This window comes from Eubalaena glacialis, chromosome 3 (assembly GCF_028564815.1).
Source record: "Eubalaena glacialis isolate mEubGla1 chromosome 3, mEubGla1.1.hap2.+ XY, whole genome shotgun sequence".
Lineage (NCBI taxonomy): Eukaryota > Metazoa > Chordata > Mammalia > Artiodactyla > Balaenidae > Eubalaena > Eubalaena glacialis.
The window spans coordinates 105,734,833-105,795,780 of record NC_083718.1 but is presented as its reverse complement, the minus strand read 5'-3'; the positions used below and the strand labels follow the sequence as shown (position 1 = coordinate 105,795,780).

The window sequence follows — 60,948 nt, the reverse complement described above, 5'->3', positions numbered from 1 at the left end:
ATTTAGTGAAAAAAAAAATCTGCGTATATGCAGACCTACACAGTTCAAACCTGTGTTGTTCAAGGGTCAACTGTACTCAGAGTTAGACCAACTAAACTAACATGTAGCAAAGTTATTTCTGTTATAAACTGACAAAAGTATGAGACTTCATAGTCACGAAACATAATAAATGGAGTGTGATTTACAACTAGGAAGAAGAATGTGGCTACTTGCATACATACAGAGGCATATTAACTGTTAAGTGATATGGTAAATCTTGACCAATCCACTGTTGTTTTCAAACTTAAATTTTAAAAAATTTTATTTTGCAGTCAGCAAGTTTTCCATTTGTCAGCTTGGATGTGAAAGATGCTATTTAAAACCAAACAGCAACTGTACATGGCTGGCTGAACATTTATAATTCAACAGTTATATAACCTCCAAAATACAGCAGAATATGAGGCACATAATTAGGATGTCAGCTAAACAAGACAAGGCAATTCAAAAGGATGTCATTTTGTGGCATGTGCTCAGCTGAGCTTTAAGTAAGTAGGACTGTTGGGTGGGGACTTATTCTTCCCACCTCTGTTTATATGCATTAATACCAAATGCTGTCAGGACAACTTATCTTGCAGTCAGGACATCTGACTTTTTAAGAAAGAAGAAAGTTCCACCTTGTATAAACTGATTTCATAAACAAAAATTGCTTTTAAATGATTCTGTCGATGGATGTCTATCTGTAAGTTTTCCAGCTTGGTCTGCTCCACGTATGTACATCCTGAAAAACTGCCAAAATAGCAGCAAAAACTGATGATATCATAGGGAAAAAACTCACTGACAAAGGAGACCAAGCATTGTTGAGTCAGCATCTTTCTTCTTGGTCACTCGTTTTATACTTATTAGGTAAACCAAAAGACCTGTTTGATTTGTTACACAAATATGTGTATGTGCATATATAACTGAAATTAACATCTAACAATAGAAATGCCTATGTTCAGAGTCCATCAATGCTTTGGGATTCTGAGCTATTTTCTGGTATGGAAAACAGACTTAGCATCTCCATCTCCAGTGGATGCAAGCTGCCTCCTGTGATAATCAAGGAATGTAATGGTCCTCCCAAGTCCACAGTACACATTTGCTGCAAAGTGCCTGCTGCAATTTTCTGGTCTTCAGCTCCAACCCTGGCTAAGCCAACACAGAGTGTCTCCTCGGTGACTGCTATTAAAACAAAAAAAAGATACCACCATTCAATTCAGCCAATGCATTATCCTGAATCCATTCAAACTAACACTAGTACCAAAAATACATTTAAAGAAGACCCAAATATATTAAATCTCCTTAGTCACTCATTATGGACACACTATCTATTGATTTATCTAAGGCTTTTCTAAATTATTTGTACTACCTGACATATAAAGTAAAGTAGTACTTCCTAACTTTACCCTTTCAAAATTCCAAAGACTTACCTTAGTTTAAATTTTTAGGACTTGAATAATTCCTGTATCCATACTCTATTGCATAGCGTTTGTCTTTAAGTAGATTCTGAGTGAACAATGTTTATTACATGCTTATATTTTAAATAAAATGTTTGAGATATATTCACATTGGCCAAGATATACTGGAAAAACCAGAGGATTATGAGCTAAATACACAGATTTGAGTCTGTGCTTGGCCACCTAGCTATGTGACAAACTTCGGTTTTTTCATTTTTTTTTTTTTTTAGTGGAATACTATCTGTCATAAATGGTGGTTTAAGGGCTAAGATAATAGATATGAAAGTACTTAGTAAAGTACATAGCCCTTAACAAATAATAGGCATTATGACATTCCTTATGCTTTTAAGTTCAAAATAACCAACATTAGTGAACTTTAGTATTATTCACTCTGGCCTGACAGCTGAAGGGCTGACCCTCTTGTGGTTTTGTTTAGCTGGGAAAGCTGTCCTGATTGAAAAATGGTCAAAATGGGGCAAATGATTTCTACAAGGACAAGCAGGCATGTAAGGCACTCTGTGCAAAGGTGTGGATATAGAGCACCCTTGCAGATTATTTGTTGCATGACTTTAACAAGGCCTACTGAGGCCAATGTTATTCAAGAATCTCTTCATGTATCTTTTCTATCAAGAAATAGGTGCTCAAACCCAGTCAGCACCTTACAACAGAATATAATGACAGATTCATTTAAGAACGTCTCAATAAAAATCTACTGACGATGAACATTTTATTATATACCACATCTATTAATACTATGTCTAGATATTAGGAATATAAGTATAAATTCTCTTGTCTTTATCCTGAAGAAAACTATACCTGGTCTCAGTGTTGAGAATGAGAAAAAGTAGAATAAGTATACTTTTACAGGACAGAGTTTACCATAGATTTGGGCTAAAATGGAAGTTCTGTATTTTACCAAAATATTTATATGTTAACATATTTACATAAAAGCTGATTTATAGTTAATTTGTAAAAAATCCTTACTTTCTAGAATGATATTAATTTACTAGAAGCAACTCCATTATTTTTCTTTCAGTAGAACATTCAGCTTATGAGATTTAAGGTAAAGTTGAAAAAAGTGACAAGGAAAAATACAATGCAAACACACTGACTCTCACTTCAGTGGTGTTGGTATATATATGTGTGTGTGTATGGCAGACGTTACATACACATCTCAGTGTAACAGTAGGGGATACGAGAGCCCTTTTAAGGTTCTTCAGTACCTGGTTCTTCTCCTCGTATTCGCTGATTCTGAACAATCTCCAGAAGTTGCTGGGCCGCTTGGTTTACACTCATATAACGAGGAGGTTCATAGATCTTTCTTCCCCTGTAAGTGTAAAACTAGATGCCACTGTTCTTAGCCATGAGATTACACAATACATTTTTAACACAGTTACTCCCCCAGGTATACTCTATTACCATAGTCTACATTATGTTTGAAGCGGTCACTTGTTACCCACTTTAAGTATACATTAAAGCACGGATACAGTGATCATTTATCTTAAGTTTCTTAAGCTTTTTTCATTGTTCTACTTCAAATGCCCTCTCATCTCACTAAAATGCTGGCAGAAATAAAAGTCGACCAACTTAAAAGATAAATGTTTAAATCAAAGTTACTTTTATTCAAAGTGATACTTCAGGCAAAAATAATTCAAAATAAGTGGCAATTTGTTCTATACCTTAGTTTAATCAGGTTCTATAGTGTTCATTTTTATTACCATGTTTAAACCACATATCCCTCTTTTCACATCTTCCTCTAAAAACAGTAAACTAAAGCGATAACTATCTCAAAATCTTGGAGGATAAGATATGTTTACTTCCATATGCCTCAAAAGCCTACCACATTTGCCCAATGATCAAAATAAAAACACTGCTTTTGCAGTTTACAAAACAGTTCATATATTTTACTGACTCTCAGAACAATTCTATAAGTCAGCACTCTCCAAGAGGAATATAATGCAAGCAGTAAACATAATTTAAAATTTTCTATAGTCTCTACATTAACAAATGTAAAAAACAAAGAAAAAATTAACTTTAGTATATTTATTTAACCCAATAGATCCAGAATGTTATATTTCAACATTTATTCCTATAAAAATTATTAAAGATTGTTTTTGTACTAAGTCTTTGAAATCTGGAATGTATTTTATATTTTAGCACATCTTAATTCAAATGTTAAATTTTCACTGGAAATATTTGATCTGTATTTAGATTTCATAAAATTCATGGTTGTAAAAGTAGATTTACATACTGAATTGTTCTAAATATACTTAAATGTTTTCTATTAACTAAGTTGAGTATGTTTTAATTTAATTAAAATTAAATTATAAATTCAGTTCCTCAGTTACATTAGCCATACATATTTAAAGTGCTCATTAGTTACATGTGGGTAGCAGCTACTGTATGGGACACTGCATCTATAAGCAAAAGGGGTTAGTACTCCCATTATACAAATGAAGAAAATACAGCTCAGAAATGGAAGTAACTTGCCCAAGAGCACATAACCAGAGGCCAACTCAAGACTCAAACCCGTGTCTTCTGACTCCCAATTAACTCATTCCACAAATATTTACTGAGTGCCTATCAGGTGCCAACCACTGTTCTCAGTACTGACCCAAGAAATCTATTGCTGTTTCCACTCTATCTATCACACTACTTATCATTTCATAAGATTGAAAGTATTTAATTTTGCACTGTTACTGAAAACTGATTTTCAACAATCTTTAGAACTCATGTTATTTAAGTAGAACTTATTGTTCACGGAATTAAAGTAGATGTAAGCATTCTCAGAATAAGAACTTACTTGATTAGATTTTCCAAAGACTGCTCCTTTACTTTGATGTCTGTAGGAAGTAAAAAATAGTTCTCTTTTAATTAACTACTTTATCCAAAATCCTACGTGTAAACTTCAACTGAGTCACCTAAGTTTGTGGTAGACATTATTCTCAAGTCTCCAAAATGCTAATTTGATTGAGTCTACGACAATCGTTCCTCACACTTGTATCTGGCCACTTTTTAAAGGAAATATGAAGAAGAAGGGAAGCTTGTGGTTGTGTAAAGGTCATTAGTTAGAAAACAAACATGAAGTTGGCCCTGAGACCATCCTGAAAGGATTGAATTTCCTCTTGGAAAAGAAGACACAGGAAAGAGTTAGATAAATATTGGCATATACACTACCAAACAGCTAATCAAAATTTTTGTGTTCGTTTCTATTAGGTGGTAACTGCATAGAACCAACTGAAAAGTCTTGTTATGTTCCTCTTCTTACCTATTTTTCAGGCACTAGAATATAAGCTTCAATGCATGTAACATAAATAAAAGAAAATTCTTACCACATTTTGAAAAGAGACTTTTGCTTTCTTGTGAATGGTAAGACATGCCTAATAACTTATGAATAATACCAAGTATTCATACTTTAATTGGGATTTCCTGAGCACTGACTGGTAGCCAGGTACAGGGCTACCACAGCGGCCAAAACCCACGTAGTCTTTGCTCTAATAAAGCTTTACAATGCAAGCATCACAAAGATTTGATCCTTTACACTTTTTAATCACTGATGCTCAGCTAAACAATTCGGTAGAAGGTAAAAAAGCAGAATCACTCTACATCCTCACAGGAACTCAGCACACAACAGCAAGAGCGACAGCTGCTTCCTGTTCTACATGCTGAAAACAAATGGTTCGGTCAAAGTTTGTTTTTGCAAAAATAAATATAGTGCAACTGAGGGGTCTTTCTGATAGACTTCTACAGCTTTCCCAAGTGATTATAAAAGTTTTTCTCATAAAGGATACTAAGTATTTGCTTGGAAAATACTCCAGAGATAATCCCTTACATGTATTTCTAAATGTTCTTGGAACCAGCAGTGAATATATTTTTCAGGTTCGAAATATCATTAATTATTTAATATTTCCACTTGTCTGGCACATATAGGAAAAAAATGTATATCTATTATTGAAATATGGCCTGCAATACAATTAATGATATATAAGTCAACTTTGAGCTCCTTTACACAATAGTTGTAATATTTTTTAAAAATTAAACACATTTATTAATGTATTCACCTTGAGCTTCTGAAATGTTGTCATACTTAAGTTTTTAATTTAATATCTGCAATATTTTTACATTTTTACTGACATGCTCTACAGAATTTGATTTTAAAAATTAAGCGGGTTGGGGAGACTTTTTACAGGCAAATGCTTTTTAATTGAACATAAGACTGCATTAGTGAATTAATCTCAAGCCAGACCTATCTTGATACTTTTCCCTTGTCTTCACACAGGCCATAATTATTCCTTTCTACTTCTACTTGCTAGAATGTAAGCTTCTCCTATTCATCTTAGTACCAGCACCTAGCATAATGCAAAGTACCTAGTAGATACTCCATAAATTCTACTGAATAAACTTGTTCACATGGCTCTACTACCACCAGCCCATCTTAAACTATCTACCCCTTCAGTAGAGTAAAAGTCCCAGCTCCTTCAGAAAGCCTTTACTGACTTCCTCTTAAATGCTCTTTGTCCTCTGAAATATCCATACAATTAATGCTGTATTTTATTAATCTCTAATTACATTATATATATCAGTCTTATCCTTCCAAGTAAATTTTAAATTCTCTATGGTTTCTTACCATGACATAGTCTCACTAATCCCTACAGGGCATGGCCCATAGCAGGCATTCAATAAATACGTACTAATTTGAATAATGAGAATTCCAGGTGATTAAATGATGAGATCTATGGTTTGAGAATTTGGAATCATGATATCTTATACTTCACACCTTGTTCCTGTTTTTGTTAATGGAGCAAGGAAGATATATTGTTTAACCTTGTTTGTCTTTTCCCAGGAAAGCCAAGAAAAGAGGCAGCTCTTAGAGAGAGTTCAAGAGCCAAAGTTCTGGTTTGTCCTTCCTGCCTCTCCATACAATAGAACTTAACTGTTCTATAAACTTTCATGTACACAGCACATTAGTTCCAACTAGATTTCAAAACCCTGAGGGCAGGACCCATGTCTAATACTTCCTTAGTATTCCAGAAGAACCTAACTCCACATTGGGCATACAGTAAATACTCAATAAATACTGTAAACTGATTTTCTGTCCTTCCAAAGCTTCCAAAAGATAAATCCTATTTTTCCTCCTTTCCCCCATTTTTTATGATACATGAAGATGTTATCAGGTAGCTTGCCTCTTAAGACTACTTTTCTCCCCGTTCTGTTTTAAAACCTCTCAGTTCTGTTGTAAAACACACACACACATGCTTTTTAGTACCTGAGCTCCAATGAATCCCTATTTTTTATCCCTCAGTTGCCTATACTTCTACTTCTGCCTTTAATAAAAGTCCTTTTAATGGCTGTCCTTCTCACATCCTTCTACATACTGCTGGCCTTAATTGGATCTAAGTTTAAGATAACATGATGGATATATCTAATGGCATATTCCACATGAATTAACAAGTGTGTTACAGTCGGTCTGCCAGTAGGAACTCCAAAAAAAGGAAAACTAGTATCTTTCCACATGGAAAATCCAAACACAAAACTATAACGCTAATTAATAATGAATTACTAAATTGCCCTGATAATAAACTAAAATAAGAAAACATTATTATACCAGTTAATTGTGGGACATAGGCATAAGCCAAAAAAATGTTAGAGAAGCATGCATGGCCTGATCTAGATCTAGAATTAATTAGGTGTCAATGTTAATGGAGTAAAAGGAATGTATTCTAGCTGGAACTGAATGAGCTAGCAAGAGTTAAACATTTTCTATGCCAATGGGTAATAAGATCAAGTCTGAGAAAATAAGCTAAAAGTAAACTTCAACCAATTACCTTCCATTACATATATGTTGAACAGCTACACTGTGCCAGACTTCTAGACATTTGGAAGAGGGGAATGAGCAAGATAAAGTCCCTGCTCTTAGGAAGCAGGGAAGAAAACCAACAAGTTAATAAAACAATTCAGATGGATGGTAAGACTTAAAAGAAATAATACAAGGTAATGGGAAAGAGAATCACTGGGGGATACAGGGTGTACCACATCAGATTAGGTAGAATTTCACTTTAGATCAGGAGTCAGTAAACTTGTTCTGTAAAGAAGTAGGTAGTAAATATTTTAGGTTCTGAGGGCCACAAGGTCTCTGTCAAAATTACTTATCGCTGCCAGTGGAGCATGAAAGCAGCCACAGATAATACATAAATGAAGTAGCATGGCTGTGTTCCAATTAAACTTTATTTATAAAACAGGCAGTAGGCTAGATTTGATCCACGGGTGCTAGTTTGCTAACCCCTGCTAGATAATTTCCGATTTCTACCCTATAAGAAATGCTAACCATTAGTAAAACTTTTCTACAGTCTTCTCTTTTAAAAGAGACATATTGATTGAGGTTCTGATAATGTACAAATTATATATTATTGAATAATAGAGAACTGTCTATATTACACAAATAACCTAAATGCCTTTGGCAAATAGGAATCTTTTCTAATGTTCTGAATATATGTACTTACTACAGAGGCCAAAACCATGGGTTCATTCTTTGCCCTGATTCTGTGCTATGTGGCAGACATTCTTCTGCTGTGACTTCACACACAGTATCACTAAAACAGTGCAATTCAATGTATGATCCGAGGACTGATGCCAGTATGTGAGAATTTTGTTCCCAATAAATGATAAAAAAAAAAACTACAGGAGTGAGAAGAAGTGTTTACAAACACTTGCAGTAATTTGACTTTGACACAAAAGATTAGAAATTTAAAAGTAAATAAATATATGTATTTATTTTTACATATATTTATTTTATATATGTGTGTGTATATACACACACACACATAAAAATAAAAGAACAAAACTTGGTCCTTCCTCACAAATAGTTTGAGAAGTACTGCTTTAAACATTTCCACGAGGCAAGAAAAGATTATTCCTATTTGATAAAAATGAAGGCAAAGGTAAGGACTGTTTACAACATTCTCTAGCTAGTATATAGTAGCACTCAGATTTTGTCTTCTGATTCCAAGTATGTGTCATTTCAAAGTTATCAAAGATGCCAGTTATTTCTTTTCTGTTGACCAGCCACAGATTAAAGCTCTGATTATAGCATTTTTACAACACACACTGTAGAATAGGAACTGACAGCAAATGTGAATCAGTACAATTCCAGTACCTCTGCTGACAAACGCAGCCCATCCCTTCTGAAGCTCTATCAGTACCACCAGCTTAGTGTACAAAGACAGTGATCCCAGCCATTTCCACACTAGGTAGGAAACAGAATTTGGCAGCATAACACAGTGAAAAGAGCTGTGAATAACAGGCTATTTGGACTCTACGAATTCTGCAACTAATAATCTGGGTGACAGTGGGAAAATGATTCAATATCTCTGGGCCTCAACTTCATCCGTAAAATAGGGCTTCAGTAAGATGATCTCAAGAGTCTCTTTCAGATCTATAATTCTGTGATTCTGATAGCATTAATACTGCAGTATTCAAAGGACACCTTAAGGAAGACAGGATGGAACGTGGTAAGAATAAATGCTCAATACGTCTACTGAATTGCTGTAAATTGACCAGAACAGGGTCTTAATGGACAAATGGGTAAAAGATGGAATGCTGGAGAGGATCTATTAGGGCATAAGTAGGCAGCAGCATGAACTATGGCATGTATGTAGGAGTAGCCATGCCGTATTTGGAACAGAAAATTCATTTCTCCACAGGGTACGGGGGGAGAGCATGCCATGCATAGAGTAGCTAGCCTGTATCCCACAGAACAGTTTCACCTTCACACAAAATCAAAATGAGAACAATATGACAACTCCATACTGTCACCCTAAAGAAACTCCACAGCCCTTACCTAGTAAGCATAATGTGTGCATGCCGTTTTGTCTGTTCTTCTTCACTTTGTCAAAGAAGCTTTCTGGTCTCCAAGTGTCTGTCCAAAAAACAACAGACACTGTCTCTCCAAATCTATACAACTAGAAAAAATAAAAACTAAAATTAATTAATGATGGAACAATTCACTAACTACTATTTCATAGATAACAATAAAAATAAAAAGCGAGAACCAAACTTGAGATGGACTGGGTATCAAGTCTGTCACAAAAAAAAGGTAATAAAAATTCTCTTTGATCCACAGCAGCTGGTGTCATTCTGATGCCCTTTCAGTAGGAGATTTCTAGTATTTCTGCATTCAGTATGGGAACATATGTAACTACTTCATGATTTAGCTAAGTAGATGCTAAAATACTGAAATACAAAGAACCCAGAAGGAAGCCAAAAAAAAAAAAGACTTTTGAGCAGTCAGAGCACAGTTCCCAAAGTTAATATTACCCTCACTTTACAGATGAGTCCACTGTCAAGATCAACTGACTTGCCTAAGGTCACATAGCCAGTTAGTAGTGAAAAAGAAACTCAAACCCAGGTCTGAGGAAGAGCTCCTTTCTACCATGACGTCTCAGTAAAATTCATGCACTGTATACTCACTGCAGCCATATCCCAAAAGCTACTCCCTTACTTTACCCACTGTTTATTCCCTCACTATAGAGTTCAGTGATAGGCCTTTTCCCAGACCTCCTCCTTTCCCCCCAAGAGGCCCACCCACTTCACTTGACCATCACACAACCAAGAAGCTTGCTTTGTTCCAACTTGCTTCCAGGCTGGCTGCACATCTCACTAAGTGAGTCCAACTCCAAATCTTATGCTGAGAAAATCTAGTTTTGAATTTTGGTTCCTCAACTTGTTAGCTGTGTGACGTTATTCTTTCTAAGTCTTAATCCTTAAAATAGGAACAGTGATAACATATGCCCTTCCGACCCATAGGGTGGTATGAATCAAATAACATGTAAAAAGTTATTCAAACTGTGAATAATATGTTTATATTAGTTCTTACCTAGGTACTGCGCAAAGGATTTTATTTTCAAAGACTTAATATATGGTAAAACGTAACACTGAAGTTGTTATGTAAAGATTTAATTATTCAACTTAAAGAGTGCCTGAAAGAATTTTTAATAGAGCTGGAAAGCACTAAATGCTGGAAATTACATCTAGTCCTCTGCCGTAAGTTAGCTGTGTGATTGAAACAGCTATGTGACTTCAGGAAATCACCTAACTTTTCTAAGCCTAAAGTTCTTCATTTCAAAAATGAAGAAACTGGTCTGGAGAAGGGATTGTCGTCCCCAGGCTTCTCAGTTTTCAGAAGCTGCTGCAAGAGGCATATAGGGAGGAAAGAGAGAAGCTAGGACATTCAAAGTCCTCCATCCCTCCATCACTAAAGAACCTCAACTTTTCTCAATTTTTATATGTTGAGGGCTTAAAAACTATCACCGATACTCATAACGGTGACTTTGAGATCCCAAGGGAAGGTTCATCATATTCCTTATATGGCCACAACCTCCAACCTACCTACCAATAGGCTTTATTCCCAAAGTCCATTTGAAAATTGTCTGAAAAGGTATTTCCCCAGAGAAGCCATGCTATCCAGTGGCAGTCGAATTCATAGATTAGTGTACAAAGACCCATGTAACTCTCAGAATTCAGTCATAAACCTTCCAGCCACACCTAACATGGTTTCTCTGTAATAAATGTATTTAGAGTTCCAATGTAAGATCCCTGGAATACATTCACCCAAGCTACAAGGACAAAGCCTAGCTCTGTTGAGGGTTTCTGTTATTGCTGTTGTTCTATAAGAGGCAAATCTGTCCAACAAATATTTATTATAAATCATCCACTATGTGCCAGGCATTATGCTATGCACAGGCATAAAGTGAGAAGCAAAGCAGAGCTCCGGTCCTCACGAAGTATGCAGTCTCACTTATACCTTACATAGCGGGCAAAAGCTCTGGAGTCATGGCTCTGGTTCCTACTAGTTGGATGATCATGGTGACTAGTTCGGTGACTTTCAGGAGGAACCCCCTTGCAAAATGGATATAATAATTATAAACCTAATAATGTGTTTTGTTAAGGATTAAATGACATACTGTATGTAGTGCCTAGTGCCATAGTAAAGACTCAATAAATGTTAGGAATTTGATAATATAACAACGATAATGTTTATAACGATGATATGAAGATGTTCTAAAATGCTGTGTTGTGCTATAATCCAACTGCTCTCCTTACTGGAGTGAGCTCAAAAATTTAACCAAACATTTGAAACTATGCTTATGATTTAATTCTGACAAGTTCAATCGTTTACATTCTTAAAAGGATTTTTGGCATCTCTGATCAGATTTTAAAATATTAACATTACTCTATTAAAAAAAACTTTAAAGGAAAACCATTAAAGAAAATTTCATATGCAACCATATATACATACTTTAAATAGCTTTTCAATATTTTAAGAGTCATGAAAATATAGTCATGGAGGTAAATTCTTCATTCAAAAAGAAGGGGATAGATGATTTAAAAGAATTGAGATGCTAGTCACATATAAACATTAGTTGAAACACTTTATGTAAAAGCGTCTTTCAATTGTCTAATTTGGGGGATTAAAGAAAACCTCACATAAGCACTGCTTCCTAGGACCCTGATTTATAGACTGTAACCATTTCCATGGCTGTGGTACAAACTTCTTCAATGAATTCTGGAACATTATGCAAACAGTTTCACCATTTAGATGTCAGTACCTCAAAGAACAGAAGGGCCGATTCCTTTGTGTTTCACAATTCAAGCACTTACCAGTAAATTACAAAAAGAAACTGGAACAAAATCATACAGTGACGAGAACTGAGGTTACAGAAGCCTAAGCACCTACCATCCTAAAAATGTAAGCCTTTGTGCTTGTGATCATTTTCCCCCAAACCATTATTGATGCAGATCTACATTTAAAGATTACAAAAAGAACTGTTTTCAAAAACAGTAGGTAAATACAGGCTTTTTGTGTGTGTTTTAACCTAGAGTACGTTATAAGGAAAGCAGTTTATCTAACTTGATACTGGATCATGTTTTTTATCAACTGAAGACAAAAACTCAATTCAAAATGATTTACTTAATTATATATAAGGCACTAGTTAAGAGTGAAAAGATGCACAAGACAAATATGAGGTAATTAATAATAATAAAAAATTAGATATAGATTGTATAAGAGTTCAGCATTTCCCCCACCGAGAGCGCACCTGAAGGTAACTTCTGAATAGACAGGATATAAGCTGGACCTTAAAGGACGGGTAAGATTTAGCCTGGGGAAGTTGAACATGCAGAAGAATGAGATGATGTGAACAAAGTAACAGAGGTGGGAAATCCTGGGCAGTATTTACAATGGCATTAAGCAAGTATCTAGAAATAAGTATTGCCTGACTTTGCCTCTAACAAGTATCTCTAATTCCTGACACCTTACCAGGTACCAATTCCTGTCAATTCTAGCTCTACAGTTTATCTAGAAACTATTAATTTCTTTTCCCTCTACCTTAGTTTGAGTTCTCAGTACCACCTGCCTGAATGACCTTAATAGTCTTAATTCATCTCGCTGCCAGTATTTCCTTTCTTTCAGAAGCACAGATGCTTTGTAAACTCCATTTTATAATTAGATTTTAATGCTTTGGTATTTTATATTCAAATGAAAATATTTTGTGATTTTTAGGTTAAAAAGTATCTTTTCTGGATATGGAAAAATTAGAAAATTTAATTTGCTAAGAACTCTATCAAGCCCATGTATCTTTTATATATGTATATCCTAATCAGATCACTTAAATCTGTGAGGTAAAAGAAAGCTGAGCCAGCAGAGTTGTCAAAAAATGTATCACAAAACCATATAATCAAGAGTTACTAGTTTTTTATATAGAATACTTGCTGTTTTTAATCTTCACATGCATTTTGCTTAACATTGATAAAACACTGACTTTTGGTAACAGTAAGAAAGATTATACACATGGCTACACACTAGGTACACAGATAAAGCTGAATGACTAGACAGAAGAGCAGCTAGATTTATATTTTCACATATAAATGAGAGAACCCACATACAAATTAAGTGAAAGAATTACAATTTAAAGCATACAATTCCAAAGACAAGATCCAACTTGGGGTAGGGGATGGGGAGGCGGGAATAAATAAATAAGCAATTCAACTCAGCAAATATTTGTTACACATTGATTATATGTGCATGGCACTGCAATAAAGTACCATGGAAGATGTGAAGATAAGTAAATTAAGGAGTTTATAATATGGTAAGCACATAAACATATGCAAGCAACTGAATACTCTTATAGGATAGAGATTTACCAGGATTGTTTGCGTAGAAGAACGGCACAATCAGATCTACGATTTAAGCAGAAAACTATAAAGTGGAAGAGAATGATGGGAAGGTGGCTATTAAAATAATGACTAAAAAAAGGAAATGGAAAGGAAGGAAAAAAATTTTAACATGCTCATGATTTAACAGGTGGTCAAAAGCAATTCCAAAGTGACTAAAAGAACAGAGAACTTATTAGATGAATTCTTCTAAGGTTACATAGTAATGTAGAGCTCTAATACCCTTATTACCTAGTTAAGTGTTCTTTGTACTCGTTAGGTTTTATCATTTCTACAATAGTGCCTGGACAACAATGAAAGCAATTTAATGCTTCTGAAAACTAACAGTAAGAACTACTACAAGGTCAAAAATGCTGACTATCACAATGAGTGTTGTGTTATTTAAAAAAAAGGAAGGAAATGAGTTCTTATTTTTTGAAAGTAATATACATTTTTTCCCAAAGTAGATATGTATTATATAAACAGAGGAACATATGGCAATAATCAAGGTCACTCATGCAACAGTCAGCGAAAGTGGAAGCATTTCATAATGATGAGAAAATTATACAACCTTTTTCCCTGAAGTCAGCCACAACTGATAATGCAGTTTTTAATGCAGAAACCATTGCTACCTGGTTTCAAACTGTCTTATTTATCTTTCCTTTAAAAATGTCTCAAAATCATTTCAGTCACCAAACTTTTACAAAAGAATTAACACATTCTATCACACAAATGGCTAACAATAAATGAAAGTAGCATGCAAAAAAATTATTTTAGGATCTGTAATTCTTTTTTAGCCTGTCAGATTCAGGAGAATGTACACACAGTAAGTGCTAAGTAAAAAGACTGAAAGAAAACATACCAAAATGGTAACTATGGTTACCTTCAGGTGGTGAGACTACGGATGCTTTTATTTTCTTCTTTATACTTACTGTATTTTCCTGATTTTCTATGCGTATATATGTCACTTGTTATCAAGAAAAAACGTTATTTTGTAAGTGGCTCTTCAAAAGCAGCAACAATAATAAAAGCAATTCTGATTCTGCATGATTAAGCTGCTAAATGCCTAACTTGAAGATTTCAAGAGAAGAAGGACTTGTTCCTCTTGCCTTTTGTGTACTGAGAAAAATCCCTGATTTTTCATTATCAGGAATGTCTAAATACAACCACCTTGCCTGGCTCTCGACAAATAAATGGATTTTTCTTTGACTAGAAAAATCCTCAAAATACAAATAAGTGTTAGAAATATCTGTTACTTAGGAATTTCAAGTAACATGATTTTAAAGTATACGTGTTTATAACTAATATTTTAATTGCAAAAAATCTTAAAATTAACTCAATGAAAATTTGAGTATCTAATATATCTTGGTCTATGTATCCTTTGCCTAAAGCTGGAAAACAGGCCCGCTTTTTTTTTTTAATAAATCTTTTTTTTTTTAATTATTTATTTATTTTTGGCTGCATTGGGTCTTTGTTGTTGCACGTGGGCTTTCTCCAGTTGCTGCGAGCGGGGGCTGCTCTTCGTTGTGGTGTGCGGGCTTCTCATTGTGGTGGCTTCTCTTGTTGCAGAGCACGGGCTTTAGACGCGCAGGCTCAGTAGTTGTGGCACGTGGGGTCAGTAGTTGTGGCTCACGGGCTCTAGAGCACAGGCTCAGTAGTTGTGGCGCACGGGCTTAGTTGCTCCACAGCATGTGGGATCTTCCCAGACCAGGGCTCGAACCCGTGTCCCCTGCATTGGCAGGTGGATTCTTAACCACTGTGCCACCAGGGAGGTCCCAACAGGCCAGCTTTTTAGCTTCCAAAACTACAGGATATTAGAACTTAGCTAGTTTAGTATTCTTCATACTTTTTAGTGACAAATCTTTTTTCCAAATGAATTCTTACATAGAACATCACTGATGTTAAAAACTGAGTTAAAGATAATGACCTGGCTCCTCAGGGGTTTATTCTTTGTGTTTTGGTGTCAATTACTTCATTATCTGCAGAACCCTAAAGCATCTTCATAAATCATGGTGCACTTTGAAAGCCACTAGTTTTGTCCAACATTCCTCCCTGTTCCCACCTCATCCCCTTGTAGTTAAGAAACTTAAGATCCAGAGCAGTTAGATGACTCCTTAGTTACCGGCTGAGCAAAAAGTAAAACCAAAACCTTTTAATTTACAGTTAAATTCTAAACCTTTTCCATTATATCCATTATACCTTTCCTTTACTAATTCTTCCCAATATGTAGTCAGTTTTTACCCAACATACGTATTGTAAGTCTTGTGTTAACTAATCTCTAGATAGCCAAGGTTTCTGTGGTATGTATGTATGGATTCATTCGTGTTTCTGTAATACCTTGCAGATGCCCCAAAGTGCCTCCATGACTCTCTAACTCTACCTTTCTCTCTTTTGGGAATGTCTTTTAACTTCTTGTCCATCTAGAAAACCCCTTAGAATTCCTTTTCTAAACCACTTTATTGAGGTATAATTATCATACCATAACATTCACCCATTCCAAGTGTACATGAAATGATTTTTAGTAAATCTAAGTTGTGCAACCATCACTATATCCAGTTTTAGAGAATTTTTATCACTCCAGATCCCTTATGTCCATTTCTACTTAATCCTTGTTCTAATCCCCAGCCCCAGCCAACCACTAATTGCTTTCTGTCTCTATAGATTTGCTTTTTCTGGACACTTTATGTAAATGGAATCATAAATTATGTGGTCTTCTATGTCTCACTTCTTTCACTTAACATACATACACTTATTATCTATGCTGGGACTACCAATTGTTCATAAGAAAAAAAGGAGATACTTCAGGGAAACATCATGCCTTCGAGAGTCTGGGAATAAGACAAACCCAATCCTATTCTTCTACATAATCAGTTCTAAGATTGATAATGGTCCTGAAAGCATAGGAAGACTGGCACAGGGTTCTTAGGACAGGAGGCAACTTCTCTAGAAATGACCAGTTAATACAACCAAGCAAAATGAGAAAACACCTGGGCAATGGTGTTCGGAGGGTCCAGCCCCATGGACAAGTCTATGGGGGTAAGGACCATGATAACTGTGGTAGTGAGATGGTAGGATCCATTAGCATACAGAGTCCGTTTCCTTTCCTAGGATTATCAGTAAGGCACAAATGGCTCTCTACATCTCCCTAAATCTCAATTCTCTTAATAGACACTGCTCCTATGTATCTACTTCTTTTAATCGTCTATTGCACCCTACCCTCTCCATGAAGTCCAAGCCCCCATCACCTTTTCTCTAAAAGACTGCAATAAACCTACTAATTGATTTCCTCACTTCTAGTCTTGCCTGGCAGAAATTCAATCTCCACATACCAGCCAGAGATATCTTTTTAAAACACTTACCAGATCAAGTATTTGCTCTGTTTAAATCCCTCTAAAGGCAGTTAGTCTATATCACTTAGAATAAAATCCAAATTCCTGACAGCGTATTAGCCTAGTGGTCCAACCCTACCCACCTATCCAGCCTCAGATCACTCCTCTCCTTGCCTACTACTCTCCAGCAAGCCTTCCTTTGGTTCCTTTAACAAGCCAAGCTCATCTCCGCTTTAGGGTCTTTGTCCAAACTGTTCCTTCTGACTGGGATATGGTTGTTCCTTCTTGATTCATATCTTAAATGTTACCACCCTGAGAGACCTCCCCTGACTACCCAACTACAGTAGTGACCTAGTCACTCTCTAAACTAGCAGTCTACTTGAATTTCTTATACTTGCCACTACCTGACTTTATTTTTTTAATTTGTTATTGCCTCTCTTTCCTACTAGAATGTAAGCTCTTTGAGAGCAGAGACCTTCTTGGTCAGGTTTACCACCATATTCAAAGAAACTCAGTAGGCAAACAATAAGAAGACAAACAGTATTTGTTGAATAAACAGATCACTATTCCGATTAATGATGTCTAACTTGGCAACCTCTAATATACTTTGCATATAACAACAACAACAAAAATTTCATTAGGTATATGGGGTTTGTGGTAAGGAACTGTATTTATGGCATGCCTAGAATAGAATGCATATCAACTGGCTGTGTGTGTGTGTGTGTGTGTGTGTGTGTAGAAGTGTTAGTCTATGCAACTACTTACCTTCATAGATACTGATAATCAAGAATCTTCTGTTGGTTAATAAACTACAAAGTTAATTAAAAATACTCAATGGTCGATTCTGAACTATGCTGCTTTAGAAAACAACAAAAACAAAAAAGATAGTTCAAAAGGAGCTGATAAATGATAGCTAAAAAAATTGTACCCATTCTCAGGTTAGGAATTTCATACTACTCCTCTTTAACCTAAGGTGAAGATGTTGGAAAGTATATACTGTTCAGGTCTGTAACCTTACCCAAGTAGAACTTCTGTTTAACAACTCGATGGCTGTTTTTCAATTCATAGGAAAGCTCTTTCACATAGATGACAGAACGCCTTTCGAAAGTGGTGCCCACTTCCTTTTTAGAAAATTGAGCAAGACAGCATGGCAAGGTAACCTGTTAACACTCTACATTTAGCAAGCATATTTCTGGGAACTAAAATCTACTTTTCCAATTCTGCCATACTAAAAGAATGACAGTGCAGTTTTTAACTTTCTAAGAAATTTTTTACCTGTCTAGGTTGATGAATCTCAAAGTGTGGTGCCTGTACCAGCAGCTTCAGCATCACCTGAGAACTTGTTAGAAATGCAAACTCTCAGACCCCTACTCCAGATATACACTGTATCAGAAAATCTGAAGGGAAGGCCCAGGAAACTCTTTAATAATCCCTTTAGGTGATTCTGATGAATACTAAAGTCTGAGAACCACTGGTACAGGTTATTGTTTTTTCCATAAATGCTAGTCCAAAGAATAAAGAGAAAAAGACTAGCTATTATAAGGAAGGGGACTTGGCCAAAATTTTTGCATTATGCAGGATATCCATATACATTTATTTTAAAATTTAAGTGTGCTATGCATATGATTATTTTTTTAATGTCTTTTATCTTAGAAAACTATACAAAGGAATCAATAATTACCTCCTTCTCCTGGGATATGAATACCTTGGGTGGTACAAGAATTACACTTTCATAAATACGAAAAATAGAAAACAGAAAGGTACTTCCTGTTTTTCACACTAGTAGTAAGTCATTTCATATCCAGATTAGGGAACAGAACCAAGATGGGGAAACAGCACTTTGTGGCTGCTTAGAGAAATCCCATATAAAACTGAGAGAAAGCTAAATTTAAAATAATAATAATATATGTAAATGTGGATATGATCTTGGGGGCTTATATGTATGGAGACCGTCAATTCTCATAGTAAATTCCCTCTCAAATACCTTCACCCATTTTAAATATGAGAACAATAATACTGTACTTCTTTATCAGTGTAGGGGATCAGAGGGAAAGGGTCACCCTAGTCTAGCTTTACCCAGTCTGGATAACAGATTTACGTAATAAAGACAAAGATCTTTTAAAATTTTTATGCCTTATACCCTGAGAAAACCATAATTCAAAAAGAGTCATGTACCACAATGTTCACTGCAGCACTATTTACAATAGCCAGGACATGGAAGCAACTTAAGTGTCCATCGACAGACGAATGGATAAAGAAGATGTGGCACATTTATAAAATGGAATATTACTCAGCTATAAAAAGAAACGAAATTGAGTTATTTGTAGTGAGGTGGATGGACCTAGAGTCTGTCATACAGAGTGAAGAAAGTCAGAAAGAGAAAAACAAATACCGTATGCTAACGCATATATATGGAATCTAAAAAAAAAAAATGGTTCTGATGAACCTAGGGGCAGGACAGCAATAAAGACAAAGACACAGACACAGAGAATGGACTTGAGGACACGGGGAGGGGGAAGGGTAAGCTGGGACAGAGTGAAAGAGTAGCATTGACATATATACACTACCAAATGTAAAATAGAAAGCTAGTGGGAAGCAGCTGCATAGCACAGGGAGATCAGCTCGGTGCTCTGTGACTACCTAGAGGGGTGGGAGGGAGACGCAAGAGGGAGGGGATATGGGGATATACATATGCATATAGCTGATTCACTTTGTTATACAGCAGAAACTAACACAACATTGTAAAGCAATTATACTCCAATAAAGATGTTAAAAAAAATATTACTCTTAAAAAGCAAAAAACTCTAAATAATGGATTATTAGAAGATAATTTAGAGCAAAATATGATGGAAAGGGGCTAACTAACCTTCTTCACCAGAAATAAAAATTAAACCAATATGAAAAAATATATATAGTCCCTTATATATAGTCCATTAGTTTAAGATTTATATGTCTTTGCCTACCACATAATTTATTCCTCTCTTTTTTTCCTTTCTCCTGGTAATCATTCTTAAATGATTAAAAGAGAGAATGTCTAGAGGAAAGAATATTGGACTGAGAATCACTCAAGAATCTGACAGTCAAGAATTCAATTTATTCCAACACAGAAATGTTTGGAAAAAATTTTAAGTGTAAAAAAGACTTGAATTGGCAAGGTTTTTTTTAAGTATGCATTTTATTAGAAGACAAAACAGACAGCAAAGTTCTTTGCCAATTCAGACGTAGTCATAACTAAGAGGAAGTAATGAATACTGAAAGGTGAATCATTTATACTTTTTCTCTGGTTCTTCAGAACCAAAGGCAATATTTCTGGGATGCCTGGCCAGGAGTAGTCAATTAAAGTGAGCTACTCTTCATAGGTAATACAGAAAATACAGGTCCCTCTAAAGCCACAGACACAGCATTGGGTACCAAGGCTAATGTAGCTTCTTGCTGTAAACAACTATTTCTTTTTTTAATGGATGAATTAAATAGCATTTTCTTGACCCTCAGAACAAAAGAAAAGAAAAAGTTGTGTTTTTTGAGATTTCCTATATATACAACTAGCAATTGAATTCAGAGTCTAGGTGATCCATTGGCTGTGAGTTGTCTCTTTGCGCCTAATAATCAGCAGCTCTTATTCTGTGTGGTATCACACCTTTAATTTGGGACACCTAATTAGTGTGTAGAAAATTAAAAACTGCATTTATCAGAATAATCATGCCAGTACTTCATAACTGATAGTAGCTTTTATCCACGGGCTTCACTAAAGCATAGAAGTATTAATTAAATTTTATGGGATTATATTTCCTTTAAAATACATGTGCAGAAAGGATCAAGCTATCTTTATATTTCCCAAGAGATTGGAAATACATAAATGATTCCCAAAAAATCTTTACTATTTTTTCTTTTATTTGATTTTGAGAATATTTGAGAGACTCTTGACTACTTTTCTAATGCACTCTCCATATATATGATCAAAATATTTAAGATTTCATTAAAATAAAATGCCTGTTTCATATTCACAGAGAGGAAACCAACCAATACAGGCCAATAGTTCTCAGTTCATGCTGTCCCTTACTTTGTAAACAGCTATTTTAAATTATGCATTCCAGGAAGATATATTGGGAAATACCTATTTCATAGATTCTAAGATGCAAATTTTTTCCTGTTATAATACATCTGAAATAGGAATGTGTCTTAACAATCAATAAAGTCTTAAAACTACTGTTGGCCACAAGCAGTCACAATTGTCATGGATTATATATGTGTGAACATCAGAACACAGATATCAAACTTGTAAAATGAATGTCAGCAGCCTGGAAGAAAATATTAAACACAGTTATGGAGTGCTCCTTTAACGCCTCAGAACCAAGATTTTTGGGTTAAAAACAACTAACTTTACATATCAATAATTGCAAAGCTGGCTTAAAAGCCTAATATCACTGGCTTTTAGCTCTTTCATGGATTATTTTAAGAAATGCTGCATCACTGTGCTCTCAATAGCACAGAAAACAATATTGGGTGGAAAAACATGGGCCTCAGCAATGCAGAGTAAGTCATTTGGAATAATTTGAAAAGGTTTTAGGAATACTTAACCAATTTAATTGGGTTATATTCCCTTTTTTGTACATTACAATTTGGATATAAAATTAAAATCTTTCTCTAGCTAAATTTCAATGATCTATTCCAATGAGGGGAAAAGAAGTCTAAGCTATGGGAAAATTATTATAAAAAAATCTAGTATTAAAAAACTTAATACACAGTCTTATATAAAATGATAATGTCTTATAATTCATGAAATACAATAAAATCTCTGGAAATTTGTAGAAAACTAAAACCTTTTTGCTAAATACCATTAAAAAAACCCGTTCTTTTGTAGTATTACCTGTAAACCACAGCAGCCTACAGCATTCATTATGGAAGCATTGTGAATAACTCGGTAAGGGATTCCCAGTTTCGTTGCTCTCAGAATAAGATCGCTATGTGTTGTAGCTCTGTAGTGAGAAAAGATCAGGTTGGATTAAACTAACCATGGCTGACTTTTTAAGACAGTAAAGCCACAACATTTCATGAGCTCAAGTCAATCAAAGGGTCAAGGACACTGCTTTCCCTCAAATATTTCAAGGCACCTGCATAACACTTTCATCTGGGCTTTTGGGCAAGAAAAGTGTAAGTTTACACAGGCCCTGTACAATGTTGAACTGCACCTTTAACACTCTTAAAGCAGCCTTGGCAGCTCCAGAAAAAAGGGAACTTTTAACTTGCTCTTTTCGTCCTGTTAACACCTGCAAAAGACATCTGTGGAATATTACTCAGCAACTGAACTCCTGAGTAGCAGTTCTCAAATGTTTTGGTCTTAGGGTCCCTTTAAACTCTTAAAATTTCTGCTACAGAGTTCCAAATTATGGCACTAGACTTCCTCCTTGATTTCTGCTCTAATTTGAAGGCTTTGTTTCTGTATAAGGCACAATTCACAGAACATTTTCACAGCCTGTAGATCAGAGTTCTGACTGATATATTCCTAGCTGGATTTTATCTGTCTAGCAGTCATTTTATTTATAACTGTTTTCAGCCTGGTTGTTACTGTGCATAATTAATATGTGTAAGGGTGTGCCTATTCTGCCTGCTGCCTTCCCTTTTTTGAGATAGATCTAAAGATTATAATTAGATAGATTGGGGTAAAGAGAGAATACATGTAAATATAAATATGGATACTGTGAAACTTAACCCCATATCAATTTAGAACTGCATTACTAAAGGCATTTTTCCCCCTTGATGAAAACTCCAGGCCCTACGGGGGAAAGCAACATTAGCATGTTTGAGAAACTACATACAAACAAGCAGAACCTGTCAACTGGTCAATGCATACCAAGTAGGAAGATCAAGGGCTTTCACCCCATGAGGCAGTCAGAAACAGATTAAAGAATGCCCACCAGGGAAGTCTGTTTTAAATCACACACATAAAATACAAACTACTATAAAAATAATCATTAATTTGATTTAAAGTAAGCTTTTAAAAAATAATATAAATGCCAGTTATAAGTTTTTAATATCACTTTCAACAGAATTTCACTATTTAACACTAAGCTAAGGGAAAACTGAATTAGTTACTTGGTGAGCTATTTAAGTAGATGAGCAGAAAGAAAAACTGGTTTTAAATTATTCTTTTTTTATCACAAGTTCATTTAAAACGACCAGATGTGGTTGGTGTACTATGAAGATTTAATGACCTGGCAAAGTGATTTGGTTTTGTGAAACTGATATAAATGTGATTAAATTAGCCTTTCAGATTTCTGCTATGAAAAACTGTGATAAAATTGGTATTTTATCATCACGATTACCTAGATTATATGGCTTCATCAAAAAAAAAGAAAAGAACTGTACAAACCATGGGCTTAACACCCTTATACTGGGCATTCCTCCAGGTCCGTGGCTCATGAAAATGTTTCACTGTAGTGACTGGGAAAGTGCGTGCGTGCGTGTGCACGCATGTGCACTGCCGTGTGTAAAGACAAATTTATTACTATTTCTGGGCATGTGGCTCTATCTAAAATCATATATACTTATATACACACACATATGGTTCTAGATAGAGCCACATGCCCAGAAATAGTAAATGTTTCTTAATAATATACTTGGAATTGCTCTGAAGGCAATTTCAAAAGAGGAGATTCAAGAATGTTGTGATCAATGGAATCAATAAATGAAGTTCATAAAGGTGACAATTTGAATGTATAAGGCTTGGTATGTCTATTTTAAATTTTATTTTATAATAACATTAATTTGCAGAATGGAAGTAATTAAATGATCCACATTAAGGCACATAGGAGACAGGTGAATAAAGGTATATTTGTGTGTGTGTATGTGTGTGCGTGTACCATGAACATATTACAGAGCATATTAAAATAGCGAATGGAATAAAAACAGAACCATCTTTAGAAAGAATTTGTTTTTTGTTTTTTAATTAATTTATTTTTGGCTGTGTTGGGTCTTCGTTGTTGCGTGGGCTTTCTCTAGTTGCAGTGAGTGGGGGCCACTCTTTGCTGCAGTGCGTGGGCTCTCATTGCGGTGGCTTCTCTTGTTGCGGAGCACGGGCTCTAGGCACACGGGTTTCAGTAGTTGCAGCACGCGGGCTCAGCAGTCGTGGTGCATGGGCTTAGTTGCTCCGCAGCATGTGGGATCTTCCCGGATCAGGGATCGAACCTGTGATCCCTGCATTGGCAGGTGGATTCTTAACCACTGCGCCACCAGGGAAGTCCAGAAAGAATCTGTTTAATGATGACCCTGTTCAACTGCTCTTTATGGGGACAGAGAGCTTAAGACTGTCATCTCTCACATGACTGAGTCAGATCTACTGATGCAGTATATTTTTAGAGTCATTTACATTATTTATGTGATTAACTTCCACATTCCTTTTCATAACCTAGATAAAAGGGCAAAGACGAGAACTACACCAACTGACTTAACTTACTTTCAATTACCTTCTCCATGAATTTAAGATTGCTGGAGACAGATGGTGCTGATGGATGCACAGCAATGTGAATGGTCTTAATGCCACTGAACTGTACACTCAAAAATGGTTAAAATAATAAATTTTTAAATATTTTAAAAATATTAGAATTTTAAAATATTAGAAAAATTTTTAAAATAAGAAAAAAGAATTTAAGATTGAGTAAACAATTTTCCCTTCTTTTTGAAATTTTTATTCAAATAAGTAGAAAGGGGCTTAAAATTAAACAAAGTACATTTTTTTGGTCATATATATACATGGAAGAATTTCAGTGCCTTGTTGCATTCTGCATTCCCTTCCTGGTTTATCCATTTAATTAATTCAAATTCTAATTCTTCAAGGCCCAATTAAAATTTACACATTCCTTACCACCCTGTCTCCAGCTACTATATCCCAACAGTAATCCAGCGGATAAATGAAAAATAACTACAGTTACAGTAAATATTACATAAATCCAAATACAAGGTTATATATGATTAGTCACTGACATAGGGAAAATTAACTGGCTAGAAGTTTAAAAAAATAAAAAAGCACTTACTCCTGAATAAAATAAGGGAGGATTCATGGAAGAGGTGGCATCTAAGCTGGGTCTTAAAGAATCTACTATTTCACTAAATAGAAACTAGGAAGAACAGTCTGTTTAAGGAAGAAGCACGAGCAAAGACATGGAGAACGAATACTGCAAAACATTTACAAAATGGCAAAGTTATACAATTTGGCTCTACCATAGTCAAAAAGAAGAGTAGCCAAAGGACGAAGCAGATAAACTGTTAAAAAGATTTAAGGCCACGAAGTCACTGAAGGATTCTGAGTAGCGTCACAGCACTTTCTCTGGGCCTCAGTTTTTTCATTTACATTGAAGTTTCCCTTCCACCCCAACCCTCCCCCCATCCTACCCCACAATCTTACCCCACAGTCTTCAACTATTAAACCAGACCTTGCTCAAGCACCAACTCCTCCATAAAATAAAGCCTTTAAGTTTACACACACTTTTCTATCCTCATCTTCTACTTAACCTTTCAGCAGTACATCAAAGCTGATCACTCTTTCTTTTCTAAAACATTCTCTTTTCTTGGTTTCTGTGACAGCACACTCGATTGGTTTTCCTCCTCCTCTGCTCTTGAGAGACCATGAAATGCCAGTTTCCTAGGGACTGATCATCCTAGGTCTTCTGTTCTTGCTCTTGTTCCTTCCTAATGTGATTCCATCCACTACTCAGGTTTTAAATACCATCTAGATACTGATGACTTCAAAAGTCATATAACCAGGATAAATCCTCCCTTGAGCTCCAGTAGCAGATATCAAATAGTCTATATGACATCCAAAACTTAAAACATTTCCAGAACCAATTCTTGTTTCCCCCAGCCCTTTTTCCTGCTAGTTTTCTTCATTTCAAAAAATGGCATCATTAACTACTCAGTTACTAAAGCCAGAATCCTTGAAGACTTACTTCTTCCCTTTTCCTCATTTACTATATACATCAGAGCATTTTTCCTTCTAAATTTTTCCCAGTTTGTCTTTTTCTCTCTTCTACCAGAGCCACCCTTGCCTCCCTAAAACCCATTCACCCAAGCATTTAGAGTGATCTTTTAAGAATGTCAATGAGATTGTGATTATTTGCTGCTTATAATCCTCTAAAAGTTTACCACTGTACTTCAAACAAAATCCCTACTCCCTTCAAAGCCTTACATGTCTGGATCCCACCTATCTATTTAACTCCTTCTCAGATCCCTTTTTCCTTCACTCACTGAGCTCCAACCACTCTGGCTTTTCAGTTCCTTGAATACATTCTTGCTGTTCCCTCTGCCTAGAATGTTCTTCCCTTCTGCTTTTCCTTTTACTTTTTAGATACCTGCTTGAATATCACCTCCACATGAAGGATTTTCCATATGACCCTGCATAAATAAGTCTGTTCCTGTTAGTCTCTATTTTTTTTTTCCTTTACAGATTTATTGATTTTTGAAATTTATTATTTTTTCTTCAACTAATGTCAGTCTCCCTTACTAAACTGTAAACCCCATGAGTTATCATCTAATATATATCCAGCACATAGGAATGCCTGTCATGAGATAGGTGCTCAAAAGATATTTGCTGATTGGATGTCAGTCCAAATATACCTGGTCCTCCTTTGTCATGGCCTCAGGCAAAATATTAACAATTCTTTCAATTAATATTTAATTGATGTCTACTATAAGCCAAGTATTGTGAAGGAAGCTAGGGAGATAAAAATGTGAAGGACAGCCTACAAATCTAAAGAGTAAATATTCAAATAAAAAAATACTTTGTGAAGTAATATATGAAAACTAATATGAATAATATGTTAGCAGTTAGGAAGAGATATAACTTCTGGTTGGGTTAATTAGGAACTACATCACAGAGAATGTGATGTTTGAGTTGGGCTTTGAAAAATGAGTAGGTTTCTGACAGTCAGAAATAGGGCAAAGGGCATTACAGATGAGGAAAACAGTTTGAACAAATGTGTGATGGTGAGAAAGCATGACGATCAGGGAAGGGCAAACTGGTTGGCGTGAGTGTGGGTTTCAGTACAAGACTGGCAGGACACCAGTAGAAGAGCAGGCTAGACAGTATTTTTCATGTCTGGCCAATGATGGAGCTAATAATAGTCTAATTTTGAGCCCGGGTGAGATTTTAAAATTGTGGATCTACAAACATGAATTTGATCACAGCAAAGGTAATGAGTTAAGGATCTACACCTGCACCAGGTAAAAGGCTACTATATTAAATTAGTATAATGAGAACTTGGATTAGGTAGAATAGTGGCTGCCACAGAGGAAAGGAATGAAAGGATATGAAAAACTTGGTAAAACAAAAGTCAACAGCAGTGCTTCTCAAACTGTGTGAAAGGCCAATATTTTTTAAGTTCTAAATTGTCATGGAACATTAGTTTTGTAAAATGCAAAAAAATTAACTATTAGAAAAATAAAATATAAAATAATACAAAATACAAGCTCCAAATTTTTATTATTAGTTTCAGCAGACATAAAATTATTTTGTAAAATTGCTATAAAAGTTTCTAAATGCTTACTTTCAATTTCTGTAGTTATCTCATCACGGACTGGTAAGTTTGTGGGCTGGCAATAGCCTGCAAATCTCACTTCAAGCAGCATTGGTTTACTGGACTTCATCAGTGACTGGATACCATTTGCAACTAAGTATAATAATGATACATAATCTCTGGCACCTCATATTGATATAAATTACTTTCTTTTTGACAGACACATGCACATGTAACTCCATTGTTTTGAAAAATATCCTTGGTGGTGGGCTCACAGTGATTTAATTGTCCTTATGTTCCTTAAACCTGTGACATAAATCCTGGGTCACCAGCTGGAGAAAAAGAACTGTTCTGTTTGGCTTGACATTAGAGATTGATGATGCTTGACTAGACAAGTATAAGCCCATCTTTTTAGTAATGGGGAAGAACAGAGCTCCCAATGGATATAAGAAATTGAAATCTGAGGCTTGATAAATAATAAATTCAAGGCAAGTAAAGTGACAACAGTATTGCTAAACAGTAGATGATTAAAAAAGAAAAAAAAAGGCCTAGGACAAAGCAAGCAGAAGATACTTGCACTTACCTGCAAAATAAATGGCAGGTACAACTCTTGATAATGTAATATACTTATTTAATAATGATATACTAGTTTAGGTTGATGCCCTAAGTGACTTTCTAAAAAAATAGCTGAAGCAACGATATAAACTTTAGAGTTGACACTTGATAATCAATGTAAGTGATACATGATGACATCCTTCCCAAATAAATTTTCTTCATTAATCTCAAAGATAATGAAAGTTTAAACTACAAAATTTTAGGCAGAGCCTAGGTAAACAGTCCTCTATCAGGACCTGGAAGATAAAGTTTTAAATGTAATAAAAGAATTCTTAATGATTAAAAAAGTAAATAAATTAAAACTCAAAATATCTCCTTTGACTTACCCAAATGGATCACCAACTACAAGGAATGCGACATCACTGATATCAGCATCCTTTAAAATATTATTTGCTTCCTGTTCCACTTCTTCTCTATCAGCGAGAATCAATTTTCTTCCATAAAACTCTTCCTATAGATTTAAGTCCAATATAAAAATTAGACACAGGTGACCATTTCAACACACACACACACACACACACACACCTCTCTCACACACACAAAACAGTCTTTGTCTGGGGCCGGTGCAAATCTTGGCAACCATCCAAACAGAGATCATTGACTACAACTCTTCAATGAGCTAGCCCTCTGTATCATGTTGCAATTAAACTCTGTCTTTGGGGCTATCTTAATATCCCAAGAGGAGGTAGACCTCCTAACACCTCAGGCTCTTTGCATTTTAAATTAACCTCTAAATTTGGGTCTAACAGACCAGGCCAAACATTGTAGGATGAATAGAGAACATGTATGCATGAGCCTGACTTCAGAAACACAGTACTGCAGAATAAATATATTAAACAATAATTATATACATACATGGTAGTTGGGTTTGATTAAATTTTCCTTGGGAAATCTATGGGACCTTGACTAAAAAAAAAAGATAATTTCAATGAGAAACAGTAGAAAATTAAGATTTAGTTGTTTACAGAACCAGCAAACATTCCTGCATAATTGCAGGAAAGACTAATTTAAAACTGTATTTCCTAGTTCCTGCTAAAAAAGGCAGAGTTGCAGGAGCAAGAAAAGAATTCTAAATATATAAGAAGTCTCCATACAAACTGCTTTGTGAACGAATCCCCAGAAGTTCAACTCTAAAGCACAAACCCAGGAGGCTGACCTTAACTGGAATGGCAGCATGTAAGTAAGAGTGTGCTAGTGGTCATGGGGTAGTGGTTACAACCTATTATGCAAGATCATGAATCTTATAACTGATTTCCTGTGGAGCAATATGTTGAATATAACTCAAATATAGTAAAAGTGGATGCACAGATAAATAATACTATTTCTTACATGCTGAGAAGTTCATTTTTGTCATAAGGATTATATCATATGTCAAAAGTTATAAGGATTGCTGTAATGGAAGAGTATCTGCTACTCAGTAATATTTGTCAAGCAAATGAGTAAATGAACAAATGATTAAGCATTTGAAGATAAAGGCTATAGTTCCAACTGTGATAATTATTTCCTAATACTTAACTAGAATCTGTTCCTCAAATGTGAAAAAAGATTCTTTCCTTTTCTCTGAATATCTTCTTAGAGATAATGTTCCAGAAGTTCCCAATGACAATGATGTTTTCATAGATGAAAATGTTTTATTTTCACTTGTACCACATATTTTTTCTTAATCCTTCATTTTTATACATCTTACTTTAATTTTGTAAGCCCAATAAACTTAACAGTTGCAGAGGGGACTTCCCTGGTGGTGCAGTGGTTAAGAATCCACCTGCCAATGCGGGGGACACGGGTTCGATCCCTGGTCAGGGAAGATCCCACATGCTGTGCAGCAACTAAGCCCGTGCGCCACAACTACTGAGCCTGTGCTCTAGAGACTGCAAGCCACAACTACTGAGTTCACGTGCCACAACTACTGAAGCCCGCGTGCCTAGAGACTGTGCTCCGCAACGAGAAGCCACCGCAATGAGAAGCCCGCACACTGCAACCAAGAGTAGTCCCCACTCGCCGCAAGTAGAAAAAGCCCACGTGCAGCAACAAAGACCCAACGCAGCCAAAAAACAAAACAAAACAAACAAACGAACAAAAAACAGTTGTGGAACATTTATATTCACATATGTAAGAGAACACACATATGATTACTGAAAACTGAAGGAAACAATGTTCTTTTCTGAACTTCTAACATTTCTTAAAAATCAAGGAGTCACATGTTACTAGGTTAATGCTGGCAGTAATCCTATCCAATATTTTATAAATGACTTAACAACAGAAAACCCACTCTCTCCTCAAGACTTTTATCATGATCACTTCATATTTATCACTTACCCTAACCCAAGACATATTTCATTATCTAATTGAAACAGATTATTTATTTTTTTAAAACATCCTCCTTAAAGAGAAACACACATTAACACCTCAATATAATCAAATGGTTGATCCTCTTTAGAAAGAATGTTTAAAAAAAGGAAGAGATTGCTAAAGCAGAAATAGACTGGTACTACATTATTTTTACCTTAACCACTTATTTATGTATTCGTTCATCCACTCATTTGAAAAATATTTCTGTGTACGACCTCCGTGCCAAGCTCTATGCATGATGATGGGAAACTGTGAATGAGACACACATGACCTCTGCCCTATGGAGCATAATGTTTAGCGGGGAATTAACTACCACATTATATGTGCTATAGGAACATCAAAGCTAGTCAGGGTCAGGAAAGGAAAATTTAAAAAACAAGCAGCACCATTTAACAAATGATTTTAAATTTATACTATATATTATCCAATGATTGATTAGACAATTTTCATACAATCTCAGCCCTAATCTCCATTCGTGAAAATGAAGGTAAAACTCAAAATTCGTTCTTAGGTTTACATTGCTGGGTTTTGTATATAGGGAAGAAAGTAAAAACTAACAGCTAAAATTACTTTTGGGTACTTCTGGAAGGATACACAAGAAATTAGTAATGATTGCCTCCAGAAGGAAGAACTGGGATAGAAATCTTTTGATGTATATACCTTTTAGTATCTTTTGAGTTTCAAACTATTTAACATATTACCTAGTCAAAAAGTAGAAGAGTAGAGGCTCAAAGTAGCATATGGAAACAAATGCAAGAACAAAATCTTAAAAAGAAAACAAAAACACTAACATTTAAAGTAGGAATGGAAAAATAAGGAGCTTACAAAGGGGACTGAGAAAAATGGAAAAGCAGGAATAAAACCAATAGAGAGCCATGTCTTGAAAGTCGGTTTCAAGGAATAGTCAACTATGTCAAAAGAAGTAAACCAGACAAGAATTCAAAACTATCCTCTGGAGCTCTCGCTGCTAAATAATTGTTCAACAAACAGAGAAGTATTTCAGAGAAATGGAAGTCAGCTTGTAGGAGTCTTGAGACATAAGGGGACGTGGGGGGACAAGAGAAGTATACTGCTTTTTCAAAAAGCTTTGGAAAAAGGAGAGAGAAACAGAATAATAACTATGGGGAAAAGAGGTTTAAAAAAGGAGAGTTTTCAGAATGGGCAATACACTTGATCCTTGAAGAATGCAGGAGTTAGGGGTGCCGACCCTTCACAAAGTCAAAAATCTGAGTATAACCTATAGTCAGCCCTCCATATCCGTGATTCCTCCATAACCGTGGATTCAACCAACCTCGAATCAAGTAGTACTGTAGTATTTACTATGGAAAAAAAACCCAAATATAAGTGGATCTGTGCAGTTCAAACTCAAGTTGTTCAAGGGTCAACTGTATTTGACCCTTGAGAGGACAAAAGGATATTAATATAGATCGAACATAAAGAAGAAAGAATAATTGACAGGAGTAAGGTTCCAGAGGAATGGAGATAAGAAGTTTGAAAGAAAACCCATCTAGATGGCACTAGACTTGAACAGGAAGAGAACCTCATCTTACAAGTCATTTTCTAAGACTGGAGGGAGGACAGATTCAGATTTAGGGTAAGGATAAATAGGAAGCTAATAAAGGTCATAGCTGATGGCCTCATTTTTCTCAATGCAAAGTTCTTTACTGTTCTCTCCTATCCCTCCAATCTCAACCCACAGCAGTTAGATAGGAGGACAAGGAAACAGAGTTGGCTGGTATACCCAGGTGAAGTAGGTTAGGAAGAAAAGAGAAGGAACAATGATAAATATAATTAACACTGCCGTACTCTACATATGAAAGTTGTTACAAGAGTAAATCCGAAGAGTTCTCATCACAAGGAAAACAATTCTTTTTCTTTTTCTTTTACTTTGTATCTATATGAGATGATGGATGTTCACTAAACTTATTGTGATCATTTCATGATGTGAGAAAGTCAAATTATGTCACTTATACACTTTAAACTTTTACAGTGCTGTATTTCAATTATATCTCAATAAAACTGGAAGGAAAAGAAGAGGGAAAAGATACACCAGAGGAAAATGAAAGTTATTTCGGTGTTGCCCAAGAACAAGTTATAGCAAGTATTTGTTTTTCTCCTCCCTGCTTTTGTTCACTATTATTTTTTCTTCAGCAAGGACTGTTCTTTCTCTTCCCCTTACCAAATCTTATCTATAATAATAACTATCTCTTGCTCTTCCCCTTATCAAATATCATCTATAATAACAATATCTGTAACAATACATTTACAATGGGCTTACTCTGTGGTCAGGCACTCTTCTAAGAACTTATGCATATGAATTCATTTAATCTTTACCACAATTTATGACATAGGCACTATTTTTATTCCTGTTTTACAGATAAGAAAAAGAGCAAAGAAAATTTAAATGACTGCCCAAGGACACAGAACATTAGTTGACTGATAGTTTCTCTCTTCCACTACTGTCATGAATTGTTATTTACATCTTCCAGTATTATTTAAGTTCTCCTGGGTAAACGCAGATGAATCATGACCCACTTGAGAACAAAGATCATAGCTTATAACTCATTGTATAACGTATATAGGTGTGTTATATCAAATAGGTACATAAGATAATAATTTAGCCACAGAAAGTGCCTAAAGAAATCCAAACTGTATATACCAAAACTAAAACTCTTTCCTGGATTCACTGTCTCTAGTTTAATTAACTTCTGAATAATAGGGAATATATAAACGATACTACCCATCTGGCAATTTGAAAATAATAGCTTTCAATGTAAGAACAGATAAATTCTAGATTTCTTTAGCAACATCCATGTGTGCCTTTTTTAAAAAAAATTATTTTGTGTAATTAGTGATAAAAGAAAGCATATATTCATTATAGAAAACAGAATTTTCCCATCTTTTTTTCACTGTATAATAACTATCTAGAGTCATTGAGACCAGATTGTACGAGCACATCTTAACAACTTTTTAAGCAATTTGTTTAAAAAAGAAAGAAAAGGTAGAAATTAAAGGAAGAAAGAAAGTGGCTGAAGATAAAGTGGTTCTAAAATTTTACTGGGCAATATAAGGCATGATTGTATTTATTTATACCTTACTTTATTCCAGAAAGGATTCACTTAAGGTGGCTGATGTATGGCAAGTTGTTCAGGGAAGAACATGAATTGAGGACCCAGAGGGGCTCATGGAGAGCAGATCAGTGGAATTTTGTGACAGGGAGGGATCCAGGATTGACCACTTTACTTGAATTCTAACTTCTCTGTAGGTGTTCTGTGACATTATATTTTGTGAAGCTATTATCTATCCCTAAGAGTACAGAGACACAGTATGGTCAAAAGTGGTGGATCTCAACTAAGGACTGCTATGGCCCATATTCTGGCTCTATCATTCACTATCTGTATGACCCTGGACAAGTTTCTCTGTGCCCCTAAAACTGTGAACAGTAATTAAAGAGTAATAATCCTGTTCTACATGTAAAGTGTTTAAAACAGTGCATAATAAGTGTTCTAAAAATATTAGCACTTTTTATTGTTGAGGAATAGAATTCTAGTACCTTAACAAAGTACATATAATTTACCTCTGAGGTTGAGCTCAGCCCCAGATCTTGACCCTGTATGTAGTAACTCTACAAATATGTTTTTGGAAAAAAAAAATAATACTTAAAAAAAATCATAGCAACCAAAATTAACATTTAGCTAGCACTTAAATTTGCAAAGCACTTTCAAATACATCATCTTAATAAATGATATAATCTTAATAGCCTTCCAACTGATTATTATCTCCATTTGACAAATGAAGAAACTGAGGTTTAGAGACGTTTGGAAATGTATCTGTTAACAACTCACGTTTTCTGAACACTTTTGTGCCAGACGCTATGCTAAAATCCTATAAGGTAGGCATTTCTGTCCTCTTTTTACAAAGTAAGAAGCTACAGTTAAAGGGCTTGTCCAAGGTCACATGTTAACATGTGACAGAGCAAAGACATAAAACCAGGTCCAATTCTATAAAACTACTGATTTATTTGTCTATATTCTCTACAAAGATTTTAAGTTCATTCTAATTGTCCTTTACCACTAATTAGAGAGGAACATTTCTATCATCTTGAGCTTGGATATTTTGGCTCCATCCTAATAAACTGGAGCCAACAAATCAAAGCTGGTCATTAGACACAACTTTTATTTCAATGCATGGCCAATCAAGTAGCAGTCCTTCTTCAAGATTTTAAAGAAACTCTGAGACCTTCAGAATTCTCTGGGCTGTGAATCTGAGAGGCCAGAAGACCTGAAATTCTCTAGGTCACCTTTTTCTCTGGAAGACTTGATAGACCAGACAATCCTAAAATGTTCTCCCTCCTCCTATAACATGTCCATCAATCTTTTCATCTTAATTTACATTCTATTTGAAATTTGACAATGAACCTGAATTTGACCCCTCCTCCAAAATTTACTGAGCCCTTAGCAAAGCCAGGTAAATGTATGATATACTAGCAAATTCTACGGTTACTAAGTTCCAGGCTCACTCAATACATCCAAGTGTATGGGTATAAGCCTTACTGGGAGATGTCTATTCAAAGGTTAGATCTCTCTGGATATGATACAAACAGAAAGGCGATTACCACTCCCTATGGAAATACTTCAAAGGGGGGAGGTTTTCAGCTTGGTTCCTGAATACATAACCAGCTCATTAAGGCTGTGTCAGTACCTCATTAGCACTCAACTCAGAAAGGATTTCTTGGCTATCTCATGAAATATGGGATTCTGATAATTATCCCCAGGAGTGTAAAATAACTTTCCTATTTAATGGAGAAAGCTACACAGTTAGACTTGTAAAGTAAGAAAAAGCACCCTTTCATTTTCCAAGTCACTTGGTTAGTGTGTTATTTCCATTCTTGTACTCTTCAGATTCTTAATAATAAGCAGGGCATGTGTTTTAAAGGGTTTGAACCAACAGACCTGAAAAATTCGGCTCAGCTTGGTGTAATAAAAATCAGCTGTTAAATATCGTTCTTCCCAGGAGGCTGGAAAGCCTTAAGCACCTACCAGAACTTCCTTCCCTACAGTCAGGACTGAGGTATAGGCTTCCAGATACACTCGACTGCAGCGTCTTACAACTTCCAGCCCCTTGACTGTGATGTCCTTGGCATCTCCCAGGCCCAAACCGATCATGTAAAGCATTTCAAAGTCCAGGGGGAGGGCGACTGCAGGACGAAATGAATAAGAAAATCAAGTGTCAGCTACATGGAGGATGCCTAAAATCTAGTGATGAACACTTAGACGAAAGCCAAAATAGCACGAGGAGGGACGGCATGTCACAAGGAGGGAGGTTTAAGAATCTTACTTCAAGCCTTTTAAATAAGGATTGTATTGTTTTTAAACAACCCTACCCGCTTTCTCTCTTGTTACACAAACCTAGGAGCAATTACCCTTTGAGAGAATCGTAGCTGGGTCACCGTACTCCCCAAACTCCCATCTGCCGCGGTTTCCCAGAAGCAGCTGCCCAACCGGATGATTTGCGCGGAGCGAGGATCCACGCTGCAGCCTCACCTACGGTGCCGCAAAGCGCCGGCGCTGCGCTTTGCGGCACTTTACGACTAGCTGGAAGGGATGGCTCGTTCCGGCACCTGGCGGGGCGACCTTGTCCCGCCGTGACTAAGAATGATACGCAGGATGCTGGGGCGGGGAGGCGAAAGGTCAGCCGGTCAGAGGGAGTCTGACCAGTGCCCCCAGCATGACCTTTGGGAAGGGACGAGGCCTGCCTGCGATCCCCTATGTTTAAGCCCCCAGCCTGGGACCGGCTAAGTGCAGGAGCTCTTCGCCCGCGAGGAGAGCCGACCGCGAAGTTGGCCCGAGGAGCCCCACGCCCTCCCCCTCTCCTCCTCCAGACATACGAGGGGGTGGCGGTTGGAAGGGGTTTCCCTAGTCTGCCCCGGGATTGCCCAAGTGCTCAGGTTCCCATCCTAGGCTTTTCATTCGGCCGTAGTTTCACCAGCTGCCTCCCTCGTGAGCTGCCAGCTTGGCATACCCGTTGGTGAGTGTTAGTTCAGATTTCCCAGCGGGGCGGTGATTCCTTGGGTCTGTCCCCAAGACCTCATTCTGGAGTGCCCCAAGGGGCGTGACGGGAATCTGCCTCAGTCATCGTCAGTGTCGGGAAGCCGAAGACCCTCCTGTGCCCCAAGAAGTGACCTTTAAGAATGCTCAGGGATTTCAGACCTCGTCCCAATGCTTCCACAGGGGGAATTCTTAAAGTGGTTGGTTAAATGCAGTTCCAATGTCGAAATGATTTGTTTTGACTGAATATGCTCTTCCTAAGGTCACTAATGACCTCATCCAAGTTCAGAAGACAAGTTCCATTGCTTATCTCAGTAGACAGTGTTGATTATTCAGAGTTTTCCTTGTGCTTCTCTGACAATGCCTTGTGTCTTTTTTGCTCAACTCCGCTTCCTTTAGCCTAGGCTTATCTTTTCTCCCCGAATTTCATCCACCTTTTGGCCTTCTCATTGTGTACACTCTTAGTGATTGGTTCTATCCACTCACATTATATCAATCCATTCCTCAATAAACAAAAATAAACTCAAAATGTCTCATAGATGTAAGTGAAAAACTTGAAACTTCCAAAGGAAAACAGGAGAAAATATTTGTGACCTTACTTAGGCAAAGATTTCTTAGGTGCAACACCAAAAGCATGATGCAGAAAAGATAAAATGAAAAAATTATACTTAAACAAAATAAAAACTATGGTCTTCAGAAAACACTGAAGCCACACACTGGGAGAAAATATTTGCAAAGCATATATCTGGTAGAAGACATATTGAGAACGTACAAATAACTCTCAAAACACAATAATAAGAAAACAAATTAAATTTTTAAATGGGGAAAAATTATGAGCAGACACATCCCCAAAGAAGTTACATGAATAGCAAATAAACATTTGAAAAGATGCAAAACATCATTAGACATTAGGGAAATAAAAATTAAAACCACCATGAGCTACTACTACACACCTATTAGAATGGCTAAAATCAAAAACAAAAACAGAATCCTGAATATCCAGTCTCAGGATTTCAAATATCTCTTATGTTTTGCTGACTCAAATTTCAACCTCCCATTCAGACCTCCTCCTCAGCATCCTGTATTTAACTTCCTTCTGGAAATCATCTAGATAACCCAGAGGCATGTCAAATCCAACACATCCAAAGCTGAATCCATCAGCTTTCAACTTGGCTTTTCCTTCTGTGTTATCTACTTTGATTGGAAGATATTATCTATTGACTCTTATCCAATCCAGACACCTAGAAATCACCTCACATTTTAATCTGACAATCTGCTGGTCTTTCTCAGTAGAAACCACACCTACCATCACAATCTTGATTCAGGTCCTCATTATGTCACTCCTGCAGCTGGTCACCATGTCTCCCTCACATTCATCCTTCTCTCAGGAGCCAGGGAGATCTAGCTAAGATACAATCTGAAAATGTCACTCCACTTCTAAATCCTTATCAGGCCAAGAGAAAGTCCAGGCTCCTTTATATACCCCACAAGATCATCCATGATATGATAACTGCCTACCTCCATAGCTTCATCTGTCTCCATTACATACCATGAGCTTTTTCTCTAGCAGTACAGTTCTGTGCCCACAACATGCTGCTCTGTGCCTTTAGTCAGGTGGCCACCTCAGCATGGAATACCCTCTCCCATTTTCTCCTGCCTAAATCACTGCTATACCCATTCTTTAAGACTAAACTCAGCAAGCAGTCCCAGAGATCCCCCAGCTAGGTTAGGTATCTCCTTTTTCTTACAGTAACACTCTACACATATACTTATTGGTCAATTTAAGTGTTTTGTAATTGTGTATCTTCTTTACCAAACAGTGAATTTCATGAAGTCAGGGACTGTATTTCATTTATATTCTCATCCCTAAGCCTTAGCACAGTGTCTGGCACATGGTAGGTATTCAATAAATCTTTATTAAATAGGTCATTATCCACTACTAGCTGAGCAATTTCTTTGAGATGATGTCTTTTTCTGTCTTTACGAAATGCAGGGAGTGATATGCTTTTGATGATTACCAAAAAATCATCGATGGAATTATCAAGCATAAAGATGCCTTGCTTATGACACTTTAGAAAGTCATTTACGTTGAAAGGCTTATGACACATATCACATATACTTTATACGCACAAAACATACATACCTAAGCATATAGCTGATTAAATGATATCATATTTAGTATGTAAATTTTCCAATGTACTGGTCATTTTTTAACATGTTTTTGTTTTGATTTTCTTTGAGTGATTTCAAACAGCTTCACAGGGAAAGGGCATTGCCAAAAAGAATAATTAGTAATCCAAAGGAAGGTATACTTTATCTCCTTTCAGGAAATCTATATTGAAAATGAAGTCATTCTGAGTAGGTAAAGAAATATTGTATTTTTAGATACAGAAGTAATTTCAAGTCTTACTTTTCAAAATTCAGTCAAAGGAACTTACTTTCACTATAGAATTCTTGAACAAACAAACCTTTCTGCCTGCCTTCATTTCTCAATAGCAGTGTGAATTTGGAGGACTTTTCTGGAGGTAGATTGATAAAGGTGTTATGGCAGTCTTTTTCCTCCTCAACTCAGTATAAGCGGCAAAAACTGGTCTCATCTTTTTTTGCAGAATTATTCTGTGTGATTTGGTTTCTCCCTTGCCATGTAAAACAGGTTTCAAGTATGATTGCATTTTCCCCAACAATTTATCGTTAAAAATTTCAAATATATAGAAAAGTTAAAACAATTTTACAGTAAATGTCCATATAGTGACCTCCTAGGTTCTACAGTTTTAACATTTTGCTGTATTTTTTCAATCATATATTTATCCATCCACTCAGCCATCAACCCATGTTATTATTTTGTTGCATTTCCAAGGGAGTTACAGACATAAGTACACATATGATTGCATTTTGTGTGAAAGATAAACCCCTCATCTAGGTAACAGATTAACAAAACATACATACCTAAGCATATAGCTGATTAAATGATATCATTTCTTCATCTAATTTCGGCAGGGCCTTGAGAATTTTGCTTTAAAACAGTTTCAAATTAGTTTTTAATCAACACTGTAACATTATTTTGATGATAATGAAAGCAAATAGAATATTTATTTCTAATGTCATAGCAAATATGAAATTTCATACGTAGCAGAAGAGAGGGGCATGGTTATAGAGAACCATTATTCTAGGGGAAAAAAGGGGGGGGGGTAAAAGGCTTTTTAGTGTAAATAATAACAAGGATACATGGGGGGCTTGAAGAGTTTTCTGCTTTCTATTTCTCCTTTCATGTAGGACAATACCAAATCATCCCTGAGGGTAAACATTCATACCTTTCCTGAAAGATCTTTAAGATGCTTTTATAACCTTTGTTAGTAACTCATTTTTAGTACCTTCACTGTCAGAAATTCTTCTTATAGCTAATCTAAGACCTTCAAGCAGTAGTCATAAAATGTGAAAAAGAGATGCAGATAGTCATAAGAAGTTAATACTGATGGGTTTTCCATTCCATTGTCATAAACACATCATATAGTAGTTTTATATTAAAGTGATAACAGCATAGTTGAGACACTGCATTACATTATGAACAAATTGTAATTACCTTTCATCTGAAAGGAGTCATCCTTCAATTTTCCTATTTGAGTTCATTGTGTGTCTTTTGAAAAGAAGATATCAGGGCTACTGAGTAAACTCCATCTGACCTTATTGTGAATAGAGAGTATTATTTTACTCTGAAGCTGTTCCCAGAGATTGCCTCTTTGTTAGAGGAAATTTTGATTAATATTCGTAGAGCTTAGAAACCCTGAATTGATTGATAGTCATTATTTTCTAACAATTCACAAATAAGTTATAATTAAAGATAGCATTGCTTCAGAAGACAGAGTTATATTTACTAAGATCAAGAAAAGTTCTGAAGTTACATTATTGTGCATTTGCTTACTCAGGGGGCAAAAAGGTAATTGTTTATTCAGTGATCTTGCTCATCTACACATTTTACATGATGTGATCATGTAAAATGCACAATAATATTTTTTTTTAAAAAACCTCCATATCCATAGTGATTTTCTGTGAAAAATATGGAATTTTTACTGTTATTTTTAACCTTAGCTTAATAGATTGAAAGAGTAACCATGTGGACTGATTGTAAGAAAATCACTTATAGCCCTATATTTTTGTGTCAAGTAACTCCCCAAGATGTTTCCTTGTGTGTGTAAACTTTTTTTCTTCGTTTCTAACCCATTTTTATACTTGGCAATTCCTTCCTCCAAAGAATATTGCTAAAAAGGTAGAATCAGGGATACATAGTTTCACTCTTTCTATGCTTAAAAAACTACATCCTGCCCTTTTAAGATTTATTTAGGGAAACGTATCTCAATTAGCCAAGATTTGGTGGGAGAAGGAGGGTAGTTTCCCCTTCACTCAAAAGCCAAAGTTCTTAAAAGTAGTCTATCAACCCACACACACCCCCTCACTCTACTACTCTTGTATTTCTCTGACCTCACTTCCTGCTATTCTCCCTACCACCACCACCACCCCCCCACAGATATCTGTGTGGCTCTGGCTCCACTTCCTTGAAGTCTTTGCCCAAAATTTACCTCCTCAGTGAGGCCTAATCTGTATAAAACTGACACTTCCAATCACTTCATCTGCTCTTTCCCCCCAGAGCACATGTTCATCTTCTAACATAACTGTATAATTTACTTATTTATTACGTTTATTCTCCATGTTGTCCTAGAATATAAGCACCACAAGGGCAGGGATTTGTTGTTCCATTTGATTTACTAATGTGAAGGAAATACCTAGAACAGTGTTTGGCACATATGCTCAATAGATATATGTTGAATGAATGAGTGCATATCTACATATGGTAATATATTATAAATACATTTTTTATTCATAAGGGAAGAACTGTGCAGAGAGAAGTTTCCATAATTATTAAGAACTCAGGTTTTCGTGTCATTCAGACCTTGGTTTAAGTTTAGGTGTTTTCTGTTCAGTAGTGTTACTGAACCAAACTTGGGTCTGCTTCCCTGCGCACAATAAAGCCAATCTACTGACAATGAGTTGTGGTGACAGGAAGTGCAGCATTTATTGCAGGGTGCCAAGCAAGGAGAACAGGCAGCTCATGCTCAAAAGACCCAAACTCCCCAATGGCTTTCAAGGAAGGGGTTTAAAGGCACTGTGAGGGAGGGGACTGCAGGATACATGATCAGCTCATGCGTAGTTCTCAGATTGGTTGGCATCAAGGTAAAGTTTCAAGCATCATCAACCTTTGGGTTTCAATGGGTCTAGGGTCTATGTGCGTGTGGTCAGTGTTTTTTCATCTGGTGGGGGTCTGCTTCCTCTAAAAACAACTTAGGAATGTGTGTCAGGCCTTTATATCTTTTAGGGAACTGGGAGTTCGGTGATTCTGCCATGTGGCAGATTTATAGTCTAAACTGTTACCAGTTTCCCAGCCCAATGGCTATTTGTCTCTACATCTTCACATTTCCTAATCATTAACTCTTGAGTCAGCCTTTTGAGACTCAAGGGAGGCCTGGGAAACTAAAGCAAAAGCCTTTTACTTCAAAGGACAGGGACACAGGGGCTTGTATATGGTTTCAGTAGTTCATTCCCTTTCTAAACCTCAGTTTTCTCATCTGTAGAAATAGAGATAATAATACCATCCCTCATAGGATTATTGTGAGGATAAATGAAAGAATACATATTAAGGACTTAGCATAGTGTCAGGCAATTAGTAAAGCTTCAATCAACACTGGCAGATATGGAGTTTGAAATTAATTTTATAGTAATCTACAGTGTCCATCAGATTATGAGAATCAGCCCTTATCTCCCACCTAGATTGGTTCTCATTCTTTTCCTCATTCACAATAGTTCTCTGAAATCATTACATAGTTCATTATAGACCAGTCCTCTAGATGGACTATTTTATTGATTCACAAAGGGTCATCTTAAGCAAACATTATTATTATACTCTGAGGTACTCTTTCTGAGAAAAACTTTGTTTCTATCATTTAATTGAGTTTAGCACTGTAAACTTGATTGGCACCAAATAAATGTTGCTTGGCAATATGTTAATACTTAAAATAGAAGATGGCTAGCATGCAGATGGACTTTGTTTCTTAGTATTCTAGTAAACAAAATCTACTGATGAGCAGAGATGTTCACTCGGGTTCTAAACAATTAACTTTTAAAAATTTTAGATACTCAACAACAATTAAAAAAATAATTGTACATTCATGCAATACAGTACTATACAGCAATGAAAAAAATGAACTACTGCTACATAAAACAACATGGATGAATCTCAGAATCTCAACATGGATAAGTAAAAGAGTACCTTGGAGATGGGATATAGCTTACATACAGCAAAGTCCACAAAATCTTATGGGTACAATTTAATAAATCTGCTCTGAACATTGTATCTGACTTTTGTTGGACATAAGCACTCATTTCTCTTGGTATATACCCAGGAATGGGAATTACTAGGTTATAGGATGCATGTGTTTTTACTTCAGCAGAGGGTGCCAAACAGTTTTCCAAAGTGTTTGTACAATTTACATTCTCACCAACAAGAGATGAGAGTTCCTGTTCCCCCATTTCCTTGCCAGTACTTGGTATGGTGAGTCCTTTGAATTTTAGTGAGTGTGTATTGTTATCTCATTGTGGTTTTAGTATGCAGTTCCTTGATAATTAAATGTTTATCACCTCATATGTAATTTTTTTCCTGAGTCATTCTTTAATTTCTTTATTCTTTAATATTTTTAAATAAATTTATTTATTTATTTATCTTTGGCTGCATTTGGGTCTTCGTTGCTGCGCACAGGCTTTCTCTAGTTGCGGCGAGCAGGGGCTACTCTTCGTTGTGGTGCATGGGCTTCTCATTGTGGTGGCTTCTCTTGTTGCAGAGCACGGGCTCTAGGTGTGCAGGCTTCAGTAGATGTGGCACACGGGCTCAGTAGTTTTGGCTCATGGGCTCTAGAGCACAGGCTCAGTAGTTGTGGCACACGGGCTTAGTTGCTCCATGGCATGTGGGATCTTCCCGGACCAGGGATCGAACCCGTGTCCCCTGCATTGGTAGGCGGATTCTTAACCAGTGTACCACCAGGCAAGTCCCTGTTTATTCTTTAATATTAAAACAATATCAATTTTTGTATTGGATGAAAGTGGTTTTTTGTTTGTGTACTATATGATTCCATTTATATAAAATTCTATAAGAGGCAAAAGGTTAGTGGAAGAAAGATCAGTGGTGTGGCCAGGGGCCAAGGATGGGAGAAAGGATTGACTGCAAGAGGCATGAGGGAACTTTTTGAAGTGATGAAAATACTCTATATCTTGATTGTGGTGGTGGTTGTATATTTGTCAAAACTCATTGAATTGTATACTGAAAATTGATCAGTTTTATTGTATGTAAATTATACTTCAGTAAAAAGCTGATTAAAAAACTGAAGTAGGTAAATATAATTTGCTCATGAAAAAATAGAAAATGTGATCTTGAAAGAGAAAGGAGGAACATTCTATCACAAATCAAAATAGATCCCCTTTATAGTTTATATATTTCAGTTTCAGCTTTTAAATAGTAAATTTTCCAGCCTCATCTCTTGTGCTGAACATGAGTCTCTAGTGATACCAAACTTGGTAAGAAGTCCTCCACGCACACTATATTGTTTCTTTCTTTGCTGTCATTGGCTTATACTGAACACTTGCCTGGAACAGCTTCCTCTCTTGTCCCTGCCCCTCACCTGGCTAACTCCTACCTACCCTTGAAGATTCGGTGTGGAATTCACCTTGGATGAAAGTGTTTTTAAAGACAGTATTAATTGAAAACATTTCTAAGCAAGTTTATTTATTTTTAAAGATAACAAACACTGTCATTTTTTAATCTCTTTGCTATACTTATACAAGCAATATTTTTTCTAGCTCATTGAGGTATAGTTGACACATAACATTGTGTAAATTTGTGTACAATAAATTTACTTGTTTTTTTAAAGCATAAGTATTTATTTCCCCCATCACAATGTTATTTAAGTGGTGAATCTGTATTTGTAAGTAAGTAAACCAATTATAAACTAAGATACTTTTTTTCAATGGGAATATGTGTGCACCAATGACTGTGCGTGCCTAAAGAATATAGTTATTCCCAGAGAGAATACCTGTGGTCAGGATGCCCATTCACTCTGGCTCTGTTGCCAGTCACTATGTGAGTTTGGACTGGTTTTGCTCTCAGTGAAATTGATGTTTTTAGCTAGATGATTTCTAAGACACACTCTAGGATTCAGAAAATTCCTTCTGTAGAAGAAGCAGGTTAGAATGGAAAGAATACTAGACCAGGAATCAACCTGGGCTCTGCACCTGTGGGCCTTTGCTTCATTTCATGGTTCTAAACCCCAGTAAGTTTCTTTGTCATCGTACTCTTTTCCTACCTTCCCTCCTTTAACAGGTTCTGATATAAAACAGTGAGCAATGCAGTAATTCCTTAAGCCTGGAAATTAGCATAACCAGAATATAAATTTTTTAAAAACCGTGTAAGTTGTTATTAAATGTGTACACTAATAAACTGTATAGACATTGAGTTATTCAGATTTAGTAATATGGTCACTTTTGATACTTAGAGTGTTTTCTTTTCTATGATAAATCTAGAAACTTTTTAAACCAAAATTAAACCCCTGTCTATATCAAGTTGCAGAATTTCCACAAAATTAATTTTCTTGGAATAGATTTGGTTTGCATTTTCTAGATCCTAGGCAGGCATAGGATATGATTCACCCTAACCTTATTTCCTTGCATTTTACTTTATTTTATTTGGTTTTTTGCTTGTTTTACAGTAGTTTTCTGCTGTAGCTGAGTATCATTGTTTCTTTTCAGCAATTTTCATCACCTCACTATCAAAGCCCATTAAATTTTCTGAAAATAATGGCTTATTGGGATCCAGACTCAAATAAGATCTATTTTAATCTTATCTTTGCTTCTGGTTGTTGCTCCTCTTTGGACATTCATTAAATAATATGCACTTGATGAAATTCTAACAGTAGTATCAAAGATATTGTTTACTCCATGAATACCAGTTGTAGAAGCAGTAGAAAGTTGTGAGTAAGAAAGAGCTTGGGCTTTGAAGTGAGACTACTAGACTTGAAATCTGGCTCTTCGTACTAGCAATTTGACCTTAGGAAAGTTCCTGAATCCTCAGATATATTATGTGTAAAATGAAGATAATAAAGGTACTTATCTCATTGAACTGTCTTGTGGATTAAATGAGGTAATACTAAATGCAAATTGCTCTGAACAGTGTCTTGTACTTAGTAATCATTCAGTTCTTAGCTGCCATTATAAATATTACTACCTTTAGGTGTTTTGTGAGGATTAAATATGATCCTGTATGTAAAGTGTATATGAAAGGCCTGCAATGTTGTAAACATTGCAATGTTGTAAACAATTAACATTAGCTGATATTATTACTAAACGAAGATTTTCTCTGGCCAGTTGGTTTTACACAATTTCTTTTTTAAAAAATTTATTTATTTATTTATTTTATTTTTGGCCGCGTTGGGTCTTCGTTGCTGCGCGCGGGCTTTCTCTAGTTGCAGCGAGCGGGGGCTACTCTTCGTTGCGGTGCACGGGCTTCTCATTGCGGTGGCTTCTCTTGTTGGGCAGCACAGGCTCTAGGCGCGCGGGCTTCAGAAGTTGTGGCACGCAGGTCCCAGTAGTTGTGGCTCGCAGGCTCTAGAGTGCAGGCTCAGTAGTTGTGGTGCACGGGCTTAGTTGCTTCGCAGCATGTGGGATCTTCGTGGACCAGGGTTCGAACCCGTGTCCCCTGCACTGGCAGGCAGATTCTTAACCACTGTGCCACCAGGGAAGCCCGATTTTACACAGTTTCTATGTGTCCAAGTAAAACTGCACTTTAGGACCGTTCTCTCCCCTCCCCCCACCCAAAAGTGAATGTGCCATTAGTATATTTGTACTCCGAAAACATACAGGTTTCTAGGCTAAAGCTCAAAGTTTAAAAAAATTATAACATAGCTGAAATATTATTTGTAATGAAAGGAAGCAAACATGGTATTAATAACCATAAAAATAAATAAAGGCTTAAACATTTTTTTCTTAAATAATGATGTGATGACATATTTTCCTTCCTAATAACTTTGTTCTATGGCCAGTTAAACTCCATCAGTAAGTTGGGGGTGTTTGGGGGCATTGTGGTGCGAGACTCTGGGGCCAATCCTTTTCTTAAAGAAGCTATAAGAATTCTTACATCGAAATTACACTCAGAGTCATACTATCTTGATACATTGCTTATACCTTGTTCCTAAGGTATAAGGACCTGCATCTCTATCTTGCTGTTTCAAGAGTTTGAACCGTACAACTGATTTCAGTCTTCTAAGAGACTTGATTTCTTGCCCTCTGACCCATCTCTACATGAATGAGTTCCCTTTTGCAAAGCTAGACCCCCGCAAAGTTAATTACTCACCTGTCTGAAACCGTCAGGGTTACTGAGTATTTTTGAACAGGTTGTGCACTGAACAACTTTAGAAAGTGCCATTCACACAGACTACGTACAACTGCACAACTGCACATGGTGGCCCAGTGACCAGTTTTCTATTTCTTAAACTATTGTTCACCTGCCATGCCCCTGCCTGGGTAGGTACCCTGGATCTTGCGTTACTTGATTTCTTTGTTTGTTTTTGTTTTAAAGTAATATTATAGGCCATATCATTATGTACTAGATAGAATAGCACTTTTAAAGAGTGGTCTTCATTAGATAGCATGTGCTGAGATTCCTGCCGAGTGTTTGTAGTCTTTAATTATTTGATCTCATCTGCTTTGTATATTGCTTCTGGTTAACTTGCCTCAACTTTCACAGCCACTCATTGCTTAGTGCTGTTGCATCCACCTGGAATACTTCTTCTCTACTTTATCCCATAGGAATCTCATCCTTTAAATTGTAGTTTAGAAGCCGCTCATCTATAGTATCTCACCTGAGCTGCAATTTTTCCTTTCTTCCTCTTCTGATTTCCTTTAATGTTTTATTACTATTGCATGTTACTTCTCTAGTTAGACTGTAGATTTGAAGGGCAAGCACAGTGTTTTACTTGTCTTTATTTTCTCTATAACACCTATACCAGTGCTTTGCTCATAATAGGTGCTCAATGAATATTTGTAGAGTGTCTTGGTGAGACTGCCGCTTAACAAGAGCCGTCAAGTAGATATGCTTAATGGAACTGAGAGGGGAGAGGCTAGAAGCAGGGAAGTGATTTGGTAAACTCTTGTAGTGATTTGTGTGTGAGGTGATAATCAATCTTGAGTCTACTCAATGGCAAAATAAGTTGAGATGCACTGATTATATAAATCAACGTGGATGACCATGAACATAATTAAATGGGGGAGGAGAGGACAGGGATTGATTAAAATCTGTTGTTGATGCAAATTGGAACCTGTTTCTTACGTTTAGAAGTTTATGTCAGATGTCAGGAGAATAAAAATAAATTCAGATCTAAGTTAACAGTACTCTGCATTCACTTTAGTAATGGTTAAATCCACAAAGAAATGTATCCTTAAAAAACTTTTGTTTAATCTTTCTAAGGCTGTCATAACATTTGATTATTTTAAATATGAAATCCGGTTTTTTTGTGAAATTCAACAAAACCAGAATGAGTTGTGGGATTTTTTTTTCCCACTTGTAACCAGCTGGACACAGGAATAAATAGGCATAGTGAGAGTTGAGATTATTACTCATTTCGGCAAATTATTTGGAATACTTTTATGCCTTTCTCCCCAAAAGCCCCCAAGAGCTAGACTTACTCATTTCTGGAGGATCACATTTTTGACAGATTCTTGCACATTCATGAGTGTCCATCACATGCAGAGATTTAGCTTAATTCCTTTCACAACTAATTTGAAGCCGTATAATACCTAATTGACCTTAATTGTGCCTGGTTCAATACAGCAAATATTTATTGAGTGTCTGTTGTGTGTAAGGCTATGTGTCCTGTATTCTTACGGAAAAAGAAAAGCATAAGTTACTATCTATGCCCTCTAGAAATTATATTCAGGTGGGAAAAACAGCATAAATAGCTATGTTCCATAGTGATAACATGATAATAGGCAGTGATACACATGCTATAATAAAGGCACAGGCAGTGTACAGTGGGAGAACAGAGGGAAGAAGGGATTAATTAAACTGGATACTGCTCTAATAGCTTGGTCTAATTCTGTTCTTTTTATAATATCTAGGTAACACAAGGAAGCTCTTTCTGGATGCTTGACTGGTCACTGGATAAGCAGGGTTTATTTATGTCACAGTTTCGGGGAGACTGTATTGGTGGGTGTTGTCCAGGGAGCCCAGCTAGTTGCAGATGAACTTCAGCCTTGCAAGCATATTAACTGGATTTCCCAGGTTACCCAGAATACCAGTTTCTTAGCAGTGGACTAATACTAACTACATTTATCTGTTTCGGACATACAAAAATATGGGTGTCATTTTGTCAACTTTGTTAGTGTTTGGGGAGAGGTAGGGGATGTATATTCCTAATTTGGACATTCCCTCTTTCAGATACCATCTTGAAGGTTACTTGATGACCATACAATCCATACAGGAAAGTGGGTATTATTACCTAGATTCCGGGACGACGTAAGGAAATGTCAATCTTCCACACAGTATACAGGCATAATGGGATTCTTGTGAGCCCCATTTTTATAAGTTCCCCGTCTGAAGCCTGTTTCCTGGACATAAATTTGAATCAGTTGCCCTGCGGGGTTGGTATGCAGAAATGAGTGACTCACCTTGTGAGGATTCCAGACAGCTAAGTACCACCATCATTTCAGAGTGTTTTGCTGTTGTTTTTTGCATGAAAACTGCCAAAGTCCTATTGAAAAATTTCAGTTATAGGATAAGTTCAGTCAGTTTTGGTGGGCTATTTTTATGAATCTTTTCATAGAAAAATGAGTACTAGTGATTACTGGTTTAAAGTGTTGTAAATACACCTCAACAATATGGCCATGCATTCTGCATACTCAGCAGAAACAGAATATCCACTTATGTATCTATTTCAATAGTTAATTCCTGGGCTTCCCTGGTGGCACAGTGGTTAAGAATCCGCCTGCCAATGCAGGGGACACAGGTTCGAGCCCTGGTCCGGGAAGATCCCACATGCCGCGGAGCAACAAAGCCCCTGCGCCACAACTACTGAGCCTGTGCTCTAGAGACTGTGAGCCACAACTACTGAAGCTGCGCACTTAGAGCCCCTGATCCGCAGCAAGAGAAGCCACCACAATGAGAAGCCCACACACCGCAACGAAGAGTAGCCGCAGCTCACTCCAGCTAGAGAAAACCCGTGCGCAGCAACAAAGACCCAACACAGCCCCCCAAAAAATTAATTAATTAATTAATTAATTTAAAAAATAGTTAATTCCTGGCTTCCTCAGGAAAAGGAAACATGTCACGGACATACTTCTTATTCTTTGGGCCTGATATTGTGCATGGCATTCCTCTGTAGAGAATGTATATAAATTGTTGCCTATTTTGTATCATTTTCAAAGATTAGCAGGCTCAATAGGAGCAATTGTTAGTGAATTTCCTGTCCTTGTAAGTAGTTTGAGTTGTAACTTAAGTTTTCTCTTTGTAGTGCCATCCCTACCGTTGTTTTTTTTTTCCTACTCAATACAGTATTCCTCACATTGTTTGTTGAACATGTACCCCTCTTACCCCTTCTCTTAATCTCTTCTCCCACATTCACAGAGCCCTTGCTTCATCCATTTTGCTCTTTCCTAATTTCACTGCTGGCTTTTCCCCTTCAGCATATTAGAGTGTACCCATCTTTAAAAATAATCAGAACAACCTTCCTCTAATTGTTGCCCCATCTAGCTATTATCCAATACTTCTTCCCTTCACACACCATGTTTTGAAAAAATAGCCAGAGGTCATCTCAAATTCCTCATTCCTGCTATTTTCTTAATTCATTTTATCTGATTTTCATCCCTTCTACAATGAAACCATGGTCTTTAATGACCTGCGTTACCTTCTGCTGCTGGATCTCTGCAGCTCTGTTGATCCTTCCTTGGTTTGTGACACCATTTCTCTTCAATTTCTATGTTCTGATTCCATCTACTCCTCAAATGTTGGTGTTCTTGGGATTCTTTTCTTGGTCTTATTCTTTCCTTGCTCTACAGACTCCAATTTGATGATCTTATTCATTCCTGTAGTTCCAAAATCATTGTTAAAGTTATAACCTTTAACAGTGGTTGTATTTTCACTTGCAGTAATCTTCCTGAGCTGCCATCTCATATATTCAGCCATATATCTGCTATACTTACTTGTTTCACAGTATCTCAGTATGTACAGAACTGAACCCTACTCTTCCCACCATGGATGCTTTTCTTCCTGGATTCCCTTTAATGAAGAGAAGCACCATCCAGACCAAACCCTGATGCCTCCCTAAGTGCTTACCCCCTCAAAATCAAATGAGGCTAAGCCAATTTTACCTCCTTATTGTCTCTTGATTCTAATTCCATCTTTCTATCCTAATTCCAAAGTCTACTGTTTTTGGCCAGAATTACCTCATCACTTCTTAAGACTGATTCCAATCTCATCTGATATTTATTCTATTTATAACACTGCTTCAATTTTTTTTTTCTGAAACACATCTTTTATTATTTTATTCCTCTTCTTGAAATCCTTCAGTGCTTCCCCATTACATTTAAGATAAACTCCAAACTTCTTAGCATAGTATATATAAGGCATTTTATGTTCTGGGCCCAGTGTTTCTCTCTAGCTGCAACTCTTACCTCTGCTATGTGCAGTTCAACTTTGTATCAGGTCCCAGAGGGCACTGCACCCTCCACCTTCCACGCTGTCCTCTTTCCCCTTTTTACCCTTCCTTCTGGCCATTCCCTGCCCAGCTCTCAAACTTCAATCCTAACAGCACTTCTTCCAGGCCTCTGCTTTTCTTTCTCACCTACTCATTTGGCATTGCCATGTTTCCTATTCATGTTTCTTTTATCACGCTGATTAATTCTACTGTAATGGTTTGTCTGAGTCTTTCCTAGACCTACACTCCCTAGCAGCAGGAATTATGTATTATCTTTGTATCCTGCTAACTAGAATGTACCTATGGAATATACTTAATAAAAGCTTGCTGGATAAAAATGTCTGATGTCTGATTTACTTCAGAAATAATCACTGCTATCTATAATTGCAGTTCTTTTTTAAAAAATTATGTAATGCATAACAAGTTTACTCTCTAAAAATGGTCACAGGTCCTCTCTGAACCAAAGAACTTAGAGATAAGGGAAAGTAGCTCAGGAATACAATTGGCAGTAAATATGGTAGAGTCTTTGCAATGCAATTCTGACTCTACCCATAGTTAGGCCAAATTTCATAGGTTAAGGGCACAATCTTCCACAAGACTGCCCTCATTTCATTCACCAGCTGCAAGCTTGTGAACTCCCACAGCTACCCTCACTTCTGACCAGCCAATTACAAATCTGGGAGGTTCCCATGACCCCTCAGGTTTGATTATTCACTAGAACAATTCACAGAATTCAGGAAGGCACTAAATGTAAATTATAGTTTTATTATAGCAAAGAAGATTCAAACCAGAACCAGCCAAAAGAAGAGACTCATAAGGTGATGTCTGGGAGGGCCCAAAGTGTGAAGTTTCCATGTCCTTTCCCCATGGAGTTAGCTACCCACCTCACATTGATGTGTGACAATGCTTAGTGTATCACTAACCAGGGAAGTGCATCTGAGCTTCAGTGTCCAGAGTTTTTACTGGGGCTTCATTACGTGAGCATGATTGACTAAATCGTTGGCTATAACGTTGAACTCAGTCTCCATCCCCCCTCCCCTTCCCAGAGGTTGTGCTGATATTATATGGCTCAAGGTCCCAGTTTTCTAATCACATGATTGCTCTTTCTAGCATGTCTCTCTCCCATCCTGAGTCATCTCATTAGTATAAACTCTAGAAGCCACCATGAATAACAAAGCCACTCCAATCACAGGCAAAATTCCAAGGATTTAGAGGCTACCTCACAGGAACTGGGGACAAAGGCCAGCCACATTCTCTCGCCAATAGTCTTAGACCATCTAAAATTAAAACAAGGCTGGCCACCAGAAATGAAGCTTGTGTAAAACCTAAATTATATTGATAATCTAGAATTTGTATTCATCTGTCTTTTTAAATCATACCAGGAAAGGACCATGGTCTGAAGGAAATGAAAACAGAATATTGAAGAGATATTTGCACTCCTGTGTTTATTGTAACATCATTCATAATAGCCAAGATATGGAAACAACCTAAGTGTCCATCAACAGATGAATGGATAAAGAAAATGCAGTGTAAGTGTGTGCGTGTATATGAATATATTCCACACAATGGAATATTATTGAGGCATGAGAAAGAAGGAAATCCTGCCATTTGAGACAACATTGATGGACCTTGAGGGCATTAGGCTACATGAAATAAGTCAGACAGAGACAGACAGATGCTACATGGCATCATTTATGTATAATCTTTTAAAAAGTTATACTCATAGAAACAGAGTAGAAAAGTGGTTTCCAGGGTCTGGGGATGGCAGGAAATAGGGAGAGGTTGTAAAAGGTTACAAACTTTCAGCTATAAGACAATAACATCTGAGGAGCTAATACATAACATGGCGACTATAGTTGATAACACTGTATTGTATAATTAAAATTTGCTAAGAGAGTAAACTTAAATGTTCTTTAAAAGGGGGTGGGGCAAGGAATTTGGCATTCATGTACAGGTTAAAATCTTAATGTCACTTAAAAACTGAATTGATAGCATAAATTTCTATTTGGCAAAGTCTGTTAGAGGCTGTCCATACAAGAAAAATTTATCAGAATTAAGAACTACTTCTGAATTAGATTATACAAGGTGTAATTAGATTACACCTTGTTTAGAGTATATGTTCAGAAATTGTGCTAATGTGTAGGTTAAGAACATATAAAGAGAATAAAACTTGAATGATCCTTCTTATAAAGCTGATGGTCTGTGAAATCTTGTTAGGTTCTGCATCAAACAAATTAGATAGAATAGACAAAGAAATCTTCCCTAAAAAAGATTTATTTCCTCCATTTGGTATTTCTTACTGATTGAATTTAATAGTTTTACCATTTATAATACATCAAAATTTTGTTTATAAACAGGAATTAAATCTTGATTAAGGTTTCTGCCTACATTAGAGGTACCTTAAGTAACCAAACAATATTAAATCTATTTTATCAGTACTGACACTCTTTCTTAAGAGCTGTTAGCCTGGAGTGAAGTAGAACCCCTAGGAAGAGGATCTCTGTTTCTGCAGAATGGCAAAATATTCTGACCAGCCCTCCTACTGATAACAGCAATAAATGATGGATAAATGTATAACTGAGTTGACAAATTTTAAAAATTCACAGGCCAAAAGCAAAATGAACACAGAAGCCCAGAGAGCTAAAGTAGCGCTCAAGCTGCCTTTTGTCCCAGGGATTTATGCAAAAGCATTTTGACCCTGAGCTTCATCTGCACAACTCGGACTACTGAGGGCAGGAGACAAACTCTGCAGCCTACCACAGTAAAGCAATAAGAAACCTCTGCTGTAAACACAGCTGTACTCAAAGGGCTATACCTTCAGTGTAAGGGTGAGCCTAGATGTAAACCTGTCCACAAAAGGGAACAGCAAGGAATATTAATTCCCTTGGTTAGGGATCAGCAAACTGTATATCTCAAGACAAATCTGCCTGCTGCCTGTTTTTGTATAGCCTGTGAGCAAAGAATGGTTTTTACATTTTTAAATGGTTGAAAAAAATCAAAAGGAGAACAATATTTCATGATGTGAAAATTATACATGAAATTCAAATTTCAGTGTCTATAAAGTTTTATTGGAACACAACCATGCTCATTCATGTACATATTGTCTGTGGCTGCTTTTGCACTGGGACAGCTGAGTTAAGCAATTGCAGTAGAGACTATGCATGGCCTGCAAAGCCTAAAGTATTTACTTTCTGGCGTTATACAGAAAAAGCTTGTCAACACTTGGTTTAGGATTTATGATTAGAAATCGTTCGAGCTTTCTTCAGGTGCAGCTCATAACCCATGTGATACTACATAGTCCTTTAAATAATGGACTTAAAAGAAATAGTGATTTGAAGTCAAAGAAATAGAACTTAAATTACTTCAGCTCTGCCATTTTCTGTGACCACTTTGAGTTTATATTTGTATTTGAAACTTAATGAAACTGTGCAAACTATGAGAAATAATATCTTACTGAATTTTAATATCTTTAAAATTGAAATATATTCTCATTTATTAACTGTTAATGTTTTAAACTAAAGAACAAATCAAGAAAATAATTTCTTATAAAAGGCCCCCAAAGCACTAACCCTAACCTAAAAGCAATTGATAAATTGAAACTTCAAAATTAAAATCTTCTGCTCATCCAAAGACATCATTAAGAAAATGAAAAGTGAAGCCACAGATTGAGAGAAGACATTCAAAATACATACATCTGGATAAATAAATTAAATCCTGCAAAGAGATGAAACTCCCTGTTTCTACTTTGCTCTTACAATACGACCACACTACTGTCACCAGACGTGTGGGGTTTTCCCACAGCAACAAATTCTCCAACACCAGCTCAGTGTTATACAATTCAATTCAATTCTGAAACTAACCAGAGTTAGCACAGACTCCACAGGTTAAGGGTTCAGTCTCATGAGACTGCCCCCAACTTCAGATGCCAATCACAAGTAGTAGGTCTCCAGGTTACTGTTTGGTGTGTTTTTTCCAACACCAAACAATTCTCCATTTCTCAGCAGATACTTACCAGGTGTCCCACAAATTTAACTCAGTTCTGACATTATCTACCTGGAGATAGTGTCAGATCCCACAGGTTAAGGGCTCAGTCCCACAAGACTGCACCCACTTCAGATGCCAATCACAAGTCCAGGTTGTTACCTGTGCTGCTGACCAAGTGGCTGTAGGTTGGAGAGTATCACCACCTTCTCTTTGGGCTTGATTAATTTGCTAGAGTAGCTCGTAGAACTTACTAGATTACTGGTTTATTACAAAAGGATATAACTCAGGAACAGCCAGAAGGAAGAGAGGCATAGGGCAAGGTATGCGGGAAGGGTACTGAGCTTCCATGCTCTTGGCTTGCGGAGTTTCTGAGAGGCTCCATTAAACAGGCACAATTGATTATATCACTGGCCATTGGTGATTGATCCAACCTCCAGCCCCTCTCCCCTCTCCAGAGTTCAGGTGGTAGGACTGAAACTTCCAACTGCCTAATCATGGTTAGTTCCCCTCACAACTAGCCCCCATCCTTAGGGGATTTCCAAAAGTCACCTCATTAACATAAATTCAAGTGAAGTTGAAAGGGGCTTGTGAATAACAAGACACTCCTTTCACCTTTATGGCTCTGGAGCTATTTCAGGAATCGATGACAAAAGGCCAAATATTATAGCAAAAGATGCCCCTACAGATCTTATACAGGGAATTGCAAGGTTTTACAAGCAATGTGCCGGGAACAATGGACAAAGATCAATTATGTATTTTTTATTGTAAAGCACAGTATCACAGCATTACCCACAACGTCTGTCTGGCTTAGCTGCAAATCAAATGTTCACATGACCCCTTTCTTGGATTTGATCATTTGCTAGAACAACTCACAGGACTCAGGGAAACACTTATGTTTACCAGCTTATTGTATAATAAAAGATATGTTAAAGGATACATACGAATAGCCATATGAAGAGATACATAGGGCATGGTCTGGAAGTGTCCCAAGCACAGGAGCTTCTATCCCTGTGGAATTGGTGTGGACCACCCTCCTGGCACATAGGTGTGTTCACCTACTCAGAAACTCTCCGAAGCTCATACCATTGGGGTTTCTTTGGAGCCTCAACACATAGGCATGACTGATTGTTAACTCCATTTCCAGACCCTCTCCAAATCTCCTCCTTTTGGGTTTTTATGAAGGCTCTATTACATAGGCATGATTGATGACTACATTCAAGAGAAGGGAGTGGGGTGGGGCTGATGGTTCCAAGATTATGACTTGATCTTTGGTGACCAGTCCCCATCCAGAAGCCCACCAAAGGTCCTTATTAGAACAAAAGATACTCCTATCACTCAGGAAATTACCAACTTCTTAGTATCTCTTTGTCAGGAACTCTGGTCAGAGACTAAATATTAGAAAAAAAGATTCTCCTAGCACCCCTATTTACAAGGGTTTTAAGAGCTCTGTGTCAGGAACTAGGGGCAGAGATCAAAATATACATTATATGTATATAGCATGTATTTTATTATTTCATGCTACCATTCAAAAACAAGACAATCCAATTTTAAAAAATGACTTGAATAACACTTCACCAGAGAAGATTTATTGATGACTAGTAAGCACAGGAAAAAGTACTCAGAATAATTAGTTATTAGAGAAATGCAAATTAATATTAACAATGAGATATAACTTTACACCCATTAGAATGGCTAAAACATTAAAAACTAACACCACCAAATGTTGACAAGGATGTGGAGCACCTGAATTCTCATACATTGCTAGTAGAATGTAAAATGGTAAAAGGACTTTGGAGACCTGTTTGGCAGTTAAACATGCCCCTACTCTATGACATAACCCACTTGACTCCCAGTATTTATCCAAGAGAAATGGTTACATATGCTCACAAAAAGACTTGTACAAGAGTTTTTGTAGCAATTTTATTCATAATAGCCACAGATTGCAAACTACCCAAATGTCCATCAAAAGGCAAATGGATTTTTAAAAATTGCAATAGTCATACAATGGAATACTATACTATAAGCAATTAAAAATGAACTACTGAGCAGAAGCAAGAACTACAGTCCTGCAGCCTGTGGAAAAAAAACCACATTCACAGGAAGATAGATAAGATGAAAAGACAGAGGGCTATGGACCAGATGAAGGAACAAGATAAAATCCCAGAAAAACAACTAAATGAAGTGGAGATAGGCAACCTTCCAGAAAAAGAATTCAGAATAATGATAGTGAAGATGATCCAGCACCTTGGAAAAAGAATGGAGGCAAAGATCGAGAAGATGCAAGAAATGTTTAACAAAGATCTAGAAGAATTAAAGAACAAACAAACGGAGATGAACAACACCATAACTGAAATGAAAACTACACTAGAAGGAATCAATAGCAGGCCTGGAAGACAGAATAGTGGAATTCACTGCTGTGGAACAGAATAAAGAAAAAAGAATGAAAAGAAATGAAGACAGCCTAAGAGACCTCTGGGACAACATTTAACTCAACAACATTTGCATTATAGGGGTCCCAGAAGGAGAAGAGAGAGAGAAAGGACCAGAGAAAATATTTGAAGAGATTATAGTCAAAAACTTCCCTAACATGGGAAAGGAAATAGCCACCCAAGTCCAGGAAGGGCAGAGAGTCCCCTGCAGGATAAACCCAAGGAGAAACATGCTGAGACACATAGTAATCAAATTGGCAAAAATTACACAAAAAGAAAAATTATTGAAAGCAGCAAGGGAAAAACGACAAATAACATACAAGGGAACCCCCATAAGGTTAACAGCTGATTTCTCAGCAGAAACTCTACAAGCCAGAAGGGAGTGGCATGATATACTTAAAGTGATGAAAGGGAAGAACCTACAACCAAGATTACTCTGCCCAGCAAGGATCTCATTCAGATTCGATGGAGAAATTAAAACCTTTACAGACAAGCAAAAGCTAAGAGAATTCAGCACCACCAAACCAGGTCTACAACAAATGCTAAAGGAACTTCTCTAAGTGGGAAACACAAGAGAAGGAAAGGACCTACAAACAAACCCATAACAATTAAGAAAATGGTCATAGGAGCATACATATCGATAATTACCTTAAACATGAATGGATTAAATGCTCCAACCAAAAAACACAGGCTTGCTGAAAGCATACAAAAACAAGACCCATATATATGCTGTCTGCAAGAGACCCACTTCAGACCTAGGGAAACATTCAGACTGAAAGTGAGGGGATGAAAAAAGATATTCCATGCGAATGGAAATCAAAAGAAAGCTGGAGTAGCAATACTCATATCAGATAAAATAAACTTTAAAATAAAGAATGTTACAAGAGACAAGGAAGGACACTACATAATGATCAAGGGATCAATCCAAGAAGAAGATATAACAATTATAAATATATATGCACCCAACATAGGAGCACCTCAATACATAAGGCAACTGCTAACAGCTATAAAAGAGGAAATCGACTGTAACACAATAATAGTGGGGGACTTTAACACCTCACTTATACCAATGGACAGATCATCCAAAATGAAAATAAATAAGGAAACAGAAGCTTTAAATGACACAATAGACCAAATAGATTTAATTGATATTTATAGGACATTCCATCCAAAAACAGCAGATTACACTTCCTTCTCAAGTGCTCACGGAACATTCTCCAGGATAGATCACATCTTGGGTCACAAATCAAGCCTCAGTAAATTTAAGAAAATTGAAATCATATCAAGCATCTTTTCTGACCACAATGCTATGAGATTAGAAATCAATTAAAAGGGGAAAAAAACCGTAAAAATCACAAACACATGGAAGCTAAACAATACATTACTAAATAACCAAGAGATTACTGAAGAAATCAAAGAGGAAATCAAAAAATACCTAGAGACAAATGACAATGAAAACATGACGATCCAAAACCTATGGGATGCAGCAAAAGCAGTTCTAAGAGGGAAGTTTATAGCTATACAAGCCCACCAAGAAACAAGAAAAACCTCAAATAAACAATCTAACCTTACACCTAAAGGAACTAGAGAAGGAAGAACAAACAAAACCCAAAGTTAGTAGAAGGAAAGAAATCATAAAGATCAGAGCAGAAATAAATGAAATAGAAACAAAGAAGACAATAGCAAAGATCAATAAAACTAAAAGCTGGTTCTTTGAGAAGATAAACAAAATTGATAAACCATTAGTCAGACTCATCAAGAAAAAGAGGGAGAGGACTCAAATCAAGAAAATTAGAACTGAAAAAGGAGAAGTTACAACAGATACCGCAGAAATACAAAGCATCCTAAGAGACTACTACGAGCAACTCCATGCCAATAAAATGGACAACCCGGAAGAAATGGACAAATTCTTAGAAAGGTATAACCTTCCAAGACTGAACCAGGAAGAAATAGAAAATATGAACAGATGAATCACAAGTAATGAAATTGAAACTGTGATTAAAAATCTTCCAACAAACAAAAGTCCAGGACCAGATGGCTTCACAGGTGAATTCTATCAAACATTTAGAGAAGAGCTAACACCCATCCTTCTCAAACTCTTCCAAAAACTTGCAGAGGAAGGAACATTCCCAAACTCATTCTATGAGGCCACCACCACCCTGATACCAAAACCAGAAAAAGATACTACAGAAAAAGAAAATTACAGACCAATATCACTGATGAATATAGATGCAAAAATCCTCAACAAAATACTAGCAAACAGAATCCAACAACACATTAAAAGGATCATACACCACGATCAAGTGGGATTTATCCCAGGGATTCAAGGATTCTTCAATATATGCAAATCAATCATTGTGATACACCTTATTAATAAATTGAAGAAGAAAAACCATATGATCATCTCAATAGATGCAGAAAAAGCTTTTGACAAAATTCGACACCACTTATGATAAAAACTCTCCAGAAAGTGGGCATAGAGGGAACCTACCTCCACATAATAAAGGCCATATATGACAAACCCACAGCAAACATCATTCTCAATGGTGAAAAACTGAAAGCATTTCCTCTAAGATCAGGAACAAGACAAGGATGTCCACTCACCACTATTATTCAACATAGTTTTGGAAGTCCTAGCCACGGCAATCAGAGACGAAAAAGAAATAAAAGGAATACAAATTGGAAAAGAAGAAGAAAAACTGTCACTGTTTGCAGATGACATGATACTATACATAGAGAATCCTAAAGATGCCACCAGAAAACTACTAGAGCTAATCAATGAATTTGTTAAAGTTGCAGGATACAAAATTAATGCACAGAAATCTCTTGCATTCTTATACACTAATGATGAAAAATCTGAAAGAGAAATTAAGGAAACACTCCCATTTACCATTGCAAGAAAAAGAATAAAATACCTAGGAATAAACCTACCTAGGGAGACAAAAGACCTGTATGCAGAAAACTATAATACACTGTTGAAAGAAATTAAAAATGATACCAACAGATGAGGAGATATACCATGTTCTTGGATTGGAAGAATCAATATTGTGAAAATGACTATACTACCCAAAGCAGTCTACAGATTCAATGCAATCCCTATCAAATTACCAATGGCATTTTTTACAGAACTAGAACAAAAAATCTTAAAATTTGTATGGAGATACAAAAGACCCCAAATAGCCAAAGTAGTCTTGAGGGAAAAAAACAGAGCTGGAGGAAGCAGACTCC

At 36.5% G+C, this 60,948-nt stretch overlaps 1 protein-coding gene across 1 annotated transcript; it reads right to left on the bottom strand.

The window, feature by feature from the left end:
• Positions 1–316: 316 nt before the first annotated feature.
• Positions 317–35,981, bottom strand: DPH5 (diphthamide biosynthesis 5). The gene is made up of 8 exons (XM_061186262.1): positions 35,903–35,981; positions 35,520–35,677; positions 28,458–28,582; positions 21,876–21,984; positions 9,310–9,430; positions 4,276–4,315; positions 2,696–2,799; positions 317–1,197 (listed from the first exon to the last, which is right to left on the bottom strand). Exons 2-8 carry the CDS (start codon positions 35,652–35,654, stop codon positions 974–976), a joined length of 858 nt encoding a protein of 285 aa, XP_061042245.1. The 5' UTR covers positions 35,655–35,677; positions 35,903–35,981; the 3' UTR covers positions 317–973.
• Positions 35,982–60,948: the final 24,967 nt, after the last annotated feature.

Coding starts and splice junctions, on each gene's coding strand:
- DPH5 (XM_061186262.1), bottom strand. CDS start 35,654: ATGCTTTACATGATCGGTTTGGGCCTGGGAGATGCCAAGGACATCACA. Junction 4,316..9,309: donor GCACACATTATGCTTACTAG/GTAAGGGCTGTG, acceptor TACTTCCTACAG/ACATCAAAGTAAAGGAGCAG. Junction 2,800..4,275: donor TCTTTGGAAAATCTAATCAA/GTAAGTTCTTAT, acceptor TTACACTTACAG/GGGAAGAAAGATCTATGAAC.